The sequence below is a fragment of the Papaver somniferum genome, chromosome 1 (genome assembly GCF_003573695.1).
Source record: "Papaver somniferum cultivar HN1 chromosome 1, ASM357369v1, whole genome shotgun sequence".
In the NCBI taxonomy this organism is placed as follows: Eukaryota; Viridiplantae; Streptophyta; class Magnoliopsida; order Ranunculales; family Papaveraceae; genus Papaver; species Papaver somniferum.
Genome location: NC_039358.1, coordinates 150,535,773 through 150,607,861, shown reverse-complemented (window position 1 = coordinate 150,607,861; position 72,089 = coordinate 150,535,773). Strand labels below are relative to the sequence as shown.

At 36.4% G+C, this 72,089-nt stretch overlaps 2 protein-coding genes across 2 annotated transcripts; both read left to right on the top strand.

Annotated features, from left to right (window-relative positions):
* Nucleotides 1-8,047: 8,047 nt before the first annotated feature.
* LOC113333485 (trafficking protein particle complex subunit 3-like) lies at nt 8,048-10,065 on the top strand. Its single transcript, XM_026579944.1, has 5 exons — nt 8,048-8,247; nt 8,348-8,445; nt 8,609-8,708; nt 9,356-9,538; nt 9,742-10,065. The coding sequence occupies exons 1-5, from the start codon at nt 8,191-8,193 to the stop codon at nt 9,862-9,864; spliced, it is 561 nt and encodes a 186-aa protein (XP_026435729.1). The 5' UTR covers nt 8,048-8,190; the 3' UTR covers nt 9,865-10,065.
* Nucleotides 10,066-51,814: 41,749 nt separating this feature from the next.
* Nucleotides 51,815-62,322, top strand: LOC113333475 (gibberellin 2-beta-dioxygenase 8-like). Its single transcript, XM_026579941.1, has 5 exons — nt 51,815-51,886; nt 52,758-52,848; nt 58,942-59,451; nt 61,313-61,649; nt 61,831-62,322. The coding sequence occupies exons 3-5, from the start codon at nt 58,955-58,957 to the stop codon at nt 62,059-62,061; spliced, it is 1,065 nt and encodes a 354-aa protein (XP_026435726.1). The 5' UTR covers nt 51,815-51,886; nt 52,758-52,848; nt 58,942-58,954; the 3' UTR covers nt 62,062-62,322.
* Nucleotides 62,323-72,089: the final 9,767 nt, after the last annotated feature.

The window sequence follows — 72,089 nt, the reverse complement described above, 5'->3', positions numbered from 1 at the left end:
TTGCTCATCTGATGGATTATTGGCAGCGTACCAAAAATATTAATTAGAATCCTGTTCGTTGAACCGATCATAATGAATAAAATTAATGACCATGTGGTCGTCGTAAAATTATTAAGGTTGGAATCTGGAATAATGATCCTTGGATTCAGAAACCCTAATTTGATCAATTGATGATCAATTCATGGTTCGTCAGAAGTTTAACCATGTGACGAAGGAGGGAGCGACTACATGGGACCGTGGATCAACCATGTAGTGTCCATATGATCACGTGAGCAAATACAAAGAACTCCTGAAGAGTTGACGATTTTTTGGTGAAAGAATGATTAAATGCTGGTTTAATCATTTATTCGTCTGAGCCTTAGGTCAGAAAACCTAATTAATTATGACGTGAGGGACCGACCATGGGGTCATGAAACCGGCCCTGGGTAGTCACGTGACCGCCTGATGATCACTTCATGAAAATCCAAAGTGTTTGGAAGAGTCTTGGACCTAATACGTGAATTGTGCAAATTAGGTCAAAACTGTGAAACTTGATGGGACCGGCTTCTGTAAGCCAAAGAGCCAATCTTGGTCGGTCAAGATACCGCGCTCATGTCCCCAAGGCGTCCGCGTCTCAGTCCTGAGAATTTTTATATTTTCTGGCGTGCAATTGAGCATCCATTCGAGAAAATATGCCAAAATTAGGGTTTCGACGAAACTGAGGAAAACACCATGAGATGATGGAAAATAATTATAGAATAAGGAATAAGGAGGTGTGGGACCGCTGAGGCCAAGGCATGGTCGTCCGGTCGTGACCACGGTCCCATCGTGCCATTTCCTTAATTTTATAATATTTTTGATGATTTTATGAAGAATTTTAAGAAATTTGATGAATTTAGGGAGTTTCCATGAATTCAAGGAGTTTTCATGAGTTCAAGGAAGAAAAAAATATTAAAATAATAAAAACACGGGCGTGTTGGACCGAGGGGGCGTGGCCGGCTAGGGGCCCGATCCCACGAGTTTTCATAATTTTTTATATTTTTTAAGTATTTTTCATGATTTGAGGGAATTTTTCCTAATTTGAGAGAAGTACCATGAAATCAAGGAATTTGATGAATTCAAGGAAAAATAAAATAAAATAATAAAACAAGGGGCGTGTGGGACTGGCTAAGGCATGGCCGGACGGCTAGTGTCCCGGTCCCACAAGTTTTCATAATTTTATTTTTTATTTGATGATTTGTGCAAAATACCATGAAATCAAGGAGTTTTTTCATGAAATTAGAGAAATAATAATAATAATAATAAAATAATGAGGAACCGTGAGGAACCGTGAGGTGTGGGGCCGGCTGGGACCAAGGCATGGCCAGTTGGCCAACGGTCACGCCTCACACTTCTTTCCTTAATTTTATATTATTTTTTACGAATTTATGAAAATACCATGAAACCGAGGAGTTTCCTCGAGACGAAGGAGATTTGATAAAATGAGAGAATTTTCATCAAATCATGGAAAATAATAAAAATGCCTTAAAAATATAAAACTGGCATGGGATTGACCACGACACGGTCAGTCGGTCGTGTGTCCGTGCTCCCAACACCCTGGTCAATATTTCTAATTATTTATTATTTTCTTCGCTATTTTGCATAGGTTCATCGTTTCGTTGTATTTTGAAATACTCGTTCGTGCGGTGACTGTTAGTGTATCGTCGTTGAATACACTTTCACCATTTGAATCGGTACTTACTTAGAGGTAGCTCAGACGCCCGGTTGTTGATTATTTATTACTACTTGTGGAATTCAGTGGAGAATAATTCACAAAACTGAGTAATAAGATGTTTATTATTAATTCATAGGATCAGCTGAGGATTCGACTACGAATTCAGAAGAATAAAGTGAGCATTACCATTCCATGGGATTGTAGATTCGACCATAGAATCAGAGTAATTAAGATTTATCTATTACCATTTATGAGACCAGTTGTGGATTCGATCATGAAATAGGAGTAATGAGATAATATAGTTATTGCTATTCTATGAGATCAAGCCGTGGATTCGATCATAGAATCAGAACAATTGTTTATTTCCATTCCATGGGACCAATCGTGGATTCGACCATGGAATAGGAGCAATAATAGATTATTCTGGGAATTCAATAGTGAATGTCACGGCAGAATTAATCTTAATTAGGAATAATTAACTTTGTGGCTCTATACTAGCAGAGCAAGCTGTCTAGGAGCATTAATTATCCCGATATGAGCTTGTCGGTAAGTCATATCCTTTATATAGTCAGGGTAAAGTTGTTTGTTCCTGAAGACGTTATCGCTCTATACTAGCAGAGCAAGCTGTCTAGGAGCCGTCCATCTCGTGATACTATATAGAAATAATCACTGAAAGTGTTCAGTATTCATGAGATATGCCGTTGTCCAGTCGTGAGACTACATATGTACATGTACTCTGAGAGAAAGTACTCTCCGTTGAGAATTCGATGAGAGACCCGTGTCTCAATACTCACGTCTGATTGCTGGATCAGAGCTTCGTATAATTATGAGTTTACGATTTTAGCCCTTGTCAAAAATCCACCATCTATAGTGTTATTTCTTTTCCGCATTATATTTTGTTATATAATTAAAATATCACAGGTTGTGCATTGCTCAATCAATTAGAATATCCGACCTTTTGGTTGTTGATTTAAATTGATTGATACTTGGATATTGGTCTTTGGTACCATCCAAGTTATCTCTCTAGTATTTGATAAAAACTCGCAGATTTCTATTTGCTTGAGTATATATCAAATCGAGAGATTGAGATATAAACTCTTTGATATACTTTTTATCTAGATTGAATCTGACTGTCTAGTTGATTCTCTAGAAAGTATATTGGAGTTTGTCCATACAGATTGCTAAGCGAAATATTGGGTGTGGTTGTTGTACCCCCAATTTTTCACAGGTTTCAGCGCTTCTTAAAACCAGATGGGGGATATGTGTACCGCTTATAGCAATCATTCAAGGGGGAAACCCATTAATGAACACAATTGCACCATGTCATCAATTGATGAAGAAGCGGAAGCTCCCTCAAAAGACGTTGATCCAGAATTAGCTGAACTACCCTACGAAGCACTCAATAATGACGACTTCCGAGATCAACACGCGAAAGGAATGAGAACTGAAACAGAAGAACGATCGCCCGAAGATCTCACCATGGACGGTAATGAGGAAATGAATATTGGAACCCCAGAAGACAAGCACCCCATCAAGATTAGTCAGAACTTAAGCAAAGAAGAAAAGTAAATGCTGATCGGACTACTCCGTGAATACAAAGACGTTTTCGCATTTAGCTATGATGAAATGCCCGGGCTTGATGGCAGACTCGTCGCTCACAACCTTTGTGTTTCACCTGAGTTCAAGCAAGTAAATCAAAGAAGCCACGAGTTCCCAAGAGCAACGGCTCTCGCAATAAAAGATGAGGTAGAACGGCTACTGGAAGCTAAGTTCATTAAACCTATACAACACCCGACTTGGCTAGCTAATATCGTGCATGTGGCAAAGAAGAACGGAAAAATCAGGTGTTGTATAGACTATCGAGACCACAATCGGGAATTCCCTAAAGATGAGTTCCCATTACCCAACATAGACATGACAGTAGAAGCGACGAGGGGTAACAAAAGGTTCTCTTTCATGGATTGATTCTGTGGGTATAACCAGATAAGGATGGCGACACTAGACGCCATGAAGACTGCTTTCCAAACTCCATACATAAACTTTTACTATGTCGTGATGCTCTTCGACCTAAAGAACGCGGGCGCCACTTATCAGCGTGCTATGACGTCGATCTTTCACGGTTTATTACACCAAACAGTAGAAGTGTACGTGGACGACATAATGGTGACATCGCGGATCCGGAAGACCACATAGCGTACTTGAGAACGATTCCTCAAGTTCAATCTCAAAATGAACTTCCTCCGCAAGTTCAAGTTCAAGATTACATACATCAACCCATTACTTTCCTCAAGGAAACGGGCATGTGGAGGCCACCAACAAAATCCTCCTTCGAATCCTGAGTAGGAAAGTGCTCATCACAGGGAATGGCACGAGAAGCTACCTTTAACACTATGGGATATAGGATCTCAAAGCGCAATTCCACGGGAGCGTCATCTTACTCACGGGTCTACGGGGAAGAAGTTATACTACACACAGAAATAACGATTCCATCAACAAGAGTAGCAATGGCCAGTCATACTACTCCGGACGAAGTAAGTCGTTTCGCATACCTAGACATACTAGAAGAGAGGAGGGCTCGCGCGGAGCGATTTACTGATGCATACAGAAAGCAAACGACCAACTACTACAATAAAAGAATCAAGGAGAAGGTATTCAAGACCGACGACTTGGTTCTGAAAAATTTCTCCTCACGTGCAAAGAAATGTCAGCCCAGGAAAATTCTCAGCAAACTGGGAAGGGCCATTTATAATCAGAAAGTAACCGAGAGCGGATACTACAAACTAAGGAGGATGGGTCCAAGGTCAAATCGCCCATCAATGGCAAGTGGATGAAAATTTTCCACGCATAAGTTTAAATCAATGTACCAGCAACTATCCTGGGTAATGAAGAGTGGTTTTCAAACACTAAGCAATAAGCATACAAATTTACTAAAGGCTATCGATTGCTACGCGCATCCGGTCAGCTGACTTACATTGTAGGCTATGGGTTGCTACGTGCATCCGAGCAACCGACATACAAATTTACTAAAGTCTACGGGTTCCTACGTGCATCTGGTCAGCTGACTTATATTATAGTCTACGGTTTGCTACGCGCATACGATCAGCCGACATACAAATTCACTAAAGGTTATGGGTCTCCATACGTACCCGATCAGCTGACTTATACTATAGGTTACGTGTTGCTACGCGTATCCGATCAGCCGATATACAAATTCACTAAAGGGTACAGGTTGCTACACGCATCCGCTCAGCCGACTTATACTATAGGCTATGTGTTGCTACGCGCATCCGATCAGCCGACATACAAATTCACTAAAGGCTACGAGTTGCTACGCGCATCTGGTCAGCCGACACACAAATTCATTAAAGGTTACGGGTTGCTACGCACACCCAGTCAGTCGACATCCAAATTCACTAAAGACTACAGGTCGCTATATGCACCCGATCAACTGACTTATAAATTTACAGAAGACTCTGGACCATAGACAGAGAGAAGCGCATTTTGAACTCTCTAAAGTTTAACCCCAAAAATAAAAGAAGGGGGAAGGAGGGTTTTGAACTCTCTCTAAAGTCCAACCCCCCCAAAAAAAAGGGGAGGGAAGGCGCGTTTTGAACTCTCTCTAAAAGTCCAACCCTCCAAAAAAGAAAAGAAAGGGAAAGGTGCGTTTTGAACTCTCTGCAAAGTCTAACCGTCTCTCAAAAAAAAGGGAGGGGGAGGCACGTTTTGAACTATTTTCAAAATTAACCCTTCTGGGGTGGTGGTGGGAGGGGGGCACTCCAAACTATCCAATGCCTAAAAGGGATATGATGCATTTTAAGCTTTCAAGTGTAAGTCCAAAAATAAAGAGGAGAGTAAAATAACAATGATAGCGCACACGTAACAAACAAACAAAAACAACCCAAACATGATGATAACTATAACTAGACCAAAGTAAAGATCACATATCCGAGATCACTAAATAAACACACATCAGTCCTAAGATAACACGCGGAGAGCCTCGTGGACTCGCGAGAGAGATTCTTTAACCGTCTCCATTGAACGCAACACACCCAGTAGCCAGAAAAAGTTCATTAGACGTTGGCGCTCGTAATCACAATAACGCATAAAATAAGAAAGAGGCAACCAGAAACCCTCATCCTGGACATCTGTCATCTGGCGCTTGGAACATACTATGAGAGCGTCCCAGCAATCACGTTAAACAGAAAAGTGACTGAAAATAATGGGAAGAACATGAGAAAGATGATCAAGTCGAATGACTTCTAAGATAAGGCGAGTACGAGACATGTTCCAAAAAAGAAAAGGAAGGAAACGTGGCATGAGGTTACCAAACAAAAACATAACTATTTATAAACAAAAAAAAAATCAGCAACAACACACACAATTATTGCTGCAATTAAAGGTCTGATTACGACCAACAACCGAGCCATAACCACCAACACTTAACTAAATACGACAACCCCTCCCCCCACCCCACGATACTAACCGTCAAACCCTGAATCACAACGTAGCCAGTTATTAACGCACGACAACGAGCAATGTCTGCAACCAAGGCCTCCATCATTAAATGTGCTTCTTCGCACTGAATATTTGCTAAAGTCAAAGACCAATTAGTCTCATCCACCAACTTATGAATAGAATGCATGATCTAATCATAAGCTTGTGACCCCGGGCGAACGTGAGAGTTTCTTCATGCTCATCATAAGATTTACGCGTCCTGTCATGGTGAATCATCCTAAGGGTTAGCAACATACCCACTTCTTCCCTCAACACTAGCAAGCGTGCTAGTTCATCTCGTAGGTCGAACGAGCACACTAGCGCGGACACCGCCGCTAGGGTCAAGGTGTATTCGAGAACTTGCGGGCCCGCTTGCTCAGATATATGAAGACGACAGCCTGCTATGGCGCGATCTATATTGGCAGCCATTATCGCAGATTCCCCGAACAACTGGTCAGCCGCGTGACCAACAGTAACAGTATCATCCAACGCTCGCTGGACTTTAAGTGTCACATGTCCAGACGATTGAACCATTTGGGCAATCTGGTATGTTTCATATTGTTCGTCGAATTTGGCGCGCATGAAATTTTTGTTCATCCCTCTCTGTTCCCCGGTACTCCCACTTCCACTTCAGCCTTCACGAGTAGCAACCGTGCCAATTCGTCGCGCTTAAACAACGTTGTATCTAACGCAGGTACATGCGCTAAGGTCAGAACGTAACCGTGAAGGAGGCGGGTCATTTGAATGAAGTACTAACGAAAGGAGCGAGTGATCGAAGAAATGAAGCTCAGATTATGAATGATAGTGAAACCAGGGACCACTAACTAGCTATATATATAGACGAAATGATACCATAAATAAGGCAGTTACCGCATAAATCTGTCGACGCATGTCAAGATGCTTGGCAACCCGCAGCGGGGACTTCGAGATGGCATCATTAAGAGGCAATAATTACAAGTATAAGGAACAAGATCAAGGACAAACTTTCCCACGGGTCGTCGCGCCGCAATCCCTAAAACGCCGGAACTATACTAGCGGTCGAGCGAGGGCAATTTAGGAAGATTCATCTGAGGACCTAGGCCAGAGTGTGGTATGATTATCGGGTCATTTGATAATTAACCAAATAGTCAGGGGACTAATGTTAGTACATGAAAATAATTACCCCTTAGCAGGGCTAGGGAGCCCCTAAAGGAAGGATAAACCCATCATGAAACGTATGGGACTTGGGGACTAATGCCCAAGCCCGGTATGACATATCCATAAACTAGGAAGGATAGGGAAGGGATTATTAGAGAATTAGAAGGTCACATTAGGAGGAATGACAATAGTTGTAAATAAGGAAGCTTCTATGACATGTGGCATGATGTCATGAGAAGAAGGATTTTGGGAAAAGCCTACAAAAGGAAGGGCATAGTACAATGGAAAGCAAGTTCTCTCTCATTATATTCTAGGAAAAGGTGTTGTCATTGTTGTGACTAGGACGTGTAGAACCAAACTCATATTTACCTCTCAACAATACTCATTAGTGCAGGAATAATGTAGGAGACTTTTTAACTGGTTACAATACCTATTATGATTGTGGATGTGTAACACCTAATATTCGACAGTGGTTGGCTGAAATGTAAGTAATGATATACACTAAACAAATATGACTGTAATAGTACTGCTGAAAACCCTACTTGGCTGGATAATGGTATTGGCTAGAAATTATTGGCTAAGTGGGAACAATATCCGTCGAGATCGGGTCATTATAGGATTAGTCGAAAGCCATTGGATCCCTTCCGCTGTCCAGGTCTACTAAAATGGGTATCCTTACAAAAATACGGGTCGGATATAAGGGAAAACGTGACTGCGCCATAACCCAAATCGTGAGATCATTTGCATTTGCAGAGCCAGAGCCAGAGCCAGAGCCAGAGGGGGAGAAAAGAAAACTAGGGCATATCTTTGAGCTCAGCTGAGAAGGTGTTATTGATTATTGAAGATCTTCATCTTACGAAATTTCAATGGCTCCACTTGTTCCAAGATCTGGAGATGCAATTTTCGCTAATGTTGAACGTGTTGTAAGTAAAACCCTAATATTTAAATTTTTTTCATTATTACGTCCCTGATTTTATCGTAACATAATTTTTCTGAAATTCTTAAAATTTAACCTGAGTTTAGAATGCGGAGTTATTTACGTTAACTTATGGTGCAATGGTGAGACAATTGCTTACGGATTTAGAAGAGGTAGAGGAAGTCAACAAGCAGCTTGATCAGATGTAAGAAGTGTTTAACTTCGATTCAAATCATTTTCGTTTTAGAACATTAAGTGAAATGCTTATCTTCGGTTTCTTTGATATTAGAAGAGTTATTTTTACTTGTCCATTTTAATAGCACTCTACATTTTCTTGGTTGTGTTGTAATTGAGGTATTCTTGTGCAGGGGTTATAATATTGGAATTCGACTAATTGACGAGTTTCTAGCTAAATCTAATGTTTCTAGATGTGTTGATTTCAAAGAATCTGCTGATGTGATTGCAAAGGTCTGTTAGATCTATTATTTGCATGTACATTCGTGTTTATACTAATTCAGGCATTAAGCATTCTGGGTTGGGTGGGTTTTGGTAAATTATTCTGTTTTCTGCATGAGAGGTATTATAGTTGAATCTGGCTATATAATCTTTTATATTTACATATGCCTGATATTTCAGTTGCACAGCTATTGAGTTTCTAGTCAGGTGAACTGTATAGGTTGCCTTTGATAAGTCATGTGACCTAGTGACTTTACATCCATTGTAAGTTCTAAAAATCCATCAACTAACTTACTTGTGAAACCACTACTACTGCTAGATGTAAAAGCTTCTACTGTTAGTTCTCAACTGAGAACTGAGAAGCTTAGTTGTTACTAGATCACATGTAAGTGGACCTGCATCCAGTGCTAGGTTGGTTGTTGGTTTGTGAGAGGTTGTGTAGACATTTTTCTGATGCATTAAGTTGATGCCATTTTTTTTACTTCAAAATGAGTTTAAGGTGAAGCATGCTTGTTTAATCTTGAATCTCTCTTTTATTTTCTAGATATAAGAGTGGCTGTTTGTGAAATCAGGATCTCTGCTATATCTATTGAACATTCAGTTTCTTTTTTAAAACAAATTGTTTGTTTGTTGCAAGTTCTGAATATAATTATATGCAGGTCGGTTTCAAGATGTTCTTAGGGATCACCGCAACTGTTACCAATTGGGATGCTGATGGAACAAGTTGCAGTCTTATCTTAGAGGATAATCCCCTTGTGGACTTTGTTGAGCTTCCTGACACATGCCAAGGTCTATATTATTGCAATGTCCTTAGTGGAGTTATCAGAGGAGCCCTAGAGATGGCGAGTTTCCTAGCTTAATCTGAAGTTTGTGCATTTTGTAAAATTCTGAAATTCTGCAGAAGCAGAGGCTACCTGTTTTATTTGAAAATTTGGTTTCTCCCATTGATTTTATTTTCTAAAATTGGTCTTATTCTACTTAGCAGTTTAAACAGCAACCCTTGATATTTAAGTGTTGGATGGAACTGATGTTTCATCATATTCAGGTTTCTATGAAGACCGAAGTCACATGGGTTCGTGATATGTTGCGTGGAGATGACGCATACGAGTTACGGGTGAAACTTCTGAAGCAAGTTCCTGAAGAGTACCCTTACAAAGACGACGAGTAACTTGTGACAGTATGAATTGGTAATTTCATGAATGTGCAGTTTATGTTTGTTGTTTTCCTTATATTAAAGAATTTTGAACTTCTCCTGTTTATATTAATGACTTGTAAACAACCAAGCTCTCTGCATAAACTTACTAGACTGTAATTCTTTGGTGTTCAACTTCCTGCTTTAGAAGCTAACATCAATTATTTCTGTGTAGCATTTTTGGACTTATATGTTTCACTAAAAATATCAGTAGGAATGAATAATTTTTTATTAGGAAAGTTCTTGCCATCTCTAAGATGTCCTTTTATCCAATTGGAAGCAATAATACTATGCCTGGCCTTTTGAATGCTGAATAGCCATGAACCATTGCACAGTATCACTAGATACCGTCACCGTTCATTAAGACCACGTGCTAATATTATCCAAGGAAATTTTGCTGCCAATTGTTCTTTGGAACCCGAAAGTCTTCCCAATCATTAGAGACCCGGAAAGATCTTACAACGAGAGAGACCCTTGCAGTATTAGGATCCTACCACTACCATTAACAGTATCACTTAGATTAGGAAACTAGCTAGGTGGAAAGTAAGAGGGATGATACTTGAAAGATCTTACAATCAGAGAGATCCTTGCAGTATATAGGATCCCACCACTACCATTAACACTATCAGTTAAGGTAAGAGGGATGATGCTTCTGCCCCGTAACATGATGAAATGAACATTGAAAAGCTCGGTGGTGCACTATTTGTTATCTTTGTTTGTATGTTTTGTATGCTTGGCGAGTCATTCACTACTGATCGTTATTGCTGATTGTTTTTTGTTTCTTTCACTGTATTGAAAACGGCCAATAGGTGACAAAAAAAAAAACCACGTGGTTTTAATATTACTAGCATAACCGGGAACTTAAAATTGTAGGGCTAAGTCACTCTGCGGACATACAAAATTGGTCAGAAACATCATTTTCAGCACATTATAACGATGTATAATTGTTTTCTTCTTTTTTTACTCTAGCGACTCGTCTATTCTTTAGTTGGTGCTCGTACTCCTTATCTGTGTTGTTAAATTAATTCATCAAAGCTGATAAGGGAATGAGGTCAAAAGATTATTCAGGTTGACATGCAAGGATAATGAAGATGAATACACCATGCTTTAGAGCCATGTGATACGACGGTGTTGGGCACAACTCTCACGCACACGCTTAGAGGTTAGCCAGTCACTGTTTTGTTGCATTAAATGGCATGCAGCTGACTAAAAGCTTTTGCCGAAGGAATAATAAAGAGTGGATCAGCCGACTATTATCTTAAAAGCAACGGTAAGGTCCTAAAAATAACATATGCGAATAAAGGAGGAAGGTGGAGGCGCGCAACATATATCTTAAATGCTGATATGGGCTAGTCAGTTCTTCGAAGTTCCGCGTATGTGCCGACATGAAACTAGTGCGCCTGTCATCTTCTCCGTTTCTTCTTTTTAATTTTATGAGAGAAAGAGATCCAAGGAGTGAATATTTTGATGCCATTAATGAAAAGCCTCGCGTTTTTAGGGGCCACCCGAAAGGATTTAGGGGCCATCAATTTATACCCAGCCAAAGATTCTAGTTAAGGGGTGCCCTATACGATATTGAAGTTACATAAATGCCCTTCTGGTAAAACTGTATAAAAACCAAATCAAAAAAAATTCTACTCATTTTAACTCTTCTTCTTCCAGTTTCATATTATCTTCCGATTGTGTAAGAAAAAAAAAATTCCCTCGTTCTTGTGTTCAACCGAAACATCGTCGCGAATCGTAAAATCAAAACATTGTCGATTCGTTTATAAAACAATGAATAAGGGAAATGAAACCCACGGACCTAGAACCAAAAAAGTTGCTCGGGGTATCGATCCAAAGATTGGGATTTTAGCAAGAAATAAAGAAATTGTTGCCGAAAACGAAGAAAAACGCGAAGAACGCGAAGAAGAAGTACCCGTCGATGTAGTCGGTGGTGGCGATTCCGATAGTCAAACACTTCGTCAACTTCAAATGGCCCCAATTAGTTAAGAATCTATCATTTTTGGGGTTTATTTCGCTTTAATTCGACGAATCGAGAAAAAAAAATTCTAGGGTTTTCGGTTATTTATCCAGATTCGGGCGATATTCATGCTTATTTACTTCCGAATGTAGTCGTGTTCTTCATTTCTCAAGAACATCGACAGTATTCAGGAGAAATATTTGATGGTTATCGGCCGAATATTGTTGGCCATATCTTCCTGGATACAAACTGGTAATAATCGGTAGTTTAATGAATTTTTTGGCTCCCAAATATATTTAAGTAGACACACAGTATTCGGAAGTACACTCACTACCGAATATATATATATATATTGAAAAAATCTCAAAATTTCTGATATAGGAAAAATCCCATTTTGGGGCCAGTATTTATTCGGAAGACAATATAATGTTTTATACCTCCGATTGTGTAGGATAAAATTTTAGAGTTTCTGAACTCCAGTTGATGAATATTCGGTTGTAAACATGTTTAAATATATTCCGATTGTTTTTCATTCGGGAAAAATATGCGTCTTCTTACTTCCGAATTTGTTCATTCGGGTTATAGTTGTGTACTTTGTCTTCCGATTGTGTAGGATATGTACTTAGTTTTATTTCCGATTATATATAATCGGAAATAATGTTTGGAAATTACTACCGAATATACACAATCTATTTACTAAAACTTGGTTTCTTATGTATATAGGCATGGATCTATGACCACTTCCCTATCCTGAAGTTGGCCGGAGAGAACCCGGGGTGGTGCAAAGGTACTCATAGAGGAACAAAGTATATATTTGAAGACAACCGTTCTAGGACAAAAGAGCAGCAGTTGATTCGCATGAGGGAGATTTTGGACCAATTGAAGTCCTCGGACGTATGCTTTGATCCATACAAGGAAGATCGAGCCAGTGAGCATATAAATGTTCGGTCGGACTTGTCCCTTTATTTTGGACCATTGTAGCACCCCACAGGATATGTGATGTATAACCCCTCTAGGGTGATGCGACAACACGGGTATATACAACATCAACATGTGGAGGAAATGGGGGATTACTACAAATTGGAGTTGGAGTTGTGCTCTTCTAGTGGTGACAATATCACGATTGTTCACACAGGCCCACCTACTGTTCTTGATAACTGGGATAAGAGGAATGACTTCATTATCGACACTGGTAGACGAACCACCCGAGGTGATGAAAATTCTCCAGACTATATGAGTTGGTATAACAACGTATCACATCCTTTGGTTATCCGTGAAATCAAATCCAACACTACTGCGGCGGGTTCAAGTTATAATTGTATCATCAAAGACAAACCAGCTGGTTATGATAGACTGGTGCGTGTTCTTATATTTTTGTTCATTTTATATTATTCCTATAAATCTTAGGTAATTACCGTTTGATGTTATGTCATTACGTATAAAAAACAGGTGAACAGGTTCAAGCGTGTTTCCAAAATGTTAACTGCATGCCTGAAGAGCGGAGATCCCATGCCAGCTGAGAAGATCAAAGAGTCTAGAGACCTAGTTGATAATATGGATAACGAAGATTATGTTGCCCAGTTTGGGAGAAAGTCACGAAGAGGCATCCACCCAAGGTGGAAGTATCAAAGACGGGTAAAAGAACTCGAGCTTCATCGAGCGCTGAAGGTGCTCCAACTGAAGGTGCTCAAACCCGTGGTCGTGCAGGACTGGGAGGTAGTCACGGTCGTAAAGTAAAGAAGAGCATATAAATGACAATGATTTGTGTTGTACGTTCGGGACTTTACAAGGGCCAATATAGAAGGTTAGACAACCCATATTCGGAAGTTTGGGTAACTGAGTTGACTTCCGATTATTGCAAGTTCAAAATTTGAAAAGTATCAGTTTTTCCCAAATTCTGATTTTTGGGCCATCGTACATTCGGGACTTTACAAAAAAAAATTATCCCCCGAATATTACAAGTTCAAAACAAACCATGCCATGGCTCTAGGTGGTTCCAAGGGCCAATATAGAAGGTTAGACAATCCATATTCGGAAGTTTGGGTAACTGAGTTGACTTCCGATTATTGCAACTTCAAAATTTGAAAAGTATCAGTTTTTCCCAAATTTTGATTTTTGGGCCATCGTACATTCGGGACTTTACAAAAAAAAATAATCCTCTGAATATTACAAGTTCAAAACAAACCATGCCATGGCTCTAGGTGGTTCCAAGGGCCAATATAGAAGGTTAGACAACCCATATTCGGAAGTTTGGGTAACTGAGTTGACTTCCGATTATTGCAAGTTCAAAATTTGAAAAGTATCAGTTTTTCCCAAATTCTGATTTTTGGGCCATCGTACATTCGGGACTTTACAAAAAAAATTAGCCTCCGAATAATATAGTCGTGTTTAGAAATACCAACCTAACCGGTAGATAAAAATTTAAGTTCGCTACCGAATGTCCTTTTCGGAGGAAATACGTGTATCGTTAGAGCCGTTGGAAATCTAATCTATATAAGGAGGGTAACCCCTCTCAGTTATTATTGAGTAAAAAATCAGAATGAAAAACCGTTTCAATGGCAAGTCCATCACCAATAGACAACATACTTCGAAGATGCAAGCGAACAACTACATCAATTGCAGCAATGGAAGAAGAAATACAAAAAAGGAACAAACAACCCAAAAAAATTAAACCATCGTTAGTGGCAACGAAGGAGGAGGAAGAGGAAATCAAGGCTAAGAAGCGAGGTCAAGAACAATTCCATCAAAGAGAAAGATTAAAACAAGTTGAGGAAGAGACCGAATGGATAAAAAATTATTACATTGTGAAAGATCTACCCAAAGAACAGCAGGACGATCGTATATTTTGGATTAACGTTTCATTGGGTCCTTTTGTTGGTAAGTACAAGAAGCCACGCCACAATTATGAACCATCCCATGTTTCTTCAAGGGTGCAACATGTTATAAAATTGTGCACCGAGTACAACCGTATTCTTGCTAGGCACAGAGACGACAGGTTTGCGGCACAAGATGCTTATTCCAAGTGGAGAGGAGAGTCGTTTCTACATTTTGAAGCCGCGTTGATTGTTGCATCTCGGACTGGGAAAAAAGAATAACATGTGATGTTTGAGTGTTGTAAATTCAAATTTTTAATATTAATCGGCGGTTTGTATAAAATATGGAATTCCCGAATATGATTAATCGGATTGAAGTGTTATAATACTGTTGTTCCGATTACATAGTTTCAAAAAAAATTATAGCCGTGCCTCGAAATACCCAACAAATCGGTAGATAGATATTTAAGAGTTCTACCGATTATAATATTCAGAATCAAAACGTGTATCATTACCAACCGATTATAATATTCAGAATTAAAACGTGTATCAAAGAGCCCGATTCCTGCATTCGGGAGACAACATTGTGTTTTTTGCGACCGATTAAATCATATATCTTCACAAAAAAGTTTCCAAAAAACTTGTACAAATTACATGTTCGAAAAAAAAACGATCAAACATCGTCATCATCCGAGGGGATCAATTCGAGTAACTCAGCGGGAAAGTTGTTGTCCATAACGCGATCCCAATAAACCATGTTGGACTCATATTGTTTCACCCAATCCTTGCAATGGTTCATCGGGAAGTAATCGTGCCACTTACTCAACGGAGGTAACGGACAATCTTTTTTTACTCTTAAACTGATAAAATGCATTTCATTCACAAATGCCATTACGATTCTTCTATATTTAACCGACTCGTCGCAAGCCTTTCTTGTGGGTGAAAACGTCATGCTAAGTCCATACATAGGAGGAACAAAGAAATGTACCACGCAATTCAAAATGTCCGCTAGGTGATATCCAAATTTAGGCATTGTCATCCAATACTTGGATCAGATTGTCTTCAATCCATTTCGTCACTTCACACGCGCAACTAAGTCTTTGAACTCTTGTTCTTTGTCGTATCTATCTCCTCGCCTCATCATCTCCATATAAAAACCCTTGTCCTTCACTAGTTGTACCGCCATCTTATTTCTTAAATATTGGCATTGGGTGACATCTTCGATATCCGCCTCTCTAAAGTAACCCATTTGTTCCATAGCAACGTGAAACCCACAATTTCCATCCCCATCAACCTCGTCGGTCGACAAAACAAATGGAATGATAAGTGGAGGGAGTTGTTCCAAATACTCTTTGTATATTGTATATGTGGATCGATTTGGTCTTCCATTAAGATCTCTAGAGAAACGAAGAGTACCTTTGTCCTCTTTTACAGTAAGAATTTCCATTGGTTGGGTTTGTTATGAGGCGTTCATTTGCTCAACAACTTCTTCGACAACATTGGGTTGACTTACTTGAGAAGGCTCTGTAGAGATCTTTGGCCTTACTTGTCGGGTGGTTGGTCCACTTTGATCATTTCTTGGACGAACTCTTTTCTTAGGATCCGACTCATCTTCAAATTCGGCTTCCGAACGCTCGTGCCTAGACAATATTCTTTTATTAGACAAATACTCCTTCAACTCTTTTCTTTGGATGGTCCTCGACACTTCGGTGTTCGGCCTACCGGTGTTCTTTTGCTTAATAGGTTCATCAACCTCCCTTAAACAAGGGTGAAGGGCTTCCTCCAAATTATGCATCAATATTTGCTTTTTGGTGCCGTTTGATGTAGCGTAACGCTCGGCTATTCGTGCACACAATTCCGACTCCAAGAAAGACGGACCATCAACTACCGGGGTGTTCGGAGTGAAATTTAATTGCTTCCAAAATGGATGAATATCATTGATGTCAATCACTTCAACATACCTACCCAACTTATGACGACACGGGAGTCCAATACCTATCATATCCTTGCAAACACAAAACGTATTCTCGTCATCATAAGTTTTATATAACTTCAATTGTTTCATCATGCGATTTATTTCCCATCTTAAAAATTTATGAACAACTCCCCTTAGAAGCAATTTTTCCTTAATATGTTCCATCGGTAATTGGTGTACACTAAATTGCATACATTTCCTAATCTTTACGAGATCACGATTGGTGAATTCATGGATTGCTTCTTGGATCGACACAAACCCATTTTGACTACCAATTAGTATTTTCTTTAGTCGACCATGAGACCCCTCCGCAATGCTTGTCTCCTCGTTCTTGAAATTACGATATTCATATGTCCATGCAAACACAAACCTCTCCTTAATCGTTAACCATTGTTTTTTTTACAATACTCAACCGGTTTTGGGTAGTCCGTGCCGTATTCATCCTCAAATTTCTTCAAGTTACATTCGTAAATTTCCTCGGTCATCGACCAAACGATTTTGTCCCATGCTTTCATGAACATTTTCCAAATAATTCCATCCCCCTTCCACTTTTCTTCAAATAACCTATCCTCTTCATTACGTTCTTCCACGGTTAATTTACTAATGCGCTCATCCTCTTCCTTTGACCACTTGGTACCTTCCTTGGTCTTTTAGCTTGGAAATGATGATGGCAATTGGTTTTGAGACTGCATTGAATGTGCCACGTACATTGCAAGTTTTGGGCTTCCGGAAACACTACCACTATTGTATGCATTAAGGCTTGATCGTTATCCGTTACAATAACCCTTGGAAAATTATCACCGTTATAAATGGACCTCAACGTCTCCAACATCCAAATAAACCCACATTGTTCTCATGATCCATTAAACCCCATGCAATCGTAAACGTGTTTTTGTCCGAAGTATGGCAAGCAATGTTCAACAACGACATGTTATACTTGTTTGTCTTATAAGTAACATCTATCAACAAAATTTGATGAAAGCATTGAGCCAATTGGATCATTTCGGGATGTGCCAAGAAAATACGAACCACTATACCATCCTTTTCTTCCCTTCTCAAGGTGTAGCCGTGTAACTCCGCTAACCACTCCAATTGTTGCATGACCGTTCTACCATCCCATTCAGTCCTTTTGATCGTAGCTAGGGACGACTTAATTGTAGACAAAGAATACAAGTTGTCGGGGTCGTACGCCTTTATTTTACTTAAGATCGCACTCGCTTTTTGGATCCGCATAGACCTCACCGTCTGCATTTGATGTTGTTTTAATTTGGCAACCATTACATGTCCAATTAAATCCAACGGATCATCATGGTTGTGACAACCGTTATCAACTTTATACATTTTATACTCTTTACCTTTAATACCATCGGGCTTATAGAAGACAATCTTAAATGGGCATCCTATCTTCTTGGTATTGCTTCGGTATTTCCTATTCGTCTTCCATACGTACTTACTATTCTTTCCCTCGTGACTCTTTCGCGTCCCACCTCGCTCACAAATCATTTCAAATCGAGTGTCACTAACATGATTATTTTGAACTACCACGCACATGTTATCTTTTGTCTTGTTCATAAGCCATTCCTTTGCCTCCTTCTTACTTCCAAATGTCTAAACGTTCATAAAACAAAACAAATCTAATAAGCATAACCATTTAACATATAAATTTTGAAAAAAAGAAGAAGGTAGTAATGAGTATACCTAATCGTTTGCATAGTATAGGGAAGTGTCGGGCCTCAAATAGAAATCATCAACAAACTCTTCAACGGCCTGCATATGAAAGCAACAAATTATTATACAATAATCGGAGGTTATTAAATAAGTCAAACTGCCGAGTATACTATATTCGGAATCCTATCGGTTACCCAAAACACCCGATTTATGCAAATGAATGTACACAGTTTACTGAGTGCAAAAAATGATATAATCGGAAGCTAAAATATATAGTAAAACAGCCTAATATAAATAACCGGGAGATAACTTTAATCGATAAACATCTGATTTTCAAGTTTTCGGAAATTTTATTTTGAGGCCACTGTTATATTCGGCAGTCAAATAATGTTAAACTATTACCGATTGTAAAGGATAAGAATACTGAGTTTTGAAATTTTTTGAGGAATTCGTTTTTGGGGCCATTCGGGGGTAAATAACTCTACATAACTACCGAATGTAGATTTTTTTTGGAAAACCAGTTTGGGGTAAGTTCTCATATTCGGCAGTAAACTACTATCTTGGAACTACCGAATATACATATTTGGTACTCTGTGTGTTATATTCGTAAGTTTATTCGAGAAATTATCTACCGAGTCTGGGTAGTTCATGGCATTCAATGCATGCAATAATCGGTTTTTCTTGTTTACAAAAGCACACAAACGCATGCAAATCGAGTATTTGAGTTTCTTAACACAATACCTGTGTTTTACATGCATCGTTAGCTTCAATATCAGGCGATTCTCCATTTTCTTCCATGAAAGGGTCGTCTAGGTTTTCCTCTCCACAAAAGTTTGGATCATTCAATATATACCCCAAATCGTCTTCGCCATGATTCTCACCTTCTTCTTCATATCCATCCATTTTTGTAGTGATAAAATGGGTTTTCCCTTTTTTCCTTCACCTTCTTCTGTATAACTCTAACAACTCAAAAATGAAAAAGAAATGGAAAAAATGAAACAGAAATCATTCTAATACTGCACCGACTACAATCGGAAGTCTGGGTAATATTTTGGCTTCCGATTGAAATCGGAGGATAAAAATATTATCATATCCTCCGAATATATAAGGGTAATTTTGCCATTACGAATTACGCGAGATAAGGGTTGGCTACATTTTTCCTTTGGGTGACCTTTTTTGTTTTATTGTTGGCCCCTAAATTCTTTTGAGTGGCCCCTAAAAACGCGAGGATGAAAAGCACTTGCACTATCTAATCAATAATTGGAAATTAATAGTCCAGCTTTCTTCTAAAAATCCAGGCCTAGACAATGCAAGCTCGCAGACTAAATAAAGACTGGCGATTACAGTATTCTGTTTCAGTTTTTTTTCTTTTCTTTTTTTTTTTTCAGTTTGATTGAGGATAGTTTAGAACAATAATCATTTAACCATTTCCATAAAAAAGCTAAATGATACTCCCTCGGAAAACAGATATTGTCGTTTTTTAGTATAGCCAATGATAGTTTTTTTTTTCCTTCCGGAAACAGAGGTGATAAAACGTTTCTACATAGCAGAGCAGAAAGAATGAAAAATCGTAACCGATTCATTCACAAGTTAAATTCTTACATTAAAAGATTTTTAACCCTACGTAATAGTGGCAAACCTAGAAATTTAGGTCACCGGGATCAAAGTAGTAACATAACTGCGTCTGAAAGCGCCCGAACTCAAGATATCCACATTATATGGTGCACGATCCTAGTAATGGTTTCCACAAACAAAAGTCTAAAAAGAGAGTAAACTTTAGTTTCCAAAGAAATTCAGGGGGCCGATTGATTTCTCACAGAAGACAATACTAACAACCGACTATACAAAATTACTTGACCTCATTTGGCCTACACAGGTTCGCCACTGCTTCGTAATATTTTAATTATGTTCACTTTTTAGATGGTGAAATAGGCGTTTCATCGTCAATGGTATAAACACCAACATGTTCTTTTCTTGGTGAACTTCATTTGACGCACTGTATAGCTGTGAAATAAAGAATTCACAGAATTGGTCAAAAAGACCGAAATAAAAAATTCATGGGTGAAATAGATTCTTAGTTTTAGATACTGTTTATATAACCAAAAATTAGAAAAATACTGTTCATTTAGTCAAAATGGATATTTGACCCAGGAAAATAAAAACAAAAAGATATCAATCACCTAAAATACCCCTTTGACCCTTTAAACTAAGTTTTTTTATAGCAAACAAATTTGTCCCACGTACAAATTTAATCTAACATCAATATCCCAAATTTTTTGAGTATTTGATCGGCACCAACAATACCAAATCTGAAAGAAAAAAAAAATATGTCGAGGCTGAGTCACTACATCCAGCCATGATTGTTGTTCCATCATTCCACATTCCACAGCTGCAACTTCAACTTTCACTGCATCCAACTGCTCCACCATGAACACACATGACTTATTTACTCATAATTTCAGATGCACTTGGACTCATAACAGCTGCATCTTCCCCAGCACCTCAAACACATTTCATTTCCTCCATTCCTTGTTTACTCAGCATCCATCACTCACAGTACATAGCACCAGCTGCGTATTCATATCTGTCACCACTGCAATTTCTGCACCAGCCAGTTTATTTCAGTTTATAGTTACACCAGCATAGCATACCACCAACACTGCAGCCATTGCGAGTACCATCTAACCTCATTTAGAGCACATCCACCGGTACTACTACCATCTGCATGTTATATGAATGAGTAAACTATATGAAACTGGTTTCATCTTGAGTATTTTAACGAAAATACAATTATATATCAGTCTATAACTAGATGAAACCAGTTTCATCCTAGTATAACATGGATGAAAATAATTTCAGGTCAATCCAAAACAGGATTATATTGGTTTCATCCTAGTATAACATGGATAAAAACAATTTCAGGTCAATCCAGAACTACAACTAGATGAAATTGGTTTCATCTTGAGTATTTTCACGAAATAAAGTTATACCAATGAGTGATCTATATGAAACTGATTTCATCCTGAGTATTTTGACGAAAACGTAATTATATCACAGACTATAACTAGATGAAACCAGTTTCATCCTAGTATAACATGTATGAAAATAATTTTAGGTCAATCCAAAACAGGATGATACTGGTTTCATCCTAGTATAACATGGATGAAAATAATTTCAGGTCAATCCAAAACAGGATGATACTGGTTTCATCCTAGTATAACATGGATGAAAATAATTTCAGGTCAATCCAAAACAGGATGATATTGGTTTCATCCTAGTATAAAATGGATAAAAGCAATTTCAGGTCAATCCAGATTTTACACAAGCTTAACCCAGATGAAACTAATTACATACAAACAAAATTCAATGAATTTTAAAATGGATTTTACAAAAGTTAAACCAATAGGATCAAGAAACTTACCAGTGAAATTGATGGAAGAAAATTTTTAATGCTCAGCACCACCATTGCATTCAATCAGAAGCACCTTCAAACCCCCGTTTCCTCTGTTGAGTCAAACCCTGAATTTCAAGTTCATAACCTCACTGCAAGCCATCACAGATCCAACCTCAAAACCATTACAATTTCGTTTCAGATTCAACAGCAACATCTGCTGCTCCTCCTTCTATCCCATCTGCTTCTCAATCTTCCATTGCTGTAACTAAGTTCAGTCCCATATCAATTTCTGCAACTTCATCTTCTTGAACTCAATCGTCCATTAAACCCATCAACTACACAGTCTCGAATCAATTTAATTGTGGAAGCTCTCAGATCACGGATTCACAGATCGAACCCATCTTAATTTCATCCTCTCTATCTTCGGAAACCCTTATCAATTCACAATTTCTTCATCTGACTTACCCGAAGAAGCAAACCCTAACTTCATTCATTCACTGCAACTCTCAATTTCATAATCCAAATTCGAGTCAACCCATTACTGATTCTCGATCTTAGCCATCATACCCATCACGTCGACCATCATCTTCTCTGCCCATCAAATCTCTCAATTCTCGATCTCACAGAAGTAACAGCAACCATGACTGAAACGGTGGTGGTGGAGAAACAGAAGATCGAGAGCATAAGAAGAAAGAATGGAAATGGTGGAGATCTGGAGAGGGGTAATTAGGTCAGTTTCAATTAAAAATATTTCTCTGTCCATTTGACCCAGGCTGAATCCTAACTGTCCATTTAGCCCAGGAAACACACAATTTTGGCTATATAGCCCATTTTCTATAAAGAATTTACAACTGTGATATGAAAGTGCACTGAATTTTATTTCCGAAACAAGAAAATGTTTTTGTTCATACATATGAACAAAATAAATTTCACATCCTTAATTCTAGAACATCTTTTACTTGTTCAGGATAACACAATGCTTGCATTTAGTTATCAAATCGTTACAAAGTTTAAAACAAGAGACAAAGGCCAAAAACTTGCATAATTGTTAAAACGGGTATCAATATTGGCGGGCGGATACCATTTGGTTGATCCAACGACCGAGGTTGGTTATAAATTTTATGTCTTTTAAGCCCTCTTTAATGTTGGTATCCGCCTATAGTAATTACCAAAATTTGAGTGTGATTTGGTTTATATATTTTTTGCCATAAAATCAAGAAATGTGTTTGGATTATCAGAGCCCGTACGAAACATATGTGATATGTCAACAAGGATATTATAACCAAGTAGCTCCATGGATTCTTATCAAACCACCCATTGGGAATGGTTGAGAGTGGTCGCCAGTTCGACCTTCGTCCCCTTTATATATCTGCAGGTCTAATCAGGATGAGAGTGGTCGCCCATTCGACCTTCACCCCATTTATATATCTCGAGGCCTAATTATGTAACAAATTAATAATAGATCTAGAGCACTAATGTAATTTGAAATATTGTATTATCAAAAAGAATAAATAATAATATTAATAATAATAATAATTGGTCTTAGGGTTATTAGGAGTTTTCCTAAAGGTATCTCTTGCGGCAGAGATGGCCTTAGGGCTCAACACCTGCTCGATGCATTAATTGGTCCCGCCGATGTAGTTTTCGAAGACTTAATTTTCTCCATACCCGGTGTTATTAATCTGTGGTTAGCCGGCACTTGCCATGCATCTCTTGGAAATAAGTATGTCGTCAGCGCCCCTTTAACTCCATTACTCAAGCTTCATGGCGGGCTTAGACCCATCGCAGTTGGGACAATCCGGAAGAGGCTTTGTTCCAAAGTAGCTGGAACTGCAGTGAGAAGAGAAACGGCCAATTACTTAGGAGACTACCAATTTAGGATGGGGGTCCCCTGTGGAGGTGAAAGTATATTACATGCTGCTAACATATTGATGGAACTCAAAGGTACACATACTAACCTTACTATGATGTCGGTGGACTTCTCAAATGCTGTTAATTTGGTAGATAGATCAACCCTCATCAAAGAAGTTAGAACCAGATGTCCTAATATATCCAGGTGGGTTGAGTTTTGTTATGCCCGACCCGCTCAACTATACTATAATGAGTTCATCATTTCTTCTGCCCGAGGTATACAACTAGGGGACCCCTTGGATCTCCCCTGTTCGCATTGGTGGTGCATCCTATTGTTCGTAACATTGCCTCTCAGTGCTCGTTGGATATGCACGCATGGTATCTTGATGACGAGACTATTATTGGGGATAAATTAGAGGTCTCAAAAGCGCTTAATATTATACGGCAAGAAGGTGCTGCTCGTGGGTTGCACTTAAACATTAAGAAGACATAAATCTTTTGGCCCTTTATAGACCCGAGATGCTTCATAGATGGTGTATTCCCTGCCGATATAAGTAAGCCTGTGAAGGGAGTAAAGTTATTAGGTGGTTTTGTAAGCCTCGACACCCAATACAACATTGACTTAATTATGCTTCGTGTCGACAAAACCATCCACCTCATGAACTCCGTCAAGAAACTGCAGGATCCGCAGAGTGAGCTCTTGCTTCTTATTAACTGCACCAGAGTTTCACGTTTATACTTCACCGTACGCACTACCAATCCTCAAGTTCTGCAGGCAGCCACTGAACACTACAATCAACAACCTTTTCAGTACCTAAGGCAATTAGTAACGGGGATGGAGCTGGATTTGGTCTGCTTCAACATCGACTTGTTACTTTACCCATTTCAGATGGAGGGTTTGGCGTCTACACAATGGCCGACACAATCCGCTATTGCTACTAGCATCCCACATTCGAACGCAACAGTTGTAGGGTGTCATCCTGGGTTCCATTGACATTTCATCCCCGAGCCACAACTATCAGTACGCTCTCGACAGATGCATGAAATTCTATGGTCTCTCGACTTTCAACATTAACTCTACTGCCCCATATCTCATGAAAGCTTTGGCAACACAGTTTTTTGAAGTTGTTAAGCGTGAGTTACCATCTAAGTTTACACTAACACCAAGAGATGTCGTACTATGGCAAAGTAACAAGGTTGCACATGCGATGGATTTTTTGAAAGTTATTCCTATTCCCGGACTTAGTCATACTTTGGGGCCACGACTGTTCTGAGATATTGCTCAGTACCGGCTGGGCATCCCTATGGTTCCTGAAGATTGTATATATTCTTGTTGTGGGCGAGATATGGACACCGTTGGAGACCATGGCCTACATTGTGCGAGTGAAGTCGATCTCAAATTCTGACATGATTTGGTAAAGGACGTGGTTATGGACATTTTCTATAGGTCTGGGGTTGCGGCTAGGAAATTGGCAGCTTTGGGTTTCATGTCCGAAAATGATAGTGCCTCTTAAACCCACAAACATTATCATACGTAATTGGGAGAATGGTAGGGACACCTGTTTCGACATAACTGGTGTTTCCCCTTTTTCTGGTGGAGGGATTAACAACATTACTCCTGGAAATACCATTTCTGCAACAATCAGTCGTAAACGCGACAAGTATTTAGACAAGTGTACGGCTAATGGTTATAATTTTTGTGCCCTGGACTTTTCGACTTTGGGTGAACTTGGAGATGATTTCAGTGTCTTGTTGAAGAGATTGAAGAACTGCTGAGCCAACTACGACACTAATAACAAAATGGGTGGTTCACTTTTTCATAGAGTAGGCTTAGCTATCCAGAAGGGTGTTGGTGCACAGATTGTGGCATGACCCCCTCCTATTTTTGTGTAATTAATACTCTTTGATTTTCAATAAAAGCTCCTTGAGGCATCTTTTTAATAATTATTATTATTATTATAGGATGAGTTAATGAGAGTGGTTCTCCTGTTCAGCCTTCATCCCCTAGAGGTCTAAAGAACATAAGTATTTTTGCAGAAGCCTTGGTCTAATTCTGATATTACTAATATGACCTTTAATATCAATTTTCAATTCACATATATTTGAGGTAAAAACGTACATTAAATCAATATTTACATATTCAACCTTACATATTTACATATTAACAGAAATGCCATTGTTTTAAAAATGCATCAAATCTTTTAAAAACTTGAATACACACCGGATTTTGTAAAATTAACATATTTGAAAAGCTCTTTGAATTACCTACGTAATGAGTATAAATAAGAACATTAAATTTTATTTTACGAGAAAAATATCATTACAATCAAGTTTGGAGTTGTTAAAAGAGTATAATTCAAGCATGTGCCTCCCACATACGATTTTACTAGTTTTTATTTTTATTTTTATAAAGAAAAGCCTTATTTTTAGTTTGTTACAAACAATTTAGCGAGAATCTGAAAATCCTTATGAATGTAATTTTCAACATCATACATTTATAACAACTATATTATATATGTTTTCAAAGGTAAAAGCACGTCAAGTACCCATGATTACATGTTTACAAATATATTATTGTTTCAAAATAACTCAAAAAACTTTAGATCTTTATATTCTCCGAACTGAACTTTTGTAAAATTTATATATAAGAACTTAGCCTCCTTCTTGCTCAAATCTAGCCTATTTAGGACTAAAATTGAGCAAGGACTTTTAGTTTTTGAGTTTTCATTTGATTTAGTGAATGTAAGTATTTTTTTTCTTTTTAATTTGGTGTTCTTATTTAGATCTAGGTTAGTATTTATCTGGGTATTCTTGTTTTTAATTAGGTTTACTACTGTTTTGCTTTTGTGCGATTTTTGCCTTTCCTGTTTGTGGCATTGTAGCCTTCTCTTTTGTGGGATTTTCTCGATTATTAACTTTTGTTCGTGATTCATTGATTTGGATTCTAGTACTTTGGAGATTGACAAGGTTTTAAGTCGATTATTCACTGCAAGATGAAAGATATAGAGCAAAAGCATCTCTTCTCTAAAAAGAAAATAATGGTTCGATTTAGTTCATAACACCATTCTTTCACTCTACTCGTTATACATGAATTCGATATGATTTTTCTAATATTTTGTTCTTTTTATTCTTGATACTTACTTATTGTATCTCTCATTATAATAAGCGAGTTTCTTATTATTTAATGTACTAAAAATTATATATGACTATGAATATTAATTCTTATTTAAAAAATTTCTTTTCTTTAATTTGTGTTATCAAAATAGTATAGTGCGCAACTACTTCATAGTTTTGATATTACTTTGAATAATTTATGTCTAGGATGGAGAGAGAAGGAGTGGTACAAGTCTTTCATCCTCCTTAATTTTTTTCAGTCAAAACCGCTTATTTTCTTGGTCAAAACCACTATCAACCCTCCAAAACTTTCTTCTACTGATCTATACCGCCTTGATTTATTTTATTCCTCTGGTTTTCTTCTCCAATTTCCCATGTTCTCTAAGTTTCTTCGCTACGATCTATTTCTACCTCTTTTTTGTTAGTCTTTACTTAGTTTGGTTGTTGTTTTCTCATTTTCTCTCAAAAGTTTTAGATCTAGTCCTTCTTCCTTCAGATCTAAAAAATCTTTTCTCTTTTAGTGGGTTACTGGTTCTTCTGTTCTCTCTGACATGTTTGGTTGGTAAGGATTATCCAGATCTGGTGGAATTATTTTCTTTAAATCTGCGTCTCATGTGTTTCTCATCTTTTTTATCTCCATGAAAGTGAAATTTTTGTGCCGAATGGTCAAAGAATTTTGATTTTGAAACTCTTCCTCAAGGACAATCTCTTATATCTTAGATTGAAGTCGAATTTTTATGTGAAATCCTTGAGGATCTCAGTATATATGAGGTTTCTCTTAACAATGGTCAGGCCGAGGAAGTTGAAGCTCCCTCTACCGATGAAGTCCCGATTTTCCGGTCAGTGTTTATAGTAGTTTTCTGATGGTTGACGGAGACTCAGGTGACCTAGGTTTTGGTCGATTCAATGGCAAGACTCACCAGGTCAATGGTACAGTTTCTTTAAAGCCTAATTATTCAACACATGCTCATGAAGAGGGAAAAATTGATCAGTGTGCTTCGGACTGTTCTTGTCTAGGTAAGAATCTAAAGGACAGTCGTATTTTTAAAGGTATATATAAAGTGTATGAGCATGTTCTAGTCACAAGCACTAATGTTTCTCATGGATTTTTCAACTATATTGCTATTGTGGCGTATTTTCTTATCATCATAATACAATACCTGGATTTTTACCTCTTTGAGCTTGATGATAAGGTATGGATATCTGACTTATCTATTACTGTCGATTTAGGTCCTAACTATTTAGATCAATCTTATGAGGCTGATAAGTGTATTGAGCAGCATGATGAGGACTGTGGCTACTTAGTTCAAAATCAGAAAGATAGTGTTGTTCCTAATATCACTTGTAGACCATTTTATAAGCTAGTAGATATAAAAGTTTAGGTTTCTACACAGATAAAATTAGACCTATATATGTTCTCTCGTGTTTGGAATGGCTTAAGTTCTCTGGATCGTATGGAATATGATATGAGTTGTATGATTACCTTGGATGATGAGTTTGATTGGTGGGTCTAACATTTCAGTGGTTTATTTAGTGTTTGTCTTAGTAAGGATGCTAGTTATCTCTGGTTACTTATGCATCTTCTAAGTTTTGAAGAAATTGATGTTGTCTCATCTTGGCATGACAAATAGACTATTTTGTTAAGTTTTGAAGTCTATCTCTGGATTCTTTTGGAATCTCAGTGGTTTATGCTTCTTTTTTTTGGGTTAGTTGCTGTTAAAGTTTCTCATTCGAAATGGTCCATCTATTTGAGTACTTGGGATGAAATGTTGGTTGCCAGATTACACCTGTGTTGGGCATACCTCGATGTTAGACCTTTAAGCCAGTTTACACCTTCGGGGGCTTGGGAAGACAATGCATATGATTGGTATAAGTATACGATGAAACTAATAAATGATCAAAGTGGTTGGGTTAAATATCTCGGTGGTTTTCTTGGTTTCCTCTGCAGATTTTCGAGGAATTTTTTACATGTTTTTTTCTTTTTTTTCCCAATCAGTTTGCTTCTTGGAATTCTTGGGATGTTATGCTAGATTTCGATTTGTACTTATGTTAGGCATACATCGACATCAGACCTTATGTTAGGCAGTCGGTACATATATCTGTTATAGGTGTGAACTGGTTATCTTTGATATCCGCAAGTTTAACGCTTTTATGCTGGCTGGAAGGAACTGGTCTTGGTTCACCTTTGTTAGTCATCCTCCTTCTTATGGAAGGAGTGATGCATCTTTGTATGTCACGCGTGGCTCATTTATGAGAATTAAACGTCAATATATTCACATTTTGAAAGAGGCTCCGGTAGCAGTACTCTATAATCATGGTCGGAGTGAGGCTGATGAAGACATAGCAGGTATGAATGCTTCCTTCTTAGTACTTGACGGACTGAGCAAGCCTACTTCACTACTTGGTAGCAATGACTCTTGTTTAGACACATATTTGTATTTCCCTTTTAACGCTTTTCTTTCGTGTTGTATTAGTTTACCTTTCTTTTTGTTTGTTAGTGTCTGTAATGGTTCAGCCTCCAGTTTAGTGTCTACTAACTCTGATTGGCTAATTTATAACCTTCGCTTATAAAAATAAGAAGAAAAAAAACTTTATAGTTTGTGTAAGAAAAATATGTGACACTCATAGGTGGGCCTTCAACCATGTTAAATCTACCACCTGCAGAAGTTTATTGACCGATAATTAAGTTAAACTAGATTTGTGCCCGGTGCTTTTCATTTAACATGGTGTGCGGGGCTTTGTCTCGCCACGTGGCTATGTATTTTTAATTTGGAGTGTGCGGGGCATCGTCTCGCCCCGTGCTGATGCATTTGGTGTGCGCGGGGCTTCGTCCCGCCCCGTGGAGATGTATTTTTGATTTGGTATGGCGGGGTAAATACATTAAATAGGTGGAAAATATGTGCAAATTTTATTTTTATTTTTCCTTTTAACTTGGTGTGCGCGTGGCTTCGCCCATCCCCGTGGCGACACATTTTTGATTTGGTGTACGCGGGGCTTCACCCCGCTCCGTGAAGTTGTATTTTTGATTTGGTGTGGCGGGAAAAATACATTAAATAAGTGGAGGATATGTATAAATTTTATTTATTTTTCCTTTTATTTTCACAGAAAATATGTGGATTTTTTTCCCTTTATATATTAATTTGGAAAAAATAGTCGTAATATAGTAATTACTCGATTTCCAAATTGAATTTGGACTTTCATAAAATTCCAAACACGGTAAGTTAGGTTTTCCTTTAAATTTTTAATTTTAAAACCAATTATACGTTGCCAAATGTCCTCACCTAAATATTGTGATTTCATGGATTCCAAAATGAATTTGGTTTCCTTTTTCTAATCTTTTTCCTATTCATTATAAACCAATTATTCGTTGCCAAGTGTCCTCATCAAAATGCTCGTTTCACAAAACTCAAAAAAGACCTATTTCGGCCAATAGGAAGCGAGGGTTTCCTCACCCTTCAATGTGGGAGCTTTATTTGTCTAGGCCTTTAAGTCTTTAGATTTAGATAGATATTGTGTTTTCAGAATTTCTAGATTTTTAGGCTTCTAGACTTTTTAGCTTTCTTTTTTTTTCTTTTTTTCTTTTTTTGATCATCTAGACTTTTTCTAGTCTGTTGATTTTTTTTTATTTTTTTTTACTTTTTTACCTTTTTCCTTTGGAAAATTTCTTGTTTGGTCCTAGGCCCATATAGTTATTTATAGTAGGGTCCAACCGGAATTTCTTTTTATCCGGAGGTCCAAAATTAATTAAAACATGGAAATGTCCATAATGCCCATTACTACCAAACGTGTGTGTCTACACTGCTTACAAATTTGAGTACATATCTGGTACACTGCTTAAAAATTCTAGTACATATTTGCTACACTGCTTACAAATTTGAGTACATATCTGTCGTACTGCTTACAAATCCGATTATATATCTGAATGCTTACAAATTCGAGTACATATTTGCTGCACTGCTTCCAGGTACAGATGCAGTAACGAGACCACTTATGTGAGCCATATCCATCATGAGAAAAGCCCCAACAGAATCTGCAATATTCAAGAAACATAGCAGGAAAGGGAATTAGGTGTGCGTAATGGGTTAACTAGTCTGATTCTTTGATCACTAAGAATAACAACTGTTGACAATCAAAATATATGTGTATACCTTTCTCATTCGTGGATAATCGAAATCACGAGGATAAGCACCAACAATGATGAGTTTTGGTCGAAAGAGGGTGGCAGTTTTCTCAAGCATATCATAATCAATAAGGCATGCAAGTGAATTTGGTAATGAATGCAAATTATCAACGAATTATAAATGAACAACAATAGACCACATAGTCATTACACAATATAAGAACGCAGAGCAGCACCTGTTGATTCATCAAGACGGTAGGGCATCGATTCAAAATAAATCGAAGTACCAGATACCCGTCTTTTAGGAGTCATAAATCCATGTGACAAGTGACCTCCATGAGGAAGATCCAGACCCTGTGCCAGTTACATGAACAAAGCCCTTTGTTAACAAAGTGTCTCTAGCTCATCAATGTACTCATTGCCACCATAATACCTACATTGCAGAATGAAATGATCAAATGCATTTCAATACAAATACAGGAAAAAAATACAACATTAAGCACCATCTTTACCTTTTACCAGAAAGCCCTTCTGAATACTTGTTTGTGAGACAAGAACCCACAGCTTCCATCACTGCGCGAGATGTAAAATTCTCTGAAGCAATGAGCTCCAAGCTGTTAAACTGACGATTCTTCTCACTATCAATTATTGAACGTACTTCAGGGTCTGCCTAACTTGAGAAGGTAATCTATCCACAGTAGTAGTACCCAACTTGGGAAAAAAAGTTGAAGAACCTTTAGTAAAAAGATTGGGTTGTTGTACAGCAGCACCCATTATTGCAGCTCCACTGTATGCCTGCATCTACTTCACTTCTCCTTAAACATAACAAGGAGCACTTACTATCAGTATGCGATATATGTACTGAAGATTCATGAACTACAACTCAACAGTATGACAACAACAGGTGACAGATCTATGAAAAATAAGAGAATCGAAAGACATATTACAGTATTTCACATAAGTACTGAAGGGTAAGACTAAAAAAGGAGCAAAAACACAGCAAAGTCAGCAATCACAGGCACTTTGACAGCAAAATGATGATGATTATAATAAATGTATGCATAGCAGTAGGTATTTGGATTGGAACACTCTGCATCAGACATGTTTTGAACCTGCAAATGTCACAAAGATGTAACAGTATTAAAATACAGTATTTCACATACGTACTGATGGGTCAAACTAAAAAAAGTGAGAGATCTATGCAAGAAACAGATTCTAAGAGCAGTTTCTATGAGTATGCCACATATGTACTACAGATTCATGAACTACAAAATCAACTGCATGACAAAGAATAATTAAGAATCTAGGAGAAACAGCAGAATCGAAGCACGTAATACGGTATTTCACATACGTACTGATGGGTCAAACTAAAAAAAGTGAAAGATCTATGCAAGAAACAGAATCCAAGAGCATAAACAATGAGTATGTCATATATGTACTGCTGGATAATACGATCTGAAAGTGAAAACAAACCTGATTTTGAAAAGAAAACAGAAATATAATCAAATCGAACTAAAATAAGCTAAAAACTTAACAATCTAACCAAATAACTGAATAAATACGAACAAGATTCATAAAAAACAAACAGAACACAACCGATCTCCATGATCTATGCAAGAAACAGATTCTAAGTGCAGTTTCTATGAGTATGCCGTATATGTACTGCAGATTCATGAACTACAAAATCAACTGCATGACAAAGAATAATTAAGAATCTAGGAGAAACAGCAGAATCGAAGCACGTAATACGGTATTTCACATACGTACTGATGGGTCAAACTAAAAGTGAAAGATCTATGTAAGAAACAGAATCCAAGAGCATAAACAATTAGTATGTCATATATGTACTGCTGGATAATACGATCTGAAAGTGAAAACAAACCTGATTTTGAAAAGAAAACAAAAATATAATCAAATCGAACTAAAATAAGCTAAAAACTTAACAATCTAACCAAATAACTGAATAAATACGAACAAGATTCATAAAAAACAAACAGAACACAACTGATCTCCATGATCCAAAATTCAAATCTTATAATGATTCAAAAACTGTAGCAGAAACAATGAGTATGTCATATATGTACTGCTGGATAATACGATCTGAAAGTGAAAACAAAACTGATTTTGAAAAGAAAACAGAAAGATAATCAAATCGAAAGCTAAAATAAACTAAAAACTTAACAATCTAACCAAATAACTGAATAAAAACGAACACGAATCATTAAAAAAAAAAACAGAACACAACCTATCTCCATTAAACTGTAGCAGAAAGAAGAAAACGAAAAGATTAAGCAACATACCTGTTAAAAATCGCAGAAGAAATCTTCAGAAACCCTAGTCCCAAATCCAGAAGAAGAAAGAGAGCAGAATTTTCCCAAGAATAATCGGCTGAAATTTTTTTTAGAAACTTTGAAATAGACTGCTTTAATATATGTAGGATTGGAAGGGTAGTTTAGGTATTTAGAAATTTCGTACAATTTATCCCGCACGTGTACAGGACCTGGTCTTAAAAAATTTGGTCCATTTTCATGTTTTCTCTTAATTATGGACCTCTGATTAGTGGGCTTTAATGGGTGGACCTGCCACTAACTAAAAACACTATAATGGTACCTATTGGTAATTCCTACTTTTCCTTTCTGTTTTTCTTTTCCTTTTTATTTTTGGACGCTATTGCAAACATAATATACCTTGGCTCGTTTCTTTTTCCTTTTAAGCCCACAAAGTTGGTCACTTGCGGTGTGTAAAGAGCATTATCAACTTATCCCATGGTATCACCCGGACACTCTCCTTATGTGATAACAATTTCTTATATATTCCATCTTATTTTTCCAAGGAATTCTGGAAGACACGTTTCACGTCCTTCTGAATTTTTTTTCCAAGGGATTCTGGAAGACACGTTTCACATAACTTAAAAATACCCATGAATTGACCTTCCAATCATTAGAGACCGGAAAAAGAAAAATCTCATTTACTGAGAGTGACCGGAAAGCATACAATACCAACGCAATATTTCAGTGTTGTCTGAGAGCCGAAAAGAACAGGATAGAAAACTTAAAAGGTGCCTTTTACTAGACCTTTCGTGAGAAACTCTGCCGTCATGCGTGACAAGAGCAGATTATGCCTTGACGTTCTTTTTGATATTCATGATTCATCATTCAGTATCCATCCCCCATATTTAAATGGCGGATGCCCCTGTTTTGTTTGATTATGCACACAAAGGAGGCCGCTATTGCTATAATTTTGATAACATTTTCAAATGCCAATTTGAGATTGTTTTACACTCCGTACAAACGACTTCCTTTTTTCCAAGTTAAGTTAGTGTCCAGTTTCCACTCCTTCCTAATTTCTATCAAGGTACCATCCAATTGAAGAATTACTATGTGATTTTACCGGCCAACCGCCAATACCATGGGAAGGACCAAGGAGTTAAGCCCACAGTTTTCAAAAATAAAAGATCAGTTATTAAATTAAACGGTGGATATTTTCTGGTTTAATTAAAAGGTTCGACGTGTATTGCATACAAGGGAACATGCAGAGGGGGTACACTCCTTTATGAATACACACCATACTATAGACCCACGTGACTTGACAGGAGAAAATAGTCAAACACGGAATGTTGTGGGTCCTTAATTCTTAACGAAATTGTACAGTTGTATTTTTCTTTTGTTTTCCAGTTTTCCCTATGTGCTGCGCACACTTTCTTTATTTTTTCTTTTTGTCGCTCACATTGGGTAGATTAATTAGTTGATTTATATGGATGGATTTCGAAATAATTGAAAGTAAGAAAGAGAACCAAGTAATAGAGGAGGTTTTGGGATGAAAGTTAGGGTTTTAGAGAGATTTGTGGTATCATTATTAGTGAGATGAGTGATTCAAATCCTGATTTTGAAATGGGAGAATCTTCTAACTTTCCTCCTACAGATGAGTACTTGTATGATGATCTACCAAATCATGATCAAATGGATTATATGCATGATCCTCACTTTTATTTTCCTCAAACTCAAGATGGGTATGGAAGTGATGAATGTCTTGAGCCAAACGTAGAATCTAATGACCAAGAAGAAGAGAATGGAGCTGCAAGTAATCAGGTAGACAACTTACGTGGTGAAGATTGTGATTTTTCCATGCAAATGATCGATTTTTTTTTCACTTTTGTTGCCCAGTGTCGGCAAGGTCGACGTTTGTCGATCATGCCGACTAAAGGCGTCGGCGTGGTATATATTACCAAACGCTCCGGCTTTTCATGAGCAGTGCTTAGTCGACAAGGTCGAAAATATGGACCATGCCGACTACAAGAATTTTTGCAGCACAGGAGACGGATTTGAAACATGCTTAAGCCAACATTGTAGTGGATACGTAGACCCTGCCGACTATAGTTTGGTCGGCAATGTTTTATTTTTCGACCATGTCGGCTGTATTTTAGCCGGTATTGTTTTATATATCGACCTTGCCGACTATTGTAGTACATATCAACTAACTTGTGATGTTTTGTAGATTGCATTGGTACCGATGACGGATCAGCCTCAAGCTCACAATATTAAGGGTCCTGATACTTCCGCACATTACGCTAATGATTTGGAATGGAATGAAAAAGACGACGCGGTCAATTGGATTGTTGAGAAAGCAAAAGAGAAGATGTGCGTTCTAGTGAAAAACTCCCAACAAAGAGACACGCGTTTGAAATGGTATGCGAGTGTAGTGGGTCGCCGGACGCAAGTCACAAGAGAAAGGGTTATGTGTATGATAAGAAGACGACTAGGGTGTACAAGAAGAAGTCAAATAAGTGTGGATGCCCATTCAAGATTATTTTTTGGAGGAACAAAGAAACCGATAACATGTGGAGAATGAATAGAGTTGATGTTGGTTGTCATAACCATAAAGATCCGGAAAGTCTTGTTGGGCACTGCCAAGTTGCCAAGTTGAAACTGCACGAGTTCGAACAAGTAAGAACAAGTTGGGGAATTAAATCAAGAAAGCTCCTTAGTAAGTTTAAGTGGGATGACAAGAATAACCTCTCTTCATTGTCTACAATTTATGCGACCAAGGCAACTATCAAAAGAATTGAATGGGATGGAAGAAAGGTGATGGAAGAATCACAATGGTTGGCACACAAATACAACTACACCGCGAGACACCATGAGTCATCGGAGGGGAAGGTGGATCGTATTTTTCTTGCGGATCCCAATATGATTCAATTGGCGCGTTGCTTTTACCAAGTTTTGTTCATGGATTGTACTTATAAGACGAATAGGCACAACATGCCTTTGTTGAACATTGTTGGACAAACCTCGGATAAACAGTCGTTCACGGTGGCATGGTGTTTTATGAATCGTGAGAAGGATGATAGCTATATTTGGGAATTGGAAACTTTGAAGCTTCTCTACCACGAAGACGAGACTCTCGGGGTTATAGTGACCGACAATGAGCAAGCAATAATGAACGTCGTGAGGATAGTTTTTCCCAATGTACAAAATTTGCTTTGCACTTGGCATATACAATGCAATCTTAGAAAGAATTGTAGGAATCATATCCAAAAGCCAAAGGCAAAGAAAATCACTAAACGTGAAAAGGAGGAAGATGAACGTCTTAGTAAACTAACTAAAGAGGAGAGAGAGGAAGAGAAGAAGAAAGAAGAGGAAGAATGGAAAAAAGGTGAGATCAAGTTTGGGTTATTCATGAAAGCGTGGGATAAGTTGGTTTGGTCGATGAGTGTGGAAAGATATGAGGTCAACTTGAAGGAGTTCGAGGATGATTGAGGGACTAATTACCCCAAAAAATAGTGGAATATTGCAAGATACAATGGTTGAGGCCACACAAAGAGAGGTTTGTGTATGCTTTTACTTACGACTATAAACATTTCAAACTTGAATCCACAAGTATGGTAGAGCAATCTCATGGTAGACTAAAAGGTATACTTTTCACGAGTCAAAATGCGATTGTGACGGTGCAACATGCTATCCATGAGTACACTAATAATGATATCAACAAGATAACAAAGTAATTCGAATAAAGTAGGTACCGGAAGTTTAAGGAGTTTAAGGAGGATAATTGGTTGCTTGTTGGTATACATTGCAACGTCTCGCATTGGGCAATACGTTTTATGATGAAACATCTCAAGTTGTATCTAAAGTATGACAAGCCGAGCACTCCTTGTAAGTGTAGGATAATGAAGGCTATCGGACCTCCATGTCGTCATATGATTGGTAGGTATAAAACTCCCATTCCGATTGAAGATATTGATCCTTATTGGAAGCAACTATCTTTCGAACCGGCTCCAAGAGAAGATCCTAGTGAGGAGTTTGACGGCATGGAACTTGGGAGAATAATCCTCGATAAGTACCCCAAGTTGAATAGGTTGGACAAACAAACTATGAATCACAAGTTGATGCCGATTGTTTACCCTTTTATGAAAGAACTTGAAGAATCGGCGAAACAAGATCCAACGGGTAGACCACCTACCAAAAAGACAAGGGCGGAAGAAAGGGAACAAATTAAAGAGTATTTGAGTACAAAATGCGATCCATCCGGACATGACTATACCGAGGCGCAATACAAAGAGGAAGTTGTTGTAAATAAAAGAGGTCGTCCGAGGAAAAAACAACTACACCAACGGTTTCAAACTTGAATCCAAATAGCACTCCACCTCTTGAGAGTCAAGCAAGTGTGGAAGTTGTTTTAAAGAAAAGGGGTCGTCCGAGGAAAGAAACAACTATACCAACCGTTTCAAACTTGAATCCAAATGACACTCCACCTCTTGAGAGCCAAGCAAGTCAAGGAGATATTGTGAAGAAAAGAGGTCGTCCGAGGAAGGTAGTAAAACCGGTATTGGAAGAGTATCGCGTACAACTCCCTCAAATTATTCAAGAGTTCGTTATTAGTACCGACGACGTCCCAAAGGATGGAGATTGTGGGTTTCACGTTGCCTCCCAACAATTGGGACACCTAAGTGGATCGGTTGAGGAGAATCTCACCCAATGTTAATACATAAGAAAGAAGATGGTCGCACGACTAGAAAAAAAACAAGGAGTTTAATATATCAATGATGCTAGAAGGTTCCATGGAGGACAAAGAAGCGACTTTTAAAGAGTTGCTTACTAGTGTTAAAGGCCCGGAGGGAAATGCACCGATCAAATAGGAGCATTGGTTGAGAATGCCGGAGTGTGGCCATCTATTCGTGGATACATGGTCATGCGTGGTACATTTTTTTAATAAAGGACTAAGTGTGGCATTTGCACCGAAACATGCGGTTTGTGTGGAGCATCTCAGGCATAGAAGAATTGTAATCGCATTGGTGGATGGTAATCATTTTATTGGTCTACACCTCAACAAGGAATGTCCATTGCCTCCTCTTTGTAGTTTTAGTTTTTGGGAAAAGTTCATATTCAACAAGAGCAGGGAATGGATGAAACTTTATGAGGACAACATGCACCTTTGGAATGCTTTAGATGAGTCTAGGGAATGTCCCATAGATTTGACTAAAGGAGGTTCAATAGATTTGAATGAACTCCCTCCAATAGATTTGAGTGATGAATGATTATGATTAGGGAATAAGGAATCTTTTTGGAGTACTTTTGTAATCGCATTCGTGTTTTGTGTAATGTACTTTGGAGTACTATAAAGAATGAAATGGGTGTGGTTTTTTTGGTGTATACTCCTTTGGTCGGCTTTGTATTTATCACACGACCGATCCGGCTGTCCCAGGGTTGGCAGGTTTTGATTTCGTCTGATCGTCGGTTGTACATGCAGGACAGCAAAGGAAAAGAGGAATGGAATAGTCGACAAGGTTGTTACCCTCCAACAATGCCGACTGTCCCAGGGTCGGCAAGGTATTGATTTCGTCATGGTGCCGGCTTTTTGTGGTCGGCATGGTTTATGTTCACAACCATGCCGACCAAAACAGAAAAAAAAAATGTTGTTTCTGGATGTTCTTCACATATTATAGTGGGCAGGGTTAGGAGAGAACAACCCTGCCGACTGTACATCCGCCGGCAAGGTTAATAACGCCGACTAAAATCGAATACAATGATCTTTAAAAACTTAAAAACTTTTGAAACTTAATCAGAGAATACAAACCTTAAAAACTTAATTAGAGCATACAAACCTTAATTAAAGCATACAAACGTTAAAAACTTAACCCTAACACATTTGGGACATAGATAGTATCTTTTTCCGGTACACAATTTTTTAGGAGAGGTAATTAGCTTCATCATACCGTCGCAACATAGATCTGTGCATGGTAGAAGGTTGATTTTAGCAACTTCATCTTCATACGAAGCTAGGCGCTCATCTATCCAATAGAGAAACCCACAGCAAATGCATTTTGAAGCATACAGCTGATATACATCTCCAGTTACAGAGAAATAAGAATCCCTTACAACCATTAATAGTGCATTTGTTTCCTTCAAAGGGACAATCATTTGAAAAATGACCACTTAGTGTACAAAGACTACAAATATATTGTTGTGTTGCATTTGAAACTTCCATTCTTTATGCAAGGTTGAAGATGAAGTTGAGAATGCTTTTATAATAACAACACACTTAATGTCTTGATTTTGAAATTGTTAGAGTATTGCTCGGTCGAACTCGCATGCGTTGCTATCTCAAGCATGTTTGTCAATGTTAGTGATCAAAACTATAAGTCTTGATTTCTAGTCTATTATAACTAAGGTCTCGGACTAGGATAGAAAGTGTAGTTGAGTTCAAGAACTCCATGGCAATCATCATACAAGACGAAGGACTACTCAAGGAACCGGTGGATCTTCATTGACTAAAAGGTATGTGGATATTTGAACTTATCTATTACTCAAAAGTATATTTATCTCCTATCTTGAGACAAAAGTCGTTTTGCAATATAGACTTAAATTATACACATTTGCTATTTCGAGCCGAGTTTATCTCGCCTATCTATTTCTCGAAATATGTGTTGGTAAGCTTTCGCTTTAGCCAAATTCATCTTTACCTAGTGACAAAAGTTTTCAATCACTTTGAAAATTGCTTACTTTGACGAAAAATAGTTTGTGAATAACAACTATAGAATATCAACGTCCTCTAAGAATGTTTCAAAGATTGAAATGAGAGTTTAGATTATATAACCATTGGAGGATATAAGCATTGTTGTGGAAATACATATATGTATAAATCTTTATTCCTTGAACCGAAGTTTGCGAACTTTGTTGATCAAGAGAACCGGAATAGTGGCGTGATCTAAGTCCGCGAACTGGCGGAAGTTCTCGACCTGAGAAATTCTGCTGCAGTTTGTGAACTCCGTCCGGGAACTTAAGTACGAAATCCCAGTCCGCGAACTTGAGTAGGTTATATCTAAAAATGATGTTTGTGAACTTATTCTTATATAAACTAAGGAATGCAAATTGCAAACCGTGGCTATATAGTTCATGAACCGATTCGAGTGAATCAAATTGTTTTTGCTTCGATTGTGTCTTATGTAGTTACATAAGATTTCCTTGTAATTGAACAACTCTCTAACTAGTTCATTTGAGTCACTTGAACTAGTTATGGTGAAGAAGAATATGGTTGATATGAAAGTGATCATATGGCTAACCATTTGGTTAACTATTGTTGAACCAACAAATGTACAAGTTTGGGTACGGTTACACAAGCCTAGAAACGTGCATTTCATTTGTGTGTAACAAGCTAGTTTTTGATCTAACGGTTGAAATATATTAGCTTGAATCTAATCAGGTTTTCATCTAACGGTGAATATTGTATGCTTTGTTACCAAGCTAACATCGATTGCAAACCCTGATTTGAAAGACTATATAAGGGAGAACTGTAGCAACTGGAAAACCTAATCCCCACACCTTCTGTGTGATACTAGTTGTTGTAAGGTAGAGTCGATTCTCCTTTAACCTTTAGTTTCTTCTTCTAAACCAGGTTAACGACTTTAAGACTTCATGGGGATTATGAAGCCATACCGATACTACTTTCTTGTAGTTGTGTGATCTGATCTTGTTGTTTCTATCGTACGAGTACAATTATAATAATTGGCTTGATATTGGTATCTCCGATAGGAAAGATATAAAAGTAATCACAAACACTTCGTCTCATCGTTTGTGATTCCGCAATATTTTTTCGCTGCGTCGATTAAGATTATTATGAGGTGATTGATAATACTAGGCTGTTCTTCGGGAATATAAGTCAGGGTTATCAATTGGTTCATGTTCACCTTGATTTATCAAAAGACGGAACAAAACTCGTAGGTATATTCGTGGGAGACGGATTTATCTATTACCGTAGACTTTTCTGTGTGATACAGATTTGTTTATTAAAGTCTTCGACTTTGGGTCATAGCAACTCTTAGTTGTGGTGAGATCAACTAAGGGAATCAAGTACGTAGCATCCTGATGTACCTTGGATCAGTGTGAGATTGATTGGGGTTCAACTACAGTCCAGACCGAAGTGAGTTTGTAGTAGGCTAGTGTCTGTAGCGGCTTAATACAGTGTGTGTTCAATCTGGACTAAGTCCCGAGGTTTTTCTGCATTTGCAGTTTCCTCGTTAACAAACTTCTAGTATCGGTGTTATTTCTTTTTCGCATTATACTTTGTTATATAATTGAAATATCACAGGTTGTGCGTTGAATCGATCAATTGGGAAATCCAATCTTTGGTTGTTGATTGAAATTGATTGATCCTTGAACATTGGTCTTTGGTACCGTTCAAGTGATTTCTCTTGTACTCAATTAGACTCACAAATTTCTATTTTCTTGAGTAAGTATTGAATCGAGAAAGTGAGATATAACTCTTTGATATACTTTTATTAAGATTGAGTCTGACTGTCTAGTTGGTTCTCTTCAAAGTATATTGGAGTTTGTCCATACAGATTGCTAAGTGAAATATTGGGTGTGGTTGTTAGACCCCTATTTTTTCAACTAATGAACCAAAACAACACCAATAGACTGTCGTAAGTGATGAAATGTAGCAGTATCTAATGGTTTGGTACAAATTTGTGATGAATATCAGCCAATTTTTCAGAAGGCACAAATTTGTGATGAATATCAGCCAATTGTTATTCGGAAGGCACAAATTCCATATTTATGATACCATTTTCATATTGATCTCGAATAAAATGGTACCTTATATCAATGTGCTTAGTTCTTGAGTGCTCAACGAGATTCTCTGTGATTCAAATCGCGCTAGAGTTGTCACAAAAGATCTTCATTATTTCAGTATCAATACCATAATCAACAAGCATTTGTTTCATCAGAAAAGTTGAGTACAACATGAGCCCGCATCAATATATTCTGCCTCACTTGTAGACATGAATTGTGAATTTTGTTTCTTGCTATGTCAGGCCACAAGATTCAGTCCTACATAGTAGAAACCCCCTGACGTACTTTTTATGTCTTCCACACATCCTTCCCAATCAGCATCTGAATAGGCAGAAAGATCAGTGTTGGTATCAAAGGTGTAAGATAGACCATACCCGACCGTGTGATTAACATATCGTATGATCCTTTTTGCAGCTGCAAGATGAGTTTCCTTTGGATTAGCCTGAAATCTAGCACAACAACCAACACCAAAAGTAATATCAGGTCTAGTAGCTGTAAGATATAAAAGGCTACCAATAATGGATCGATTCAGTTTTTGATCCACATTTATTCCTTTCTCATATCTGTGTAGTTTACCAGTGGTGGGCATAGCTGTCAGTTTTGGAGTTGACTTATCCAGACCGAACCTTGATACAAGATCCTTAGCATATTTTTCTTGAGATAAGTAAATTCCATCCTTATGTTGTTGAATTTGTAATCCTAAGAAGAACTTTAATTTACCAACATTGCTCATTTCAAATTCTTTGCCAAGAGAGACTTGAAAATATTTTGCAAGATTTTCAGAAGTTGAACCATAGATGATATCATCTACATAGACTTGAGCAATGACAACATCTTTCCCACTCCATTTGGTAAACAAGGTTTTATCCGCTCCGCCTCTCGAAAAACCTTTCATAAGAAGAGAAGTAGATAGTTTTTCGAACCGGGCACGAGGTGCTTGTTTTAACCCATATAATGCCTTTTTAAGCTTAAGGACATGATCTAGGAAATCAGGGTTTTCAAAATCCTTAGGTTGAGCGACATAAACTTCTTCCTTTAAATTTTTGTTTAGGAACGCGGATTTTATGTCCATTTGAAATAGATTAACCTCGAGAAAACAAGCATGAGCTAATAACAACCGGATGGACTCAAGGCGTGCCACATGAGCAAAGGTTTCGTCAAAGTTGATTCCCTCAATCTGTGAATATCTTTTAGCGACAAGTCTGGCTTTATTTTCGAAAATTGTGCCAAATTCATCAGACTTATTCTTGAATATCCATTTGGTACCAACAATATTGATATTGAAGGGACAAGGTACTAGTTCCCATACGTCTAGTCTTTGAAATTGATTTAACTCTTCATCCATTGCATTCACCCAAAAGGGATCGCTAAGAGCTTCATCAATATTTCTCGGTTCTACTTGTGAAATATAATAACCAAAATTGCAAAAAATTTGAAGTTGTCCTCTTGTCTTAGTAGTAGAATCTCTACCTCCAATAATATTGTTGGGATCATGATTCCTTTGAACCCAGAGGTGTCGAGGAGGAACACGTTCTTGTTCAACAGCAGTAGCCTAATCAGTGCTCTTCTCCTCGTCACTAGAAATATCAGGATCAATAACATTTGGGATGACTTCAACTGATTCTGAGATTTCTTTGACTTTCTCAATTGTCTCAGTTGGAGGCAATTCAACAGGAACATTATTATGATGAAAATTACTAATATCATCAATAATAACATTAGCAAACTCCATCATAACTTGGGTTCTGAAATTAAACACTCGAAAACCACGACTATCAGAGGCATAGCCAAGGAAGATACCTTCATCACTTTTAGTATCAAATTTCCCTCTCTGTTCTCGATCTTTTAGAATGTAGCACTTACTTCCGAACACTCTGAGATACTGTAAATTGGGTTTTCTATCGTACCACAACTCATAAGGAGTGTTAAGGGTTTTAGATCGTAGGTAGACACGGTTGATCAAATAGCATGCTGTAAAGACAACTTCTCCCCAAAACCTTAACGGTAAGTTTTTGTTATGGAGCATTACCCTGGCCATTTCCTGAATGTTCCTATTCTTTCTTTCTGCAACTCCATTAGCTTGAGGAGTAATGTATGGTGAGTATTATTGAATAATCCCCAGTTCGTCACAAAATTCATAACCTTAGTGTCCTTGAATTCAGTTCCACGGTTGCTTCTAATTTTATTTAGTTTGTGACCTTGTTCGTTCTGGATTCTATTAACAATAATCTCGAATTCATCAAGGGTTTCATTCTTATGAGATAATGCAACCCAAGTGAATCTGGTGTAATCATCTACCATAACTAAAGCGTACTTCTTACCCGCAACCGTGGGTTGTTGAATAGGTCCGAAGAGGTCCATATGAATTAAATCAAGTGAAGAGTGAGTGAGAATATCTCGAGATGATTTATGGTGAACTTTCGTTTGTTTACCCTTTTGACAGGCACCACATACACCATCAATATTTGCATTGATTTTGGTAACGCCTCTAACAAGTTCTTTATTAATGATCTTAGTTAGAAGACGATAATTGATGTGACCAAAACGCTCATGCCAAAGATGTGTAGATTCCACCTTAGTCAAATTGCAATAGTTACTGAAATGAGTAAACAGAAGATAACAGTTGTTCTTACCACGAGTTCCCTGAAAAATTACTTTCCCAGCTTTGTCTACAATGTCACATCCATTCGCATTGAAGACAAATCTATGGCCTTTTTCACAGATTTGACTAACAGAAAGAAGGTTTGCAGTCATACCTTTTACGTATACTACATCATGGATTTCAGGTACGCTGGGAAGTTTGATTGTCCCCTTCTTGCTTATGTAGCAGCAACTCTCATCTCCAAATGTTACCGGACCTCCTTCATAGTCGTTTGAAGTAACAAACCACGAGAGATCACCAGTCATATGTCGGCTACATCCACTGTCAAGAAACCATTGAAAGGGCGATGTTGATTTTAAAGAAAAAGCTCCCATACTAACACTACTATCCTGTTTAGGATTTCTTGTTAGTTTTGTACATCCTTTTAGAGAAGCAAACAGTTGTTCAGCTTTCTTATGAAGATTACTTGCAACTTTTAGACTTTTCCGGAAGGACATACATGTATGTTGAAAGTGATTGCAAGAGTCACAGAACATACATGGACCAACATCTTTAATTTCGTTTGAGTAGTTCGGCGTCCTGTCAGATTTCACAAAGCCTAGACCTCGTTTATCATCTGACTTATGACCATTATTCAGAGAAGAATAAATAGAGTTATTCAAATCTATTGAAGGAATTTTGACAGATTTCAAATCCTTATACATTGCAATTTTTGCAACAAGATCAGAGTTAATCCGGATTTGTTCATCCAACTTTTTCAGGAGAATAACAAGTTTTTCAGAACTTTTTCTACGATCATAATTTATTCATGTTGAAGCGTTTATAGAGACTTTACTATTCATATAGTCAGATCGCTACAAACACGGACTTATAAGGTCTTTAAACGTGTTTGCCTGCTCTGATACCAATTGAAAAAGTGGGGGTACAACAACCTCACCCAATATTTCGCTTAACAATCTGTATGGACTAACTCCAATATACTTTTAGGAGAATCAACTAGACAGTTAGACTCAATCTTAATAAAAAGTATATCAAAAAGTTATATCTCAATTTCTCGATTCAATACTTACTCAAGCAAATAGCAATCTGCGAATCTAATTGAATACAAGAGAAATTAACTTGAATGGTACCAAAGACCAATTTTCAAGGATCAATCAATTTCAATCAACAACCAAAGGTTGGATTTACCAATTGATCGATCCAACGCACAACCTGTGATATTTAAATTATATAACAAAATATAATGCGGAAAAGAAATAACACAAACACTAGAAGTTTTGTTAATGAGGAAACTGCAAATGCAGAAAAACCCCGGGACCTAGTCCAGATTGAACACACACTGTATTAAGCCGCTACAGACACTAGTCTACTACAAACTAACTTCGGTCTGGACAGTAGTTGAACCCCAATCAATCTCACACTGATCCAAGGTACAGTTGCGCTCCTTACGTCTCTGATCCCAGCAGGATACTACGCACTTGATTCCCTTAGCTGATCTCACCCACAACTAAGAGTTGCTACGACCCAAAGTCGAAGACTTTAATAAACAAATCTGTATCACACAGAAAAGTCTACAATAACATATAAATCTGTCTCCCACAGAAATACCTACGAGTTTTGTTACGTCTTTTGATAAATAAAGGTGAACAGGAGCCAATTGATATACCAGGCTTATTTTCCCAAAAAAAGACTAGAAATCAATCATCTCACAATAATCTTAATCGACTAGCGAAACAAGATATTGTGGAATCACAAACGATGAGACGAAGATTTTTGTGACTACTTTTCTATCTTGCCTATCGTAGAAATTAATCTCAAGCCAATCTTACGGTTGCACTCAATCACAATAGAAACAGCAAGATCAGATCACGCAACTACAGAGAAAATAGTTGGGCCTGGCTTCACAATCCCAATGAATTCTTCAAGTCGTTAACCTACAGGGTCTCGATAGAAACCTAAGGTCAAAGGAGAATCGACTCTAGATTATACAACTAGTATCACATAGGAGGTGTGGGGATTAGGTTTCCCAGTTGCTAGAGTTCTCCTTTATATAGTCTCCAAATTAGGGTTTGCAATCTCAGTTACCTTGGTAACAAAACATTCAATATTCACCGTTAGATGAAAACCTGATTAGATTCAAGCTAATATATTTTAACCGTTAGATCGAACTTATCTTGCTATATACAAATGAAATGCACGTTCATTTAGGTTTGTGTAATCGTACCTAAACGTGTACACCTAGTTGGTTCAACAGTATTTAACCAATGGTTATCCATATGAGCACTTTCATATCAACCTTATTCATCTTCACCATAACTAGTTCAAATAACTCAAAATAAGTAGTTAGAGAGTTGTTCAATTGCTTAGATCTCATAGAAGTATATAAGACACAATCGAAACAAAAATGATTTTGATTCACTCGAATCGATTCATGAACATTATAGCCACGGTTTGCAAATATGCATTCCTTAGTTTATATATGTCTTAGTTCACGAATAAACCGTTTTTAGAAAATAACCCACTCAAGTATGCATACCGGTACGCATACTTAAGTACCCGGATTGAGTTTGTTTTCAGTTCACAAACTCCAGCAGAAATTCACGGGATGTGAACTTCCGGAAGTATGCGTACGGGTACGCAGACTTAGCTTCCAGACATCCTGAACCAGTAAAGTATGCATGCTTTAGTTCAAGGATTTTGGAGTTACACAAGTATGAGTTCACGTACAATGTTTATATCCATTCAAGGTTATATATTTTAAACTCTCATTTCAATCATTGAAACATTCTTAGAGGATGTTAAATAGAGGTTATTCACACACTATTTTTCATCAAAGCGATTTTAAAGATATTGAAATAATCAACATGACTTTCGTCACTAGTAAAGATGAACTTGGCCAAAGCGAAATCTTACCAACACATATTTCGAGAAACAGATAAGCGAGATAAACTCGGATCGAAATAGCGAATGTGTATAATCGAAATCTATATAGCAATACGACTTTTGTCTAAAGATAGAAGATAGAGTAGATAGACTTTTGAGTGACTGATAAGTTCAAGTCTCCACATACATTTTAGTCGATGAAGTTCCACCAGTTCCTTGAGAAGTTCTTCGTCTTTGCATGATGAACATCGTGGAGTCTAGAGCTCAACTACACTTTCTATCCTAGTCCGAGACTTAGCTATAAGTAGACTAGAAATCAAGACTTATAGTTTTGGCAACTAAACTTGACAAACAAGCTTGAGATAGCAACGCTTGCGGGTTCGACCGAGCAGTGCTCTAACAGGTGCCAACTCCTTTCGCATTAATATCCGAGCCTTTTGTTCCACGTCTAGTTGTGTGAATTTTTCACCCTAAAAACTAAGAAAAATTCTTAACAGAATATCATATATAACAACTTGAAAAATTCCTTCCATATGGGACGCCCCCTGCTAATCCAAGAGAGTTGGGTCTGTATATAACCCTTGAGAAAATAACTTGAGTTTTTCTTATTTTTGAATCATATTTCAATCGATTCAAACCGAAAACCGTGATAACATGATTGCTTATAAGATTATGAAAAACACCAAAATACAAAATGATCAAAACCTAAATACAAATGATGATACCAATTGCAAGTACATCACAGAGAGAAATAGCTATGAACAACAAAGACATCCATTTTTTTAGGTGTAGTGGTGATAAAAAATGGTGTGAACCGGAATAAACTCCACCCATTTAAAATGATTATCTTCTTCAGTAAGGGATGCTTCACATTAAATGGAATATTTGGCCCAAAATCTTATAGATCCAAACGAACCCGGATGCCATAAGTTCCTCTTGTTGAAAATGAATTTAAAGCAAACCCCGAGAAAAATTGTTGATGTTCTTGATGGATTGAGAATAGCAATGCAAGAAACATCATGGGGATTTGAAAAAATCACTATCAAAAGAAAAAGTCGTCGTAAAGATGAAGAAGAAAACGCTGAAATAGTGAAGAAATGTGTCCGTAGAGAATAAAAACAAAACCTAAAAACATAAATTAAATTATATTTTTATTCATAAAAAAACTAAAAATCCTTGCTTGAATCTAATCCAAAAGGACTAGATCTAAGCAAGATGAAGAAAGAAGTTCTGGAGTTTTGTTTCTCTTTTAGGAGAGGATATCATTTAGCAAGTTTTAAAGTTAGCATGATTATATTCCCTATCAAAAATGATAAACTCACGGTGACCACAAATTCGATTGTCGGATGTGAAAGTTGGGTTTTTCTTCATTTGGTATAAAAATTGTTAGAATTCATTTTTGATTTCATTGAGTGAAAACAAAAACAAAAAATCAACAGACTTTATCATGAAATCGTTCGTTTTAACTAATTGTCCAATACTATGGGGAAATTGACGTGTAAAATCTGACATTGTAGACTAGGTAAATAAACAATTAATGTCTCAGACCTACAACAAACTCTCTCTTTTTTAAAGGGTAAAGAGCTCTGAATCCTACAGCAAGAACTTGGTTCCATCTGTTCAGATGTGCTCTCAAAACTTTACGTTTCTCTTCTAAGTTTTTTTTCTTCAATTAATTTTAAGTTTTGATCATGTGAGTCCAGTCGTTATTTTCCTATTTTTAGTATTAGATTTTATTTGTTACTAAACATGCTTTTTAGGGGGGTCTTCTATTTCAAGCTGTTGTTTTTCTTGGATATGAGGACGGTTGAGGCTTAGCTCATGAGATTGAGTCTCCTTAGAGTCAACTAAGACGTGCTCCAGACAGAGAGAGGCTCGCGTGCCTAATAAAGTCTCTACAAGACCCTTAATTACTTGTCTTTGATCAGCATATCTATCGAAAATATTCTACGAGTTAGTTATGATTGTGTCCGTATACATGACCAATGTATCACAAAAGGATGTTTTAGGAGTCCGTCACAGGGTCCAGAGGCAAATAACCAGTGTATCTTGCTGGAGTGTTCCGGTAATTATCCAGAAAATACCACAGTAAGTCAAGTCGGGGCCTAAAGTAAACATAACTAGATGTTATCTCGCAGGGATGCACTCAGAATCAATCTTTGAGTTTAAATAAAGGCGAGCTATACTTATGGGAGGTTGAATGTCTTTGCTCATACTCATAAGTCAGTCGTGTAAAAATATGAGTAAAGAGAATGATCAATCTATTAATTCTTCATTTGATCAATATATTTTTTCTGTTTTCTATTTTTTCATTAATAACATTAATTGTATTTACAAATTTACCTCGAAGAAAAAATTATTTTCTTCTTTTATACTCATCTCTTTGACGAAAACTATTATTGTTCAATTTTGTTTTTGTTATTTTCTGGAAAAAAAACATATCATTCTTTAATAGATACAAAAGGGTATACCACAATCGGGAGGAGAGAAAGATTTTATATTTATGGAGGACCGGTCTGTTTAAAAAATATATTAAATAATAAAAGAAGAAATATAAAAAGGAAACAAAAATCATTTATTTGGAGGTTGAGCTATTGAAGAACATGATAAAAAAATTTATATAGATAAATTTGTAAAATCAGACATTTTTATTAATGAAAAATAGAAAAAAAAAATAAGTATTTTAACAGTCCAATATTACTCAATTACAATATATTAATATTTGAAATGTTTGGTATCAAACTAAAGTGTTGGTATAGTTGAAATATCAGATACTAAATTAAGGTGTTGGTCATTTACCATATATCATTTGCTAAATAATTCAATATATAACGGGTCTTGATGTTTAACGAATTCTCAAAACAACACTTGCACCCGATTTTTTATTAAGTGTGGTCTGGACACTCACCCCGCAAAAAATTGGATGGGCCGAATCGATATACGGATTTGGTCTCAACCGCGCACCTCTAAGGCCACGATGACATGAAAACTCGTCAGATTTTGCGAGCCTTTACCTAAAGTTACATTTACGCCGTGAAATCTAGAGCCCAGAACTATCAATTTTCTATTTATCACGACGTTCATTAAGGCTCTCCAAGTGGAAGTCTTGTTTCCTACTTATTTTTCTATAATAAAAAGTCTTCATGAACAGTGAGAAAAACTACCTAATCACCATCCCTTAATAATTCTTTAAACTGTAGGGTCCAAAAATGGCCCCTGCTAGCTATATGTAGGCGGAATCCATTCCATATGAGGGGACGGTTTTTCATGTTGTCGTTTTTTTTTTGCACGGTTCATATAGAGCCACTATTCTTGTAATAGAGGTTTGGACATCTCACCCTCTTGAATAGATAATAGTAAATAGTTCTAGAGCCAGAGGTGGGCTTAAATAATAGTAAAGTAGATAGATACTTAAAGTTGGCGGGTGGAGCGCACTGGAGCTAGTCCAACTAGTTAGGTCCTTTCAGGAAAATCAGACCCATCTTAGTTTGTATATAAAATATATAATTATTAAATCTGTAGTGAAGTGACAATTTCATAAAATGACATCTTAAAGCGACATAAGATTAATTTTCCAAAACATCCATATCAATGGAAGATATCAACTTCACCCTCTAAATAGGCCGTCTTGCTATAGGGGTGATTGGATGATTCTCTTGCAATCCACTCGGCTAGTCGGCTAGCCATAAAATTATACTCTGGGACCCTTCTGAACCGAAGCATAACCTTCGCTACATGGTCAGTTGGTCTGCCTCTATTTTGAAAACATAAAATTAAGAAACCTAGCACTGTACATACGGCGGCTTCAATACTTCAAAGTTCAAACGTATTTTTTTTGCTTGAAGATGCCTATATAGGAGTCGAAGTATTTGTTTCTCAAAGTGGCACGTAAATGCCGACAGGTCACCTATCATACTAACACTATTCTTAATATGGAATTGCTCACTCATTAAGTCGGAAGTCCTTCTTATTACAGTAGCAACAATAATCATCTCATGTGCTCTTTTTGCATCTTTTCTTAATGTCACAAAAAGAGAGAGTGTGAAGAATTAAAATCACCAAATATATGTCATCCCTCTCCCGATCTCGACACATGAAGTTGCCCAAATATATTCTGATCTCGGCAAAAAAGGGAAGCCAAAAACTTTCCAGTAAACATAAGAAGACTCGTGTTCATCTAATGAACCAAAGATTCAATATTTATGTAAGGATGGATGATATCCTTTTCACTTGATTCATGGGTATATAACTTTTTACCCCATCCAAATCATTGATTCACGTTCATTCATTTATTAGCTCCACGTAGTGTGATCATCTCATCACCCTCACCATCCTTGCTTATAAATATCTGCAGTTTACGTATCAGTTAGTCCTACTACTACACCACCGGATTCAACACTCTCTCTCCCTCTCCCTCTCCTAGCTTTCCCAATATGTATGCACACACACTTAATAACATCTCTTAGTTTTTCTGTTCACATCTTGGATATATTGTCTCTTCTCTGATCATCAGCCTATCAATTATTAGTCATTTGATGATAGATTTTAAGTAAGTTAACTTTCCTTTAATGGTGTTTATTTGTATTTGTGTCCTAGTTTACGTAGATTTTTAACATATAAAAATGATGTGTGGTTTTCGAAACCGAATTCTTACTTATATATTAGATATTCACTGTTACGTACTCTTATAGGTTCAACATGCTTAATTTTGTCTCAGTAATGGTTTAAATCGAATTCCACTCTAAAGTTTTTAATGTAACATTTTTTTAATAAAAATTAAAAGTTTAACCTTTCTCTTATAAAAATGAAGTGATTCATCAACAAAATGATAGTATATGTAACTGTCTGCGATTGGTATTCAATATTTATTTATCTTAATCGTCGTCATTATCAATGTTGTCTCAAATTATAATTAAAGTCATTACGTAAGTTTTTAATTGAAACTAGATTTTCATATTTAGTATTTTTATTCCTTTCGAATTTGACTTGATGTGGTACTCAAATTGAATAATTTAAATCCATAACTAACAAACCAATCGATATTTGAATTATTAATGATTTTTGTATTCCAATAATGGTTTAAATGAGTTACACTCTAAAGTTTTTAATGTAGCTTTTTTTAAAATTAAATTTTAATCTCTCTCCTATATAAAGGAAGTCATTCATCAACAAAGTGATGATATATGTAACCGTCTGCAATTGGTATTCAGTACTTGCTTATTTTAATTGTCATCATTATCAATGTTGTCTCAAATTATAAAATCATTATGTAGATTTCTAGTTGAAACTAGATTTCTACATTTACTATTATTTTTCTCCAATTTGATCTGATGCGGTACTTAAATCGAATAATTTAAATCCACATGCAACAAACTAATCGATATTTGAATTTTCATGATTTTTTTTCTTTTTTTATGTAGGAAATAACTATAGCTGGATTTGTTATAAGTAGTATGATGAAGAAGATAAAGCTCAAAAAAGAAGAAACACATCAGGAGCTCGAAAAAGAAGGTATGTGTAACATAAAAAAGTACCATTCGTGCCCCTAAAAACTTATATTAAAAGGAACGAACGATGTTTTGTTGAAATCACGGGACCGTTTATGTTTTTCCTTTTCTCCCTTTTCTTTTTTCCTTTTACGGAAAAAGGGAAATTCATTGATTGGTTTCTCCGTATCAAAGAAACACATAAGGAGGAAGGATACACAATTAACTAATAATCCGGTATTGGAGTAAGATAATGAATGTAAGAGGGCACACACTCCTTCACCAAATTATTGTACAAAATACTTTGTCGCAAAGGTAAATTGTTAAATTTGGTAATTAAGTTGAAATAGATTGTTTTAAAAGTAACAAGTTTTGTCGGCGGATTTCTAGAAAAAGTGTTGTTTTTTATGTCTAGTTTTGGGAACATTCCAATTAGCAATCGAAGAGTGGGTTCTGGATCACTTTCAAATTCTAATACTGGATCACTTTCAAATTCTACGAAATTATCTCACCGTGTAAAAATGTCTTACTTTGGTCTTTCTTTTCTAATGAATCCGAAATTTCAACAAAGAACAAGAAAAACAAAATAAAGAGGAAAAAGCCGGATTAGAACTCCGGATTAGTAATTAAAGTAAAGTAAATATATACTTTTTTATAGAAACATTATTTAAGTACTTTTCATTTTTCTTTCTCTTATAAAACTACCTCTAATTAGTATATTATAAGTTTTATTGAAATTTAACCAGTACATTTTGAAGCATTAAACTTAACTAGTGTTTCTTAGCGTGAAATGGTAACTCAGCTTCTTTCGGAAATTATATTAGCTTCTTTCGGAAATTGTATTAGCTTTGTACTTTACATGTAAACCAAGAACCCAACTTCTTTCAAAAGTTGAACTGAGTTTCTATGATGTTATATTTAAGAACAAGATCCTAAAACTTAAATAATAAACTTTCCAAATTTTTATGGAGAGTCCTGAAAATGAGGAACATTTATACAATTCTCTTTTTTAATATTAAGTCCAGGACATTTTGTCATGGAAGTTTTCTTATAACAACTCAGTGACATTTTGTGCAAAAGATATGCTCAAAACAGGTTGAAAACTATCTTTCTTATCACCGTAAAAATACTTACAAAACATGTATTTTAAGTTTCAATAAAACTTGACTAGTATTTTTTGGTCGCATGAAAATATCACCCAAACTCCCATCATAATACAATGTTATACGTAAACTTCTCAATTCACTTTTATATGTCGCTCTAGCAAACATAGATTGTTCAAGAACCGTGCTATATAGATTTCATATTGTAGCTAACTTTATTGGAAGTCCTTGGAGAGAATGTTTGAAAGTTATGGAGAGGATCGCTTGGGTCGAAGGGTAAGCAAAAATATTTAGGATCCACCGGTGATGTTCTAAGTACTTTGGCTTTTCTTTTCTGAAGCCTTTGGCTTAGTATTTGCAAAACTTATGTTAATGGAAAAAAACATAAATAAAGAGAGTAACTGGCAGAAAATATAGAGCGCCGTATCTTAGTTGTTGCCATCGTGATTGGTTATGGATGACTTGCAGTCGGCAGTTAGCAGTTGGCAGTAGGGAAATACCTTTATTTATAAAGGCTCATCTTTCATGTTGGTCCCAACACAATTTGCCTTCAAGCCGTTATTTATACAGATTTCATTCAATTATTGGGCCGTTAAATAACCATAATGAGTATGGTGAAATGAAATCTCGTTCTAAAGCCAAGAACTATCAGTTAAGTATTCTATCTATGACGACAGTTTATTAAGGCTCTTCCTCTAATTAGGTAGAAGTCTTGTTGCCTTCATATAACAGAGGTTTGGATTCTATTGTAGGAACGACATCTCTTAAAGCGACATAAGATTAGTGATATCTTCGATGTCAATGGAAGATATCAACTTCACCCTCTAAAATAGGCCGTCTTGCTATAGTGGTAATTGGATGATTCTCTTGCAATCCACTCGGCTAGTCGGCTAGCCATAAAAATTATACTCTGGGACCCTTCTGAACCTCAGCTACATGGTTAGTTGGTCACCCTTCGTACAATTTTTTTGCATATCTCACTTTTATGGCCTATGCCATGAAATCCCTACCAAGTATGTTGAAAATTTCAAATTGATACCTTTTTTTTCTTTTGGATTTTTCGGCTGATACAAAAAGTAACAAAACCCTCCTTTTTTTACATATAAAAGTAACAAAAATCACAAAATAATGAATCATACTTTTCAGCGTTTTGTAAGAAAATCTAGCTATATTTCTAAAGCTTTGTTAGATTCGGTTGCATCAGATGGTCCTAAAGACCGGTCATGTAGTAAAAGGCTCATAATCACATGGTGAATTTTTCGTCCCAATGATACAAGTGGGTTTCTAAAACTTTATGATGCGGCGATGAGAATGTCGTTGAGCTAAAACTGGAAGCGCAGATATTTAAAATGGCATACTATAATTTTAATCATCTGAGAGAATGCACGTATAAAGTCGATAAGCCAGATGTTCTAATAGGCTTGGATACCATTCCCTAAAAAAATGGTAGCAGAAGGATTTGTGAATCTTTTTTTTAAGTAAATTCAAAAAATTAAATAGACTAGGAAGATTTCATGTAGTTGTAGAACACGAAAAAGAAAAAAAGCTGCATTTAGACAAGGAAAAATGATTTGAAATGTAGTGTTACAACTACATGAAAAAATAAAATAGAGAAGGAAAAAGAAAGGAAATGTGTACATTTCTGATTTGAGAAAGTAAATTGATTTTCTTACGAGCAGAAATAAAATCTTCATAAGCGAACTATGAAGAATAAACACTTCATGTATTCAAAGGATATATAAGAGGTTCTTTTTCTTCTTTTTATCAGCATGGGATTAAGAAGAATTCGAAGCCCTCCTTGTTTTGGTGCATTGTATGTTGTTCTTTTGTTGCTTTGAGGTCGGTTTCTAGCCATCTTTGTAGCACTACTTGGTGTTTTTTTTTCCTTTTCGTTTTTACCTTTCTAGTTTTAAGAAAAAGAACTAGCATGATGAATTCACCTCAAGTTATCATCTATGCCTTGTTTGGTACGATGCGAGGTGTAAATTGGGTTGTGCCAGCACAACACGTTAAAATTTGAGCACAACCCAGCCCATCACATGACTTGGCCCACGGCACAACACGTTTGTTTCATGGGACAGGCTGGGTTTGCCCAACACAAACCTTTACGGTAGGGATTGAACCACTGACTTCCTCCTTATTAGAGTTGATGGAATACCACTGAGCTATGCTCTTGCACCTGAGAATAAACAACTTGAATAAGCAACTTAGAATTTTCACAGCAACCAAGACTCATTATATTCTTCTCAATTTGTAGTGATTTTAAAAATACAAACTTTGTTTCGCAGCAAAACAAGCGAATCTTTATTTATTTATTTATTTATTATTTTTTTTGCCAATCAACAAATTTCAATTCATTCAAATCAAAATAGTGATTACATGTTCGCTTACAAGATTAACAAAAACATCAAGATAATCAAAACCCTAATACAAATAAGGATATCAACTACAAGTAGATCGTGAAGAGAAAGAGCGATAAACCGCAGAGATACCTGAGATTCAGCAAAGTTGTTGCACAGCAAGCATAGTTAGAATTAATCTCCATTCTCCTGTTCTGCAACATCACTCTAGTAGGAACACATTCATGCATAGCAGCCCATAAAAGAAAATTACTTTTATTTTCTTAAGGCTATACATGCTAAGTGGGTGGCAAATTCAAGTCTGCAAAACACCTTACAGAGTTGGAGAATTTGGAGAGTATCGAGGAAGGTGAAACTGGTCTGGCATCTTCTTCCTTTTGCAATATGCTAGGAACTATGGTTAGAAGGAATCGAAGAGTTCATGGAGGAAGAAATAAATCAAAAGATGATCTACTTTGTGCTATAAAGTTGGATATTTGCTTATGGAGTTCAAACACAGACATCTTCAAAAACTACTCGATGGATCGAGTGCTTTTTCAATGGGAACAAATTATGGATATGAGATAGCATCTTTGCAAACCTATCATCTGGGTTAGGAGTCTTTTGACCCCTCTTGTATATATCTTGTAACTACTTTTTTTATTAATACATATCCTTTTTCCCTCAAAAAAAAAACCCACAGAAATACCCAATTTTTGATTATGTATAAGGAAAAGATGATGGTATAATCCGGAAATGATTCCGACCATTTGATTTGATTGTATTCTTCTATGATAAGAGATGCTCCTGAAAGGAAGGAGTGTTTAATCGTTGATGTTTTTGAATTGAGAGAAGCAAGCCATGAACCAACCATCAAAGATTGAAGAACTCGCTCCACAACGACGAAGAAAAATCGCCCCAAAACGGCGAAGAAACATGTCGAAAGACACAAAAAATGATCGAGAGAAGCAAGCCACGAACCAACCATCAAAGATTGAAGAACTCGCCCCGCATCTTATTCGATAACTATTACCTAAAACTAGAAAAGAAAAAGAAATCCTTGCTCAGATGTAGATCTGGTCTAAAAAGGCCAAATCTGAGCAAAAAAGATAAAACAACTTTTTTTTTTTTGAAGGGAGGAGAAAAGGAAAAAGAAAGAGAGTATAAAACAAGCGAATCTTATAGGTTTAATCATTGCAATATTAACCATAAAATCTTAATTGGTTATCAAGAAGTTATGAATTTAGTGGACCTACAGATGTTTTTAATTGTCACTTTGCGCATGAAACCTTGACTGCAGTATTAACAGTGGAAGTAGATGCTACTAGTACAGTAGTTATTGTTGGTAGTAATATATACACATATATATACATAGATAACGAAATGTCAAACAAACATCTTGATCGCTAAAGCTTTTCTTCTTCATTCATTCATCTTTTTTATAACTACTTACTTCATTCTTCCTCCATCACCATGATCCCCTCTCTCACTTCCTCCTCCACCCTCTCTTTCTTTCTCTGTTTCTTCCTTCCTTATCTCAAATATCCTTTTTTGTACCTTCAACCTAGTTGTTGCCCACACATCATTGGTTTGATTGAGTTGAGAGGCAGATTTTATATTTAGAAACTAACTTTCAATTTCAATAACACGACTCCAAACTATTTTTCTTTGAGAATCCTTTCTTATATCTTTTTTTTAGTTTCTTTCTTTCTCTGTTTCATTTCCCCGCCATTTTCTCAATTCCAGTTGTACTGTGCTCTTTCTTCTTCATCTTGGTCATTAGAATTTCTCCCAAAATTGTTACCTTTTTTCTGTCTTTATACTCCAAAAAAACACACTCAATTTTCATAATTCAATGGAGAGAAGTATTTTAGAGGTAATTATACGTGCCTTCCCCTGTTGGTTCAATTTCTTCTTCATTACCACCACCACCAAATTCTGAAAAGGTTGTTATCAGAAGATTAGGAAGTATTTGTAATTATGGGTATATCAATATTAATGATAATGATGGAGATGGGAATCATAGTACTAATACTTCTCGTTATGGTTACCCCATTAAATTCACAATCAAAACTTAATCTTTCTATGATGCATCGTCATTTGAGAGGTGGTCAAGGTTTCATACTTGACCCAAGGTATACAAGTCAACAAGAAACCTTTTACTAAAATAAAAAGTTTCAATAGTATATAACTTCACATCGTAGATTTCTTTTCATCTAGGCTTGACTGTATCCTTATAAGAAGCATTGACTGTCATTATTTTCTTTCTTTAATGGGGTTGTACGCTATTTATTTCCTGATCAATATATAATCTTGAAACCTTATATGGCAAATTAATTACACTGAATAAGTATTCTTTATTTTCAACAACCAAGTCCGCGTAATCGGATTTCTTTCAAAAAGAAGATGAAACAATCGAGGGAGAATGAATAGGAATGATACTAACTAGTTAATATCGTCCTAGAAATACTACTAACTACTAATATTTCTAGTAGGGAAAAAAAGAAAAGCAAAACAAAAACCTTGTCTTTATCCTTACTTTCCTAGTGTACGTTTTCTTACATCGTCCTAGGTTTTATAACCTTAGCTATTTTCTTTGCTCAACCCATTTTTACTTGCATTGTTCTCTTCTTAATTTTCACAGTTTTATATTTTTTATTTATCTCGTTGTCTCAGACTACTAAGCAAAATGGACAAAGTTCAACAAGATCAACCATTTCAATTCAACTCATGCACTACCGTTTTTGAGAACTTACTCAAGAAAGAAAAAGGGCCTGAAACAACAATGATGTTCCAATACAAGAAGAATCATCTGTGCTTAGTCGATAATGATCAGTTACCTTTGATCGACTTGAGCAGCTTAACTGGAGCTGGTAGTAGTAGTATTTTAGAGAAAGAAAGATGCAAAAGACAGATAATTGAAGCTTCAAAGCAATGGGGATTCTTTCAAGTTGTGAATCACGGGATCTCTAATGAGTTGTTGAAGAAATTGAATGTTGAACAAATGAAGCTCTTTCGACAACCGTATGACCAAAAATCATCTTCAAATAGTTTTTTGTCAAATACTTATCGTTCCGGAACACCTACTCCAAGGAATCAGTTTTCTTGGTCAGAGGCGTTTCATATTCCTCTTTCTGACATTCGTTCAGGAAACTCTCAAAATGCCAACAACAACAACACTCTCAGGTATAACTCAGTTTACATAGTCATTTTATTTCTCTTTTCCCATTTACATTTGTTTTTGTCCTACTCTTGAATTTTCTATTCTCTTTTCATTTACATTTGTTAGTCATTAGTTTCATACAAACAAGGAAAAGTAATTTCCATTTGCCACTTCCCATAAGTAACAAATGTAAATATGTTGGATTCTATCAAAACAAAAAAAAAGTTATTACTACGCCCAGGGGTAAATCTGTTGGATTAGATATAGTTATATGGTTGACCAATCAAAGGACTATTGTTAAGATTTCGTACTATCAATTGAGTTTTAAATGTTTTCGTCCAAAAGTTGAGTAAAACCTTAAACTTCCAAGCTTTCTGCCAACAAAATCAGTAAATGGTTACCTGCAACATAATTTATTAAGATGAATGTAGGGAAACGCAAGTGGACCTACTACGATCATATTGTACCAGAGAAAATCTTAATTTACACTGGTATTTTTAAAGAGCACTAGTTACTCACTTAGATATTTTTTAAAGATTATTTCCTATAGCATGATAAACCACAATTATATCTATTCAAACGACTGAGATAAAACAGACATTGTTCTCGTAATTCATATTGCCCAATCAGATGTTTAAAATATCTTCTTTATTGTTTAGAAAGTCATATTATCCATGCACAATTAGAATTGAAGCCCAGCTTGTTGCTAGACTCCCAACCAGTTTCTTGTAATCTTATTGATTCATATAAAAGAAATAGATGAAGAGTTGGTTACAATGTTATAATCCAACCCTCATACAAGGAAAACCCAATACAAGAATTCACACAAAACCCCTTGTACAAACTTTTATAGTGCGGGATCAAGATATTCTTTCACACAGATATTTCCTCCTTTTTGGATTCAAAATACAATTGATGATAGCAAATTATTACTGTCCATATAGTGTATGCCAGCAAGTGAAATTTTAACATTTTACGGCATGAGGATGATAGGAACACTACGTACAACAACATCAAACTATACAGCTGGTTAATGACCCATCACTGACCCTCAGTAGTGTACAATCATCCTCCGATAGAGAAAACTCGAGTGAATTGCTTTTTACGTGGCCTAGTCTCAACAACAGATTAAATTTCTAGGTTAGAAAGGATACGTGTCGTCCTAGTACCTGAAACAGCTCATAATGATAAAGGTTACAATCCGAAAACACAGCTCAAAAGCAATAGGGAGCTGAGGTGCTTGTAACAGTATTTCATTTCGTTTCTTTCTTCTTTGATACAAAAAACAAACAAATGTGCTTACCGTAATAGTTTCAAATCTTTCCTAATAAAGCATATTTAGTACGACAGAGATTTCCTCAGAAAGTCGAGAGTCAGATCCAATTTACAATAATACCCTCACTGATTAATTTCTACTTTCTGTCTCTACGTTCCACCAAACATCTCTTCATGCATGCATGCATGTTCCCGTTTAGTTTCCTGTCTAGAAAATTGCCATCTCCTGTTGCCCTACGCGTAAAATATACATGTGACGCCACGTAAATAAGAGGTAACGTTAGTGGAGCCCACGTATCTAAACGACACGACTATCCATACAATTCCACAGATTTTTTTCCTTATACGTGGGAGAAGGCCCACCATTAAAAAAAAATTAGGTATTCATTTCATACTCTTTCCATCTATATCTGTCACTTCTTAAAGATTCAAAATTTTGGTGACCCCACTTTAGATAGTGTGGTCTTAGTCATCTGGGATTCACCACTACACGCGTATTGATCTAGGAATACCCTTTTTAACATGGGACTTCAAGTGTAGTTTGGGTCTTGAAACTAAGAAATAAATTTTCATAAACTTATTGGATAATGTTCAATGAATTAATTACAGGTCGACGATAGATGAGTTTGCAGGAACATTATCAGAATTGGCACTTAAAATAGCACAAGTATTGGCGGAGAATGTGGGTTCTGACGCAAAAGGATTAGCTGGATATTTTGCGGAGAATTGTTCTGAAGAAACTTGTTATTTGAGATTAAACAGATATCCACCATGTCCAATTTCTTCTGACCAAGTATTTGGATTAATGCCTCATACCGACAGTGATTTCCTCACAATCTTATATCAAGATCAAGTTGGTGGTTTACAGTTGCTAAAAGATGGTAGATGGGTCACTGTTAAACCTAATCCTCAATATCTAATCATCAACATTGGTGACTTATTTCAGGTAATCTTTCCATGACAAAACTGTAAAAGACCCAAGTAAACTAATAGGCAATTGGGCTTGTCATGAATTCCAGCTCAATTATAACTTGGCATTTGAAGAAAGCCGCAATCGGAATTTGGACACGTCAACAAGAGATTGGAAAATTGATGATTTTCATGTTTGTTGTTTTGTTTTGGTGCAGGCATGGAGTAACGACTTATATAAGAGTGTTGAACACCGTGTAATGACTAATAACAAATACGAAAGGTTTTCGGCTGCCTATTTCTTATGTCCTTCACATGATACTGTTATACGGAGCAAGGGAGGACCTCCATTGTACAAGAAATTCAGCTTTGGAGAATTTAGGGAACAAGTTCAAGAAGATGTTCGCAAACTAGGTCGTAAAGTTGGGCTTTCTAGGTTTCTCCTCTGAGCTAGACCCAAATCATTTGACCAGAAGTAGTTAGTGAGCCCAAAGAAATCATCGCTCTAGGTTCTGGTTTATATAATTGTCTTTTTCCTTCTGATGATTATCTTTTTCCTTCCGGTTAGTGTCATGTGTCAGATTTCTGATTAGTGTCATGTGTCATGAAGACTTCGGAACTCAACATAGGGATTTTAGCTTGGTATGCTCCATTAGAATATCTTAAAATATTATTAATATGCTCTGTTATCCATATATCCATGTTATTATAGCCCAGTTTATATTATTTGGGTATCATTAATTTCCATTTTTTTCTTTTTTCTTGGTGCCATTTTAATTTGCTAATTCTAGTATAATTAAATGATGATCATTGATTAATGTGAATATCACCGGCCAAAGTTAATGGCAGTCAAAATAAAAATGTGACATATGTGGATGATCTTTGGTGTTTTTCTCCAATAAATTAGAACATGCAAGCGTGGTCTGATATAAACGAACCAATTAACCAAATTTTAATAATTTACTTGATGAACAAATAAACAATAAATTCAAGTATCCAGTTAATAAAATTATTCTGAAAGTTTGTAAGAATTTGAAAGTAATAAGTCCAAATTTTAAAAAACAAAATTATTCTGAAAGTTTGTAAGAATTTGAAAGCAATAAGTCCAAATTTTAAAAAACTAATCTAAAAATTTATTTCGAAAAAAAATAGTTTGAGGTGAATAATGCAAAAGCTATTGAAGATAGTCAAGCAGTTGATAATGTTTTTTCACCCGGTCAAAAACCTAGTATACCATACGATAATGTGATAGTACAAACCTTAGTTGTAGCATACTTTGTCAAGAATATAAACGAGATCCATCAAAATTACTCTTACGTCTTTGGCCCTTCTACCATTCTTGCGTAGTTATATTCTTTTTAGAGTTCAGATTTTATCTATGTCGGTTCTATATTTCCGTTTTGGTCGTTGTTTGAGTTGACGTAGCCTTGTATTTCTATTTTGATTTTTTAATTATGGAATGATCTCATATATTTGTAAAATTTCTTTTCGGACCCACCTCTTAGGAAAAGAGTTATGCATTATTGTTTTTTTTTTTTTTGTAAGTAAGAAATTTCATTGAAAAAAGTAGGACTCAGCAAGAGTCGAGATTACAAGAGAAGTAGAGCCATCTAATCCGGAAATTGAAGGATTTCCCATATTAGATTGATCTACTATAAGTTGTTTAATACTACACGTTGGAGGAGAAGCTCCCCAATCAATAGGAAGGTTCACAGTTCTAACAAACTTAGCCAAAATAACCGCTACTTGATTGCCTAGTCTAGGAATAGAAATAAAACCCAAAAAATTGTTGCAGTGGTAAGCTATTCTTTTTGAAAATGCGGGGTCTAAGAGGACTTATTCCAATACACTTTCTAGAGAATCAACAAGGCAGTTAGACTCAATCTAGAGAAAAGTATATCAAAGGGTTTTAAAATCTCTGTTTCACAATGTAATCAGCAAATCAAACAGATAGAATCCGTGAGCCTGATTATTATGTGAAACAACTTGAATGGTACCAAAGACCAATGTTCAAGTGTCAATCAATGTAAATCAACAACCAAAGGTTGGATATTCTAATTGATTGATCTTAATGCACAACCTGTGATATTTCAATTATATAACAAAATATAATGCGGAAAAGAAATAACACAGACGCCAGAATTTTGTTAACGAGGAAACCGCAAATGCAGAAAAACTCCGGGACCTAGTCCAGATTGAACACCACACTGTATTAAGCCGCTACAAACTCTAGCCTACTACCAATTAACTTCAGCCTGGACTGTAGTTGAACCCTAATCAATCTCACACTGATTCAAGGTACAGTTGCGTTCCTTACGTCTCTGATCCCAGCAGGATACTACGCACTTGATTCCCTTAGCTGATCTCACCCACAACTAACAGTTGCTACGACCCAAAGTCGAAGACTTGATAAACAAATCTGTCTCACACAGAAAAGTCTATAGGATTGAATAAATATGTCTCCCGCAGAAATATCCAAGAGTTTTTGTTCCGTCTTTTGATAAATCAAGGTGAACAGGAACCAATTGATAAACCGGACTTATATTCCCGAAGAAACAGCCTAGTATTATCAATCACCTCACAATAATCTTAATCGACCAGCGAAACAAGATATTGTGGAATCATAAACGATGAGACGAAGGTGTTTGTGACTACTTTTCTATCTTGCCTATAAGAGATATAAATCTCAAGCCAATCTTATGATTGTACTCAATCACGATAGAAACAACAAGATCAGATCACACAACTACAAAGAGAATAGTTGGGTCTGGCTTCACAATCCTAATGAAGTCTTCAAGTCGTTAACCTACAGGGTCTCGAGAAGAAATCTAAGGTTAAAGGAAAATCGACTCTAGTTATGCAACTGGTAACACACATGATTAGTTTTCCCAGTTGCTAGAGTTCTCCTTTATATAGTTTTCAAATCAGGGTTTGCAATCCAAGTTACCTTGGTAACAAAGCATTCAATATTCACTGTTAGATGAAAAACCTGATTCAACCAATCTAATAGCTTTCAACCGTTAGATCGAACTTAGCTTGTTACACACAAATGAAATGTACCCTCATTTAGGTTTATGTAACCGTACCTAAATGTGTACACCATGTTGGTTCACAAATAGTTAACCGAGGTTAGCCATATGATTACTCTCATATCAACCTTATTCACCTTAACCATAACTAGTTCAAATGACTCAAATGAAACTAGATAAAGAGTTATTTAATTGCTATATTCTCATAGATTATACAAGAACACAATTGAAGCAAAATCGGTTTGATTCACTCGAATCAATACATGAACATGATAGCCACAGTTTGCAAAGATTGCATTCCTTATTTTATAAATATTTAAGTTCATGTACACAACCGATTTTAGAAAGTAACCACTTAAGTATCCCTACGGGTATGCGTACTTAAGTAACCGGATTTGAGTTTGGTTTGGTTTTCAAACTCAACAGAAATTCACGGACGTGAACTTTCCACCAGTATGCGTATGGGTACGCGTACTTTAGGTAACCGGATGAGTTTGGTTTGGTTTTCAAACTCAACAGAAATTCACGGACGTGAACTTCCGCTAGTATGCGTACGGGTACGCATACTTTCCCAGTCTCCTTCAACCATTTTGTATACACGCAAGTATGCATACTTTTGGTTTCCGGTTTTTGGACTTATACACTAATGTGCGAACACACTATGCTTATATCCAAAGATGGTTACAAGATTTTAAACTCTTTATTTCAATCGTTGAAACATTCTTAGAGGATTACAATAGCCGTTTTCACACACTATTAGCATCAAAGCAATTTTCAAAATATTAAAATAATCATTATCGAAACATTCCAAGTCTACACCAAATGATTGTATCACACAAACCATGTAAGATGTTACTCGGCAATTTTCTCATGATATAAGATGAACTTGGTCGAAGCGAAAGCTTACCAACACATATTTCGAGAAATATGTAAGCGAGATATACTCAGCTCGAAATCTCAAATGTGTATATAGAAAACTATATCGTAACACGACTTATGTCTCAATATAAGAGATAGTAGAATTAGACTTTCCAAGTGATAGATGAGTTTAGTCTCCACATACCTTTTGTTGATGAAGTTCCACAAGCTCCCCTTAGTAGTTTTTCGTCTTCAAATGATGAACACTGTGAAGTCTAAGCTCAACTACACAATCTAAGTCCTAGTCCGAGACATCTATAAATAGGCTAGAAATCAAGACTTATAGTTTTGATCACTAACATTGAAAATCATGCTTGATATATCAACGCATGCGAGTTCGACCGAGCAGTGCTCTAACACTTTTTGCTTCATCCATACAGGCTTTGGCTCGTCACGAAATATCTGCATTTTGTCCATTGATGCATTATTGTTGTTCACGCAATGTTTCCATGACCTAGTCTCCTAAAAATGTAATCATCCCCTTGTCAATTTCCTTGAGATTTTAATCATGGTTATCTTCCTCATCTTCAATGAATTCTTCATTCTTCAAATAAGCCTCAAGCATCTTACTACTGTTTGATAATAAAATGCCAAAGTTTTAATGGCATTTAACGTCATACTTAACCTGATCAAGATTATGCAACGTCTTACTTTAATTTAGTTTTTTAATTTTTAATTTTTTTTATGTTATTTAAGTTTTTCATACTCTTTTTTCATCACAGTCTTCCATATACTTTTTCATTTTGGAATTCATGTTTAAACAATTGTTATGTAGATTCAAATGACTCAAAAGGTATAAATCATTTGTAACTCTCGATTTTGTTTTTTTCTCTGCAAGAAGTTCTCCAATTCGTCTTCGTCATAAGAATATCTTGACTCTTGATCAAGGACCCAAGAAGTGCCCGCTCTTTCTTTTTCTCTGTGATGCATTCTTGCTCTTTCTATGCATTGCTACATGTGGGTCTTACCTTCCATGATCTCTTGATCCTTTACATAAAGCTTAGTTACTCTGCTTTCATGCGATGATTGTTTTTTCTCTATCTCACGACATCAACGGGCCTACGTTACTGGCTCAATTTTTCATCATGGTATATTTCCTTTTAACCAAGGTTATTCAATAGGGATAATTGGTGTTTAGTATTCAAGTTTTGACCAACACTAGGCTTTGGTCTAACATTTTTCCAACGTTAGGGCTTGGTACCTGGACTGGATGTTGACCTGCATGGACTGTCAATGACAAGACTTTAGTTAATTTTATAAAATAAAAATACTTTAATATTAGGAGTTTACAAGCATACCCCTGAATTCGGTATAGAACCGGTATGGCGAACCTGTCTCGTACATATCAATCCAAAGTCACTCACCGGAGAAAACCAAGAACGACAATCACTAATGAAACACAAACTAGCAGAGTTCGGAGAAATAAAAATCTTATTTTCATTAATCAATCAATCATCGATTCATTCTTAACAAACATAGGAATTTCTACAAACAACGAAATATGATTTTAATTAATCAATCAATCGTCAAATCAATCTCAACAGGGGAACTCATTAAACCCAGTGTAGGGTTTCTTCTTCAAAGAGGATTTTCAACCAGTAATCTCTCAAACCCAAGTGATTGAAGAGTTCAGATACCAAAAAAACATTGAGTTTTTGATGTGGAAGAAGAATGTCACAGTATCGGGTTTTTGTGATCTAATTAGTGTTTTGATATGTGATGTTTTTAAGTTCATCTCTGGTTTAATATTGAAGTTAGAAATTGACTTTGATTTCAATCTGAAACAGGCGAAACGGTGAAGGTTGTTGTGACGATGAGAAGGTAAAATGGTTTTTGTGACGGTGGAGGCGACGGTGAGATTCTTTAGGTAACCGGATGAGTTTGGTTTGGTTTTCAAACTCAACAGAAATTCACGGACGTGAACTTCCGCTAGTATGCGTACGGGTACGCATACTTTCCCAGTCTCCTTCAACCATTTTGTATACACGCAAGTATGCATACTTTTGGTTTCCGGTTTTTGGACTTATACACTAATGTGCGAACACACTATGCTTATATCCAAAGATGGTTACAAGATTCTAAACTCTTTATTTCAATCGTTGAAACATTCTTAGAGGATTACAATAGCCGTTTTCACACACTATTAGCATCAAAGCAATTTTCAAAATATTAAAATAATCATTATCGAAACATTCCAAGTCTACACCAAATGATTGTATCACACAAACCATGTAAGATGTTACTCGGCAATTTTCTCATGATATAAGATGAACTTGGTCGAAGCGAAAGCTTACCAACACATATTTCGAGAAATATGTAAGCGAGATATACTCAGCTCGAAATCTCAAATGTGTATATAGAAAACTATATCGTAACACGACTTATGTCTCAATATAAGAGATAGTAGAATTAGACTTTCCAAGTGATAGATGAGTTTAGTCTCCACATACCTTTTGTTGATGAAGTTCCACAAGCTCCCCTTAGTAGTTTTTCGTCTTCAAATGATGAACACTGTGAAGTCTAAGCTCAACTACACAATCTAAGTCCTAGTCCGAGACATCTATAAATAGGCTAGAAATCAAGACTTATAGTTTTGATCACTAACATTGAAAATCATGCTTGATATATCAACGCATGCGAGTTCGACCGAGCAGTGCTCTAACACTTTTTGCTTCATCCATACAGGCTTTGGCTCGTCACGAAATATCTGCATTTTGTCCATTGATGCATTATTGTTGTTCACGCAATGTTTCCATGACCTAGTCTCCTAAAAATGTAATCATCCCCTTGTCAATTTCCTTGAGATTTTAATCATGGTTATCTTCCTCATCTTCAATGAATTCTTCATTCTTCAAATAAGCCTCAAGCATCTTACTACTGTTTGATAATAAAATGCCAAAGTTTTAATGGCATTTAACGTCATACTTAACCTGATCAAGATTATGCAACGTCTTACTTTAATTTAGTTTTTTAATTTTTAATTTTTTTTATGTTATTTAAGTTTTTCATACTCTTTTTTCATCACAGTCTTCCATATACTTTTTCATTTTGGAATTCATGTTTAAACAATTGTTATGTAGATTCAAATGACTCAAAAGGTATAAATCATTTGTAACTCTCGATTTTGTTTTTTTCTCTGCAAGAAGTTCTCCAATTCGTCTTCGTCATAAGAATATCTTGACTCTTGATCAAGGACCCAAGAAGTGCCCGCTCTTTCTTTTTCTCTGTGATGCATTCTTGCTCTTTCTATGCATTGCTACATGTGGGTCTTACCTTCCATGATCTCTTGATCCTTTACATAAAGCTTAGTTACTCTGCTTTCATGCGATGATTGTTTTTTCTCTATCTCACGACATCAACGGGCCTACGTTACTGGCTCAATTTTTCATCATGGTATATTTCCTTTTAACCAAGGTTATTCAATAGGGATAATTGGTGTTTAGTATTCAAGTTTTGACCAACACTAGGCTTTGGTCTAACATTTTTCCAACGTTAGGGCTTGGTACCTGGACTGGATGTTGACCTGCATGGACTGTCAATGACAAGACTTTAGTTAATTTTATAAAATAAAAATACTTTAATATTAGGAGTTTACAAGCATACCCCTGAATTCGGTATAGAACCGGTATGGCGAACCTGTCTCGTACATATCAATCCAAAGTCACTCACCGGAGAAAACCAAGAACGACAATCACTAATGAAACACAAACTAGCAGAGTTCGGAGAAATAAAAATCTTATTTTCATTAATCAATCAATCATCGATTCATTCTTAACAAACATAGGAATTTCTACAAACAACGAAATATGATTTTAATTAATCAATCAATCGTCAAATCAATCTCAACAGGGGAACTCATTAAACCCAGTGTAGGGTTTCTTCTTCAAAGAGGATTTTCAACCAGTAATCTCTCAAACCCAAGTGATTGAAGAGTTCAGATACCAAAAAAACATTGAGTTTTTGATGTGGAAGAAGAATGTCACAGTATCGGGTTTTTGTGATCTAATTAGTGTTTTGATATGTGATGTTTTTAAGTTCATCTCTGGTTTAATATTGAAGTTAGAAATTGACTTTGATTTCAATCTGAAACAGGCGAAACGGTGAAGGTTGTTGTGACGATGAGAAGGTAAAATGGTTTTTGTGACGGTGAAGGCGACGGTGAGATTCTTTAGGTAACCGGATGAGTTTGGTTTGGTTTTCAAACTCAACAGAAATTCACGGACGTGAACTTCCGCTAGTATGCGTACGGGTACGCATACTTTCCCAGTCTCCTTCAACCATTTTGTATACACGCAAGTATGCATACTTTTGGTTTCCGGTTTTTGGACTTATACACTAATGTGCGAACACACTATGCTTATATCCAAAGATGGTTACAAGATTCTAAACTCTTTATTTCAATCGTTGAAACATTCTTAGAGGATTACAATAGCCGTTTTCACACACTATTAGCATCAAAGCAATTTTCAAAATATTAAAATAATCATTATCGAAACATTCCAAGTCTACACCAAATGATTGTATCACACAAACCATGTAAGATGTTACTCGGCAATTTTCTCATGATATAAGATGAACTTGGTCGAAGCGAAAGCTTACCAACACATATTTCGAGAAATATGTAAGCGAGATATACTCAGCTCGAAATCTCAAATGTGTATATAGAAAACTATATCGTAACACGACTTATGTCTCAATATAAGAGATAGTAGAATTAGACTTTCCAAGTGATAGATGATTTTAGTCTCCACATACCTTTTGTTGATGAAGTTCCACAAGCTCCCCTTAGTAGTTTTTCGTCTTCAAATGATGAACACTGTGAAGTCTAAGCTCAACTACACAATCTAAGTCCTAGTCCGAGACATCTATAAATAGGCTAGAAATCAAGACTTATAGTTTTGATCACTAACATTGAAAATCATGCTTGATATATCAACGCATGCGAGTTCGACCGAGCAGTGCTCTAACACTTTTTGCTTCATCCATACAGGCTTTGGCTCGTCACGAAATATCTGCATTTTGTCCATTGATGCATTATTGTTGTTCACGCAATGTTTCCATGACCTAGTCTCCTAAAAATGTAATCATCCCCTTGTCAATTTCCTTGAGATTTTAATCATGGTTATCTTCCTCATCTTCAATGAATTCTTCATTCTTCAAATAAGCCTCAAGCATCTTACTACTGTTTGATAATAAAATGCCAAAGTTTTAATGGCATTTAACGTCATACTTAACCTGATCAAGATTATGCAACGTCTTACTTTAATTTAGTTTTTTAATTTTTAATTTTTTTTATGTTATTTAAGTTTTTCATACTCTTTTTTCATCACAGTCTTCCATATACTTTTTCATTTTGGAATTCATGTTTAAGCAATTGTTATGTAGATTCAAATGACTCAAAAGGTATAAATCATTTGTAACTCTCGATTTTGTTTTTTTCTCTGCAAGAAGTTCTCCAATTCGTCTTCGTCATAAGAATATCTTGACTCTTGATCAAGGACCCAAGAAGTGCCCGCTCTTTCTTTTTCTCTGTGATGCATTCTTGCTCTTTCTATGCATTGCTACATGTGGGTCTTACCTTCCATGATCTCTTGATCCTTTACATAAAGCTTAGTTACTCTGCTTTCATGCGATGATTGTTTTTTCTCTATCTCACGACATCAACGGGCCTACGTTACTGGCTCAATTTTTCATCATGGTATATTTCCTTTTAACCAAGGTTATTCAATAGGGATAATTGGTGTTTAGTATTCAAGTTTTGACCAACACTAGGCTTTGGTCTAACATTTTTCCAACGTTAGGGCTTGGTACCTGGACTGGATGTTGACCTGCATGGACTGTCAATGACAAGACTTTAGTTAATTTTATAAAATAAAAATACTTTAATATTAGGAGTTTACAAGCATACCCCTGAATTCGGTATAGAACCGGTATGGCGAACCTGTCTCGTACATATCAATCCAAAGTCACTCACCGGAGAAAACCAAGAACGACAATCACTAATGAAACACAAACTAGCAGAGTTCGGAGAAATAAAAATCTTATTTTCATTAATCAATCAATCATCGATTCATTCTTAACAAACATAGGAATTTCTACAAACAACGAAATATGATTTTAATTAATCAATCAATCGTCAAATCAATCTCAACAGGGGAACTCATTAAACCCAGTGTAGGGTTTCTTCTTCAAAGAGGATTTTCAACCAGTAATCTCTCAAACCCAAGTGATTGAAGAGTTCAGATACCAAAAAAACATTGAGTTTTTGATGTGGAAGAAGAATGTCACAGTATCGGGTTTTTGTGATCTAATTAGTGTTTTGATATGTGATGTTTTTAAGTTCATCTCTGGTTTAATATTGAAGTTAGAAATTGACTTTGATTTCAATCTGAAACAGGCGAAACGGTGAAGGTTGTTGTGACGATGAGAAGGTAAAATGGTTTTTGTGACGGTGGCGGCGACGGTGAGATTCTTTAGGTAACCGGATGAGTTTGGTTTGGTTTTCAAACTCAACAGAAATTCACGGACGT

Excerpts from the sequence above, each read along its gene's own strand:
- LOC113333485 (XM_026579944.1), top strand. The coding sequence starts at position 8,191 with ATGGCTCCACTTGTTCCAAGATCTGGAGATGCAATTTTCGCTAATGTT. Across the intron at positions 8,248-8,347 it reads TCGCTAATGTTGAACGTGTT|AATGCGGAGTTATTTACGTT; the intron begins GTAAGTAAAACC and ends ACCTGAGTTTAG. Across the intron at positions 9,539-9,741 it reads TCAGAGGAGCCCTAGAGATG|GTTTCTATGAAGACCGAAGT; the intron begins GCGAGTTTCCTA and ends CATCATATTCAG.
- LOC113333475 (XM_026579941.1), top strand. The coding sequence starts at position 58,955 with ATGGACAAAGTTCAACAAGATCAACCATTTCAATTCAACTCATGCACT. Across the intron at positions 59,452-61,312 it reads AACAACAACAACACTCTCAG|GTCGACGATAGATGAGTTTG; the intron begins GTATAACTCAGT and ends AATTAATTACAG. Across the intron at positions 61,650-61,830 it reads ACATTGGTGACTTATTTCAG|GCATGGAGTAACGACTTATA; the intron begins GTAATCTTTCCA and ends GTTTTGGTGCAG.